The 60948-nt window shown below is 38.8% G+C and overlaps 1 protein-coding gene across 2 annotated transcripts; it reads right to left on the reverse strand.

Annotated features, from left to right (window-relative positions):
* Positions 1 to 12462: 12462 nt before the first annotated feature.
* ATP6V1H (ATPase H+ transporting V1 subunit H) lies at positions 12463 to 59379 on the reverse strand. Of its 2 annotated transcripts, none has more exons than XM_009085272.4 (14): positions 59227 to 59379; positions 57745 to 57871; positions 49356 to 49458; positions 47866 to 47955; positions 42810 to 42923; positions 39659 to 39763; positions 38565 to 38618; positions 36288 to 36385; positions 34656 to 34848; positions 31380 to 31558; positions 30470 to 30595; positions 28118 to 28219; positions 23160 to 23273; positions 12463 to 13452 (listed from the first exon to the last, which is right to left on the reverse strand). In XM_009085272.4, the coding sequence occupies exons 2-14, from the start codon at positions 57846 to 57848 to the stop codon at positions 13392 to 13394; spliced, it is 1443 nt and encodes a 480-aa protein (XP_009083520.1). In that variant the 5' UTR covers positions 57849 to 57871; positions 59227 to 59379; the 3' UTR covers positions 12463 to 13391. The 2 variants fall into 2 exon arrangements, with proteins under 2 accessions (XP_009083520.1, XP_050827066.1); XM_050971109.1 differs by lacking the exon at positions 59227 to 59379 and adding an exon at positions 58119 to 58239.
* Between the last annotated feature and the right edge of the window lie 1569 nt (positions 59380 to 60948).

A 60948-nucleotide genomic window follows, 5' to 3' on the forward strand; every position in this document is an offset into this window, starting at 1 on the left:
TGTTAGGACTCAAACTACAGTGAAGTACCACAAAATAAAGGAGAAACTGCTGCTTTGCAGTCTAAAAGGTAAAACCCCTTGCAAATTTGCAAGAAAGCGCAGAAAGGATTTCTGCTTATGAGTTATTGCTACCTCATGGCCACAAATGCAGAGCTGATGCCTTTTCCACAGAGAGGGGAAAGTGTGCAGTAACCAAATATTATCTGAATGGGTCTTTTTACCTCCTAAAATTGAGATCTGTCCCCCACCAAATTAATTCAACAAACTGACATTTGTCACTGTCCATGACTGCTGGTAATTCATCCTCTGCTCCTAAAGAAAGAGGCTGAGTAGTAAACTACTGTCTTAAATGTGATCACAATTTTTTTATGGCTAAACAGCCCACTGCACATGCTCAAGTTCTAATTATAAATAATAGTGCTCAGCTTCTAAAGACCCAGGCTCTGCAGCCAATACAGCAGGTGAGGGATGAGGGCCCTGTCCCAGGCAAACACAAGAGATGCTGCCAGGGAGCCCAAGGCCAAGCAAAAAGGGCAACAGCCCCATCGGGGCAGGGAGAAACTGCTGCAATATAACTAATTTGCAAAAGGAGATTTCATTTCACACCTGAACTCACAACAGATATAAAAACAGGTTATTGTGTCTGGGATTGGCATTTTAGATACCACTTAGGTCAAGAAAAGTTTCCTGATCCTGTTCATTTACTGTTACTTCCCAAGCATCAAATCCTTCTTCTTATCCCATGGCCTTTACTTTTTCTCTTAATACCAAAGCTGTTTTCCTCCAGTCAAGTTGTATATAAAGTGATAGATTTTGACTTATGTAATTACAGCAGCTCATTTAGATCAAACCGATTGCATCAGTTAATCACATAACTGCTGGCAACAATAACAAAACCCAGTCCTAAACAGAAAACTGAGTCAAATAAATTAAAGAACAAATCACCCTGATGGAATCACAACCAGCTCATAAGGCATTTTATGAGAAAACTTCATCTAAATAAATCCAATAAATTCTGCAGTTATCCACTTAATACTGCTTTTATCCAAGTGGATGATATTTTACATTGAATTTTAGAGAGAAACAATAAACTGCTACATTAAAAATCAAGACAATATTATATCAGCTCCTCTGTGTCCATGAAAGCCATTTCCAGTCCAGGTGTTAAGTGGATTAACTTGCATTGCCATATAAGAAGAAATCAAGTTTATCTGGCTGGATTTAATTTCCATTCTATTTAGGGAGACTTCCCATTAAGTCAGAAAAGAAGTTAAGCTATTTATGAGCTCAAGTCTAAATGAAAGAATCTCCAAGCCTCAAAACAGTGGTTTGTCTACTCATTCAGGCTGCAAATGCCTCATCTGCCTCATCTGAACTACCAGTTTTAAAGCAGGTAACTCTCTCCAGCTGGGTGTTTGTGACCATCAACATGGAGTTCTTTGGGAAGTGCCTCCATTTGTTTTGCTGGAGCAGATCCATTCTGTGTAGCTGATTCCCTGACTCAGATTTGATCTGTTTTCTGTGCCTAAAGCAAGTGCTCAGACTATTTTGTCCCATTGTCTGCCCCTGTGGTAATCACGGATCCTTGATCAGAGAGAGACATAGCTGTCTCCCAGGATTTTCCTGGGAATCTGTGAGAAGCTGTGAGAAGGCTCAGAGAAAAGAATGAGAAACAATTCTTATCTCCACTTGCTGCACCTGTTGTTGTGCACATGTGGAATGTGTTATGGAGATTTGTTTACCAAAGGGTGGGTTCTTAATTGGACTCTGGTGATGGTGTTTGGATTGATTGACCAATTAGGTCAAAGCTGTCGTGACTGTCTGGCAAGGGTGATGGGTTTTTCTCAATAATATAACACAGAATAGCACAATAAAGCAATTGATCAGCCTTTTACAATCATGGAGTTAATGCTCATTATTCCCCAGCTGGGACCACTGCTACAACATGCCCCAATATTTAATTTCTAATGTTAATTTCCAGTGTCATGCATCAAGAGACAGCCTGTTTCCAGCACCAGCTCCACCATCCACTTGGAGCTGGATACAATCAAGCATCCAAAGATGCTGGTTTCAAACTGGGGACCCTCCAGCCCCCAGTTCATTCTCTTGGAGAGCTTTATGTTTGCAACATTAATTCAACAGCTGATAATTATCTCTTTTTGAGGTAAATGTGCAGGATGGATGGCAACATGGTCAGGGCAGTTACCAATACCATTATTAGACAGTTTCTTTAAGGTGAACAAACCACTAACAGCTCATCACCTAAACAAAATTTTTAAGACTAAAAAAATAAGAAAAAATAACCCTTAACAATAACCCTGTTTAACTTCAGAAACAGGCAAATCAGCCCAGGAAGACTGCAAATCATCTATTGGAGTTTGTTATGTAGCTACATGCATGCAAAACCAGTCCTGCATTTCAGGAAAACATGTTAGAAGACTTCTAAGTCTTGCAAACAAAAACTTCTCCTCAGCTCCACAACTAGAGAAAGCAGGAAAGCTCCATCCTCTCTGCTAACAAAATCAGGAAAACACACATACACACATATTTATATATATATATATATATATATTTATATATATGTATATATAAATTACCCTTACATACAATGATTTTCCAAAGCTTTATAAGTTTTTGTAGAGTCATGCTAGTTATATTCCTCAGGAATGCAGATGGGCTCATTCAGAGCAGCCAATATTTAGGTTATGCTGGTGATATTTTGGGTTATCAGCTAGTGAAGGATGAAGAGAATGAATGACACAAATGGGGGAGGACAGGTAGACCCAAAATGGTGCGAAATGGGTTAGCACAGGAAAAGCAGAAACTCTTTCCTCAAGAACCATCTGATTAATAAGGTAGCACAGAGTTATCTCTGACTGAACACCTACTCAATGCTACATATCTTCCTCTCAGATCTTCATCTTGCTAGGCATGAAACAAATTATGAGGTCACTGATGAAATGAACACCTGTGTGATGTGAACAGAACGTCCTTGCACTTAGATCAAAAAGAAACTGCTCAAAGAGGGAAAACAGCTTTGGGGAAATGGAGTTTGAGACAACAGGAGTGACTTCCTTATTATCTTCAAAAGGACACTGCCACGGGAATGGACTATAGCAATAGTATATAATACCCAAATGATTCAGGATGGTTAAGAGGGAAGTGAAGATTGACAGATTTGACCCCTGAGATCCTCAGATGTAAGAGAAAAAAAGCAAATTCAGGTAATGGTACTCAAGTGTATTGTCACATCACAGGATGGTTCTCTTTGTGTGAAACAAAGACAAGCCAGCAGCCTCAGTCACAAGATAATGATGAAGTACCGCACTAACAAAAGCTGCTTTGCTCTCCTACAGAAGCAAACAAAAAATTGTTGTGTGAGTAAACAACTTAATTAAGGCATTTTAAATGTAGATCTAATACTGCAACCTTTCCCAGACAGCCATGAGTCTGACCTGGCAAAGACAATTAAAACACAGCATACCCATGTGGTAACTGGGGCTCCACACCACCTTATGTGTTCTGCCTGTGCCCCCACGCTTAAGGTTTCACTTTTTGGGAGGAGGCATCAGCTCCATTTTAGATAACAGACACACAGTCATGTCTCATAAACCAGTTCTTTCTAACGTGGATGTGAGGTTCAGGACTTTCTGACACTTCAATTAAGAAAATTTTTGCATTCTGGCTCGAGGAGGAAGGCAGAGTTTGCAATATTATCAGGCCCCATTAGAAACAGAGGTAACATTGTTACTAAGGGATTTCTCTCTAATTTAGTAGAGGAGGTGTCTGGGGGAGAGCTGCTGTTGCCAACGTTTCAGCAGCTCTAGGAAAATACCAGCACAAGAATGAGTAAATAAAAATACTCAGGATGAGGGCACAAACTGAAATGCAGGAAGTTTCACTGGAGTATGAGGAAAAGCTTCCTTGTTTGGAGTGGGACAGAACTGCCCAGAGAAGTCATGGAGACTCCTCTGGTGATATTCAAAACCCACTTGGATGTGTTCTGTGTAACCTGCTTTTAGAAGAAAAGCTTCTGCTGGAGAAGAACCTGCTTTAGCAGGGGACTTGGACTTAATGGTCTTCAGGGGTCCCTTCCAACCCCTGCCATCCTGTGATTCTGTGATCCTTACCACAGCTTCAGTAGATCCTTAAAGCCACCAGAGGAATGGGTTTCTGGTCCAGTGTCCCAACAGGAAAAACAGGAGAAAGAATTAACACTTAAACCAAAGGCAGTTGATATTGCATTCTCTGAGAGTGGGGACCCAGAACTAACAAGCCAGGCCTTTGCTGATCTTTCATGAACCTCTCTAACAATCACAAGACAATGCTCTGCTTCTACATATTCCAGGACCTACAGGGACAGTGGTTGAGCCCCTAGGCAATACTGACAGGGAGCCTTTCCTTCAGAGCCCTCCCATGTCCCAGTGCAAACCTCCTCCATTCCCTGCTGCACCTTCACCTCCTACACGTGCCTGAGTCCTCCAGTTCAGGAGAGAGAGGCCTCTGCAAGGATCTGTCCAGGGAAACCAGATCACTGAATTAGCCTTTAAAAGGGATGAAATCAGGAATCACTTTCACAGTAGAGCAGTAAACCTAGAGCAGCTAAACACAGCAGATTCCTCACTGGTGCCTGGGGAGCAGTCTGGGGAGAGCGGGGTCACCAAGCAATGCCTTGCACTGCTCTTGGTGTCTGCCAAAAGACTTTTTCTCATGAAAACCTTCTTGTTTAGCACAAACCAGTGTCCTCCTGATGCCATGCCTCAGCAGGGAGGCTACACAGCAAGTTGGCTGTGGATCCTGCTCATTTCCCCTGGCATAAACCCAGATGTTTTCACAACAAATTGCATCAGAACACAGATTGCTTTGGTTTAACCTCTTTGGCTTATTACACATCCTGGGCTAAAACAGTGATGATTAAACAGTATTCCCAAGCACTGCTTTAATTAAGCAGCATCACTAAGTTATTTATGCTACACAGGAGCTCCTGATAATGTTGCAACCTTTAGTTTTAATTCCTTTAATTCAAAGTTGTGCTGAGAAAAAGCGCTTTCCTCTACTTTGGTCACCACTTCAGTGACTTACCAGATACTCATTTTCAAAAATGCTAGGAAAAGGGCATGCATTTCAACCAAAATAATGTTTATTAGAAGCAACTTCCCAAACATTTAGAGAAGCTTTATGCAGACCCCATTTCATGGCAATTATTGTATTCAAAAGACAATAGCCAAAAGGTACTTTAAATGGACAGAGGGGTTACTACCTGATCTGGCAGCAGAGATTCTTAAAGCTCAGAAAAGTCACAAAACCATTTAGGTTTTTTGCCTTTGTTCATCACTGAGGAGGCTCTTTAAAAGCAAAACAGAAATTATTTCACACTTGAGGTATATAAGGCATCACTTTAATTTGCCCAAGACCAATACCAGGAACAAAACCAGGATGTTGGGGCTTGGGAAAAGTGAACTTACCAAAACAAGAATCCAGGTAGAACCAAGAGGAAGCTGCCCATTTCCTCCTAGTTCCCCCTCACAGAGCCCAGACCTCCCCATCACCTGGACCTGGGTGACTACAAGGATTCTCCAGGCTGTCTCCCTGCTCCAACTCCCCAGCCAGGCTACAGGGACATAGCACAATCCTTCAGCTGCACAGACTCTTTGCTGCCAAGTATTTTTAGGTGCACAACCCACCCAGCTCCTCCCATTTGGTGAATGATGACCTCTGAGGCATGGCACACACATCAGCCTAAAGGCAGAAAGCCACAAGACTATTACTGGCCCTTTGAGTAAATCTCAGGAGCATCATTTGATCAGGTCTGACTCTATTTCCCTCACTTCACAGGCACTTCAGTAGGTAATAGTTTACCTGCCACTTCACAAAATGACAAGTTTTGTCTGCAATTTCTAACAGTGTCCCATAATTGAAAAAGAATATAATCAAGACTGAAAAATAGTAGCTTTAAAGGAAGCACTAGCAATTCTCCCCCCTGGAAAAGCTGCATGGAGCTTTTTAGCCATAATAGCACCAGGAGAAAATGCCAACTCTCCTGGCTTGCTTGGTGTTTGTGCCTCAGGGGGACCACGTTTTCCTGCAGACATGGTGGAAGAGAGAAAAAAGAAGCTGCAGGTCTGCTCAGGGAAGGGAACAGATTGGCAGCAATGAAATACATTCAGCACAAGCCATGAGACTCCTTCTGCTGTTTTGCCAGGCTCCCAGAGAGCCAGCAGGTCAGGTGGGAATGCAGAGCAGTTCTCCCCTGCCCTTGGAGCTGGCACTTGTCTGCAGACACAGCACTGCACCAGCCCCCTTCAGGGGACAGGGAAACAGCCACGTGTGCTCTGAGCTGAAGCCTCAGCACATTGTCCTCCAGGGGTTGGGTTTGTTGGATTGTTTCCCTGAAGCAAGCCAGGTGGTAGCTGTCTGTCTACAGAGAGGGGGGAGAAAAGTCAGCAGCATCAATGGTTGTACACCCCTTGCAAGGCCATAGCAGCTTTTGACAGCTCAAGGGCAGCTTGAGATCCTCCACTTGCTGAGCTCTTTTGACATCCCTTTACCTGACAAACACCCTCAGCTGGGGACAAGGGAAAAGCAAACAGCTAGAGATGTTGCATCACAGATATTCAAATTAAAAATGGCTTGAGACACCAGTGGGAGAGTTAGATGGCACGAAGCACAAAGACTGAGATTTTACTTCCTTTAGTGTAAGTCATTAGCGTAATCTACACAAGCTGCAATGGAGTTCCTTTCAGTGTTTCTCAAAATGTGGTTCACACTTCCCTGCTAATAATTTATGGTAATTAGGAAACTAATTAGAAAAAAAAAGTTATCTTTTTATTATTTTTGTTACTATTCATTTATTTCAGAATTTTATTTTATATTGGTAATACATCACCTAATTCTGTCAGGCTACTGAGTTCAGGGCACACAGATTCAATTTCAAGTATCATGCTGCTGATATTGCAGAGCCTGACTCTTGTGAGGTATGACCAGAGTGAAAGCAAAATACATCTATTGCAAGCACTGCATGAAAATGGCCTTTATGAACTGGCTTTTAAAATGTTTTTCTAAAACTGTGATTTGCCATATCTTCCTACAAAAAAAGTTTAAACAGTAGTCTCACTGCCAGCAAGAGATGTGTTTGCATCCCCATTGTTCCAGAAACAAACATCTCTGTCTCCTCAAAATACAAACTTAGGATCCAAAATTTTCATAAAACATGCCAGAGATTATGTAGCAGAAAGGAAGGCCAGAGTAGACCAGAGGTCATCCCAGTAGCAGAGATGAAAGTCCTCACTTGTATACAGTTGTTTTGCATGTAATGAACCAGCTAACAGGAAATTCAGACTGTGCACTGAGAGCAGGGACACAGGATGGAGAATAGAAGATGAAAAAATATGCCAGTGGTTTGATGGAATGATGGACAACACCACTTGTCCGCCATTCTGACTTAGAACATCACAAGAGTTCACGGAAGTTAGGATTAGGAAACAAAGACCATAAAAGGAAGATTCCAGAAATCAACAAAATTCCTTTTATCTCCAGAAGGGGCACAGAGGCATGAAGGGACAGACAGACTAAGAGAAGTTACAGTGCCTACTCCCTGCAGGGCAATCAGAGCCATGAAGTTCAGCCCATGCTAAAGGCTATTTAGGTAAGAAATTTGGAACTTGCATAGACACAAAATCTAGGAAGTTTAATGTATTCTCTTTAAGGAAAGATTTCATCCCATTTCAGATTTCTTAGAAGAAAAAAAAAATCAGAGCTGTGCATGAGAAGTCAGAGGTGATAAAATTCAGGACATTCAGTATTCTAAGTGGGGAAAAAGAAAGAAAAAAAACCAGGCTTGCCAGGTTAAGAGCAAAATAATAAAAATCTTGACTCTTCTTTTAGAAATAGTATTTGATAGAGTTTGAACTAGAATATAGAAGAAAAACAGGTAAAGTAAAACAAGATAGAAGAGGCATAAATAGTCTTTTATTACTACAAGAAAGTAACTATTTTTTTCTACATCTCTCTTATTCTAGGTCTCATCCATCATCTGCTTGACATAGCAACAAAATATATTTAAATTGTGTAATTCTACCAATTCCAAGAGAAATTAGAATATAATACAGAAAGAACTAGATGACACCTAAGAACTGAAATTTTGAGATATGACATTCAGACACACAACAGAAGGTACAATTTATGCACTTCTTGTAAAAGGACTTCACCAAAGACACCCCAGATGGATTTTAGTACTTCATCAGTGCTCTCTTGCCCAGACACTTGGATAGGAGAGGACCAGCTCCTTTCAAGTGCACCAGCTGGGGAAGCCAGATAAAGAGATTCTTTATAAATGCATTGTAATCTTTGCAAATCTCCAGACATGGAGATAGCCCGTGATCTTCTAGCAGAAAAAAAGAAAAAAAGAGCTGTTGCCATGATCCCCACACTGACAGACTCATAATCCAAAGCTGCATTTTAGCCACCTACACCTGCCAGAACAGACTTGTTTTGCACCCTTCCTTACCACATGAAAATTGCCTAGAGAATGATGACCTTTAAGTCCACAATTTATCATGTTTTCTTCCTATAAAATAGTCTGATACTGTAGCAGTTCTGTGATTTCCAAATCAATAGGTTTTAACTGTCATTGCTGCAATCAGCTGTCCAGTTTCTTTGCCCATTCTTGGCAGAGATGGATACATGCAGCCTTTTTAAAATACTGAATGAAGGACACTGAAAAAGTTATTTCCACCTTGACAGTTTGTCTCTGCACAGAGTCCAGGTCCAGACACAGCAAACTGAAGAGCCTTGGAAAAATTATGTTAGGAATATGCTCAGAAAGGCACCAAAGATATATATATATATATATATAGATATAGATATAGATATATAGATATATAGATATATATATATTCTTTCTGTCCACTTTTATATGAAGAGGGATTGTTTTTTTCCTTTTTCCAGTTTTGCCTCAAATTAAAATTACTTACCTATAGTACAGGAATTATCTTGGACATAACCAAGAAAGAGAAACAAAACACTGCAAAACAATCAGTCATTATTCCTTTTTTTTTTTTTTAATTTATTAGGCTCCTTACTATACAGTAATTTAGGTTAAAAGCATCAGTAAGGCCAAGGGGCAGGCCATGAAAAATATTCTTAAGCAAAGGATACTGGCAGTTTTTAGCACAGCTTGTGTTCAGCAATGTCTCGTGCATCTCAGAACCAGCTGTGCAATGAAATATGCACACCACAAGGTAAAAAGAGTTCTGAGGTAACTCCCTAAATGCAGCACCTAGCATTTGCAAGACAGTTTATTGCTTTCTGTGGTATTCAAATGATGATCCCTTTGGCCATTTGTAAATCTTAACAGCAGCTCAGACTTTTTTAATCATCACTTTGGAGTCTAAAAGGAAGAAAATACAATTAATAACATACCCAGTCACCACGAGAGCATGAGCTCTCTTCTCAGTTCTGACAACACGTGGCTCTAAGAAACAACTCCCAACTATTCTGCAGAAGCTGCCAAAGGCAAAAGTAAAAGCTTTTGTAGAGACATGAGTCAACCAATTTCCCCCTGAATCCTTGTCACTTACTGCATGCACTTACTGCATAAAATCTGCATGTCATATTCCTGAAAAGGTATAGACCCAGCAGCTCCGAGTGGTAGGAATGAGTGACCATCTTCATTTGTTCACTCAGGTGCACAAAGGTATTTTTGAAGCTCAGATGAGGCACTGAAAAGAGGTGTGGGGTAGCATGGTACACCCAGGACCTGGGCAACCACGTCTCCTGCTCAGCCCTGGTTTGTTTCCAGCAGAGTATCTCATATCTCACGCTGGCCAAGAGCAAAATCTGGCCTCCTCTTCACCTGACTGCAGGCCTTAAGATCTCAACCAGGTTGTGGGAACAATAACATTCAGTAAGAAAATTATTAAAGGCATTTTCCTGCCTTAGTTTTAGGTGTCAGTACTTCATCATGCACCCCTCCTACATAGAATTGTTACAGCTTTAAATTCTTTTCACAGTTGCTGAGTCTTGGAAACTTACTCAAATTTTTTTCCCCTTCAGATTTCAGACCAAGACCAAAGTTCAAAGAAAGTCATTTAACCAGAAAAGTAAAAGAAATCTCAAATGCAAGACTTAAAAGTCAGTTTATCTAAAGATTTCAAAGGCTCTGTTACTTTAATTAAACTCCAGGAAAATGAAAGGAAAATTAAACTCCATTTATTATTGGATGAAACACAAGAATGAAATCAAAAGTTAGGAAAGCAGTGAATTTCTCCCAGAGAAGATTGATTACCCTAATTTGGAGGATGGCGACTGTATCTCCTCGCTTTAGGAGCAAGTTAGTCATCTGGTCCATGGCAGCTCATCTCCAGCCGTCTCTAAATTTTCACATCATCAGAGGGAACAAAGGAAGCTGCTGGCACACATTTCTCTTCCTGACACTGTGCTCTACCCACACCATCATCACACCAACATGCCACCATGGCATCTGCCTGCCTGCACCTGGCCAGATTTTGGGAGACAGAGGCTGACCAAGTAGAGTGAGTAATGCAAACAGGTGAATAATAAAAACAACACTCAGCAGCAAAAGCTAGCAGTAGGCTTGTGAGACAAAAAACCAGATTCAGTAGAAAGTTTTATTAATTAATTAAAATTCAACAAAAAACTTTTGGTTGATTTTCCTGATTTCAAAGGTTAAAAGCTCAACAGCTCTGTCCTCCTTTCTCTCTTAGGACCATGGATGAAGGCCTTTCACTGCCAACAAGTGGGATGGGAGATGAAGAACCCACATCTGGAAATTGCCCTGCAGCTCCCTGCTATGCCGAGATTCTCCAGGACCTGTAGGGCATCATGAGCAGTCTGACTCCTGCAGAAATCTCAGCTCTGGCAACTTCAGTCCAAATTACTGGCTGCACAACAAAGTCTTCCATAACACCCTTCCCTGCAGGTTTCCAGGCTTCTTAAGGCACAATTGTTGGCAGGAACACACTCAGATCCAAGCTTTGAGCCACCTAAATGTTACCATTGGCAGCTGGAAATCTCAGGGCTTGCAGGCTTTCAGGTTTCACAGGCACCAGGACATCAATAACATACAGGGATATAAGTGAAACTTCAGAACCACTGCTTTAATTAGAGAGCTGTTGGACACAAGGTGGTAACTAAATGTCAGAGAATGCCAGGTATCACACAGCTTATAAACACACCACATGATGAAGAATTAAATTATGCACAGGATAATACTAGCAAAGCAGGAGAGGAGAATTTATTTGTATAATACATGAAAATAATACTCAGATGTTTTAGGTCAACCCCTGTAAGCAATTTTGTTTCACATTATGAGTAACTTGGTTCTTTGTAGTTCCTCCAGAACTGAAGAGGTTTTCAGTGGTAGTACTCATCATGTTTACTTCTGCGATTCAATCCCAGATCTCCTTACCCAGCAGTGCTTTAGTGATCCCTTTGGAAAAGGAAACACACTTGGTTTTGAAGGAGGGGAGACATTCCTTTCTCATTAACACCATGTCACAGTTCTTGGACCCAACGTTACAGCTGCAACCATAGGACCAATCTTTTAGAGCAGTCTTAGGCCCTGCTTTCACTGTCAATGAGACATGAAAAGCTGATTTGTAGAGCAAGACACTTGGTGCTAATTCAGCATTCACTCTGCATGCATTTCTAAAGGCCATGCTTCAAACAAAATCTTACATGGTGCAGCAGACTGAACGCTGGCCACGCAGCCAAGACACACAAGATGTACAGTGAGATGTACATCATGCAAGACATGCATCCTGAAACTCTGCTTGATTGGAGAAGCCCATTCATGGGCTGACACCACCATGCAATGTAAATTGAAGTGTGAAATGCAGGGAGGACTCAGAGATTCATCCCAAGAACATTCAACTGACCCAAAGTAAGAATGGCAGTGTAGGTGCACCCTTGTTCTCCCAGCTGCTTCCCACACTACCTGTATCCCCCAGCACTGTGGGAATACGCAGTGCTGAGTTAAGATCTACTCACATAAACTGACTTTAGTTGGAGTGAGGGTTAATTCTTTCCAGTCTTGTGATACTGTCTACAATATCAAGGCCTTTGCCTTCTATATGCAAAAGTAAGCAGCAGTCACTAAGCTACACAATCCAATTTTAATTAAGCAGACCAAGAAAACATCAACCTGTAGTCCTCTAACTCTCTTCTCTCTCCACTGCAACAGTGGTCAAATTTTAATTATATATGATGAAAATCCAGGCTGGATAAGGAAAGTTTTCCCAATTAGTCTTTTCACTTGATGACAAAGTACTCTAAGCTTCCTCAGAGACTTGAACCTCAAATGACTACTGACAAGATTAAGAATTACGTTCACTTTTTTTTTTTTTTTTTTAATTCTAATAATGAATCACAAGAATATTAACTGCTTGATATTGGAAGTGCCTAGAGCCAGGCTTCTATGTATGCAACAAAACTGTTCTCATATGCCAAGCCAAGATCAGCTTAAATTTATTGATTACAGAAGCTACAAAACACAGAAAATATTGATAGCCAAATTATCTGGCTTAATATAAAAGAAATACAATGGATTTTGGAATGAAACCAGAACCATAACATTTACAAGTATTTTCAATAACCAAAAACTCCATGAAATTACAATTTCAGCAGTTAGTAGTGCACATTAAAAAAAAAAAAAAACAAACCACCCTCAACTTGATCTCTGATCCACAGCCTTAACCACTGGTGTTATATAGCTGGACTAATAATCTTGAGGGTATGTTTTCACTGATGGAGGAGTGCTCATTTTCTTTTCCTCTTCTCATTTCCAGATTTTTTAATGTAGTTTCTAACAAGAGAACTACCCCACCCCCCCAAAAAGCCCCACCCATACCTTTGCCATTATATACAATTTTAACCCTATTTTGAGACTTGGTATATATTTTAGTATTGATAATCAGTATTTCTTATGCTATTGCACTTTCTATGAAGCACTAAGTCACAGCTTTATTAATTTGTCCAAGACATAAGGGGACAACTTACTTTTCTTGGAAAGTGACAACACTGATAAGCCACTAAAAAAAAAGAAAAATTTTTCTAGGCTAATTATAATATCCATTATGGAATGGATATCCTTTAATAATAGTCTTTATTATGAGAATAAATACATAAAACAAATGCAATATATTAGCCACATTTCTTCATATACATTCAGAATAGAACAAGCTAATATGCATAATCAGCAGAACTAGTTGAACAAACAGATTTTTAGTAAGCCAACAACACTAGAGGAAAGTTGGAATGTTTATGCACCCGTAGCAGACAAAGAGCATGTGATTTCAGAATTTCTTTTGTATTCATTTAAAGAGAAACACACTGTAGTTGTAAGCACAAACTGCATGAACTGATGGAAGTGTTTAGCTCCGTGCGGTGGCCGTCTGAGGTTGTTCTGACTGCAACTGCTTCCCAAGGTATTCCCTGAAATACAACAAAAAATTAGATTGAGAAATGTTCTGGAGAGTGGGGAGTGCAACAGTGGTGGGAATTACAAAGTGTATAAAGAAGAAAAAGCTTTAAATTCAGAATTAATCCCTCAAATAACATCGACTAGAGCAACAATGAGCGCACCCAAGCATCCATTAAGTGCCCTATGAAAATAAAGTACAAATCAGACATAACAAAGCTGTCTAGAAAAAAAAGAGCCCAATGGGAAACATTTATAAGCCCTGACAACTGACACAGAACACCTATGAAGCAGATAAATTTTCTTGTTAAGTACATATTTTAGAAGCTGTGGCAAAACATTTAAAAGTAACCCTTTCAACAACCCAGCTGCAGGAGCACAAGTAACACAAAGGACATACTGGCAATATAAGAGGCAAGCAAATAGACACTGACTCAGTAGCTACATATTCAAGTTGAGAAAAATAAAAGATAATCAATCCAGGCCCACTGTATACCAACATCTTCTTTAAAGTGTCTTCCCCACCTGCACTTTGAAGTGCATTAAGCCACTTACTTTCTATGGCTCCTCTCAACACTGGAACATCTCCCAGATTACTGGCACTTGCCCTGAGCAACAGTGTCTAAATCCCATGGAAAAATACTGCAGAGTTCTTCTGTATGTTACAGTCCTTCACTCTCTCTTGTGAAAGCAGATCAACACTTGACAAAAAGGAACCATAAAAAAGCTGAAAGCGGTCTTTAATAATAGTACCTGGGTTGCTGCTTGTCACAGAAAGTACAATAATTGTACCACTGTATCAAGTGAAAGAGAGGCTTCAGGACTTGTGAAATGTAGGCGTTCTTTTTCTACTGCTGATCATACACTTAGAACTGTGCTTTCTCACTACACAGATACTTCAACCTACACAGGTTAAGCACTAGAAGCATCTCAGAGGGATGATATTCAAAAAGAAGTCTCAAAAAAACCCCACATAAATCAAGAATATATGCTTTTGCTTTATTAAAAAATTAATGTAAAAGATCAGGTTTTTTGCATATTTCAAAAACTAGTTTTCAGCTTAGTGTCCTGTTGAACAGTTACCCCTTTGCAATTCCTATTGCACAATGAAGTTCAGCACCTCAACTGCATCACCCAACACCACTTTTCTAAGTTTTAACACTAAGCATGTAGAAAATCAAAAGTTCCTATAAAATGGTAACATCAAACACCTCTAGCAAAGAAAATAACATGTAAATTTGCATGCTGAACCATATGTTATGGTTTAGCACCTTCATTTACAGCTCTACCAGGTGTTACTGTAAAATCACAGTATTTTAATGCTTGGGCTCCACTTAATAGATACAACTCCTGCTTGTAACAGACAGGTTATCACCCTCAAAGCGGAGGTTCCTGCTGGCAAAGAAGGAAATGAGCTGCTCTCTTGTGGTTTTGCAGAACTCAAAACTGTACCAGCAAAACAGAATTTGAGAGTCATCCAAAAACATAGACAGCAACTATGGAAGAGCTTCTACACTCACCAAACCTTTTTCTGCTCCCTCTATGTTTCTGGTTGTCTTTTTATTTTTTTTTCATTTGTTTCATGCCTATATGTATGCACTGATTCTAGTATTTCTTCTCTGACATCCAGCCTTGAAACCAACTGACACTTGCTGCATACACGGCTCTGCTCATCACATTACAAGCCCACAACATTATTTATTCTTAAAGCACAGATGAACCATATTGAATGTGAAATTCCCACTTTCCTACTTCAAAATAGGAAAATCAATCAAGCTAATAACCCATAACACTACAACTATTATAAAGCTTGCACTGCTTCAAATGCATGGCCAAGGCTTTCTAAAAACCCCACTAGAGTGCAGTGCAGTCAGCAAAAATCTCCAAGGCAGCAGAGCAGTAGCACATTTTGTATGTACTTAGTGCCTTCACAGACATATTCAACTTCTACAGTAAGTAGAACAGTATCTTCCCTACAAAACCTTTTGTAGGTGTAAGGTTTAAGTCCAGGGTCAAGGAAAAGCTCACATCCCATTTCCCCACACAGAATGAGTACCTGCAGTTACATCTCTACATTGTCATGTTGCAAACCCAAGTGAAAATCCCATAGTGTTCCTACCCCATCACCTCTTTAGCCACCACCAAGGGCCACTGAAATGCAAAACCCTTGCATTACAAGTTGTTAGAATTTTCACTTAATTTTCTCTTTGGTTATCACTTCCATTTGAGAGCCACTGGTTAACCCAGGACAAGTTATTGCATGGTCTAGATTAGATGAACATGGAATCATAGAATGGTTTGGGTTGGAAAGGACCTTAAAGATCATCTGATTCCAAACCCCATCGTCCAAACCCCATGGGCAGGGACAGCTTCCACTACACCAGGCTGCTGAGAGCCCCCTCCAACCTGGCCTTGAATATTCCACAGGATGGGGCATCCAGAGATTCTCTGGGAAACCTCTTTCAGTGTCTCACCACCCTCACAGGAAACAATTCTTTTTGATATCTAATCTAGCTCAGCCCTGTTTTATTTCACAGCCATCATCCCTTGCCCTTGTGAGAAGACCCGCTCCAGCCTTCCTGCAGGCCTCCTTTAGGTACTGTACAGGTGCTCTAACATCTCCCCAGAGACTTCATTTGTCCAGGCTTAACAATCCCAACTCAGAGCTTTTCCTCGCAGCACAGGAACATTTAACTCTTGCATCCTGGTTATCAAGGATTTTTTTATCAAAAAATCTTTGATAGTCTTGAATATCTGCAATCTCTAGCTTGGCTTAGCAGACTGAGGTTCCCAAGAGACAGAATGCCTTTCTTTGACAAAAACCAAAATAAATATATTGATTTTATTTTTCTCTATCTAAACATAAACCTACAGTCCCATACTTTTGAAAATGAAATTGAAAAGCAAGTTCTAAAGAAATCCTTCAAAAAGTCTGCCATTTGACTCAATACACTCAAAATACATTGCCAACATACACTGTTTACAGACAAATCATAAACATATGACAAACAGTTAAACAAACAAGATCACAGGACAGGCAGCAGATAGAATAGTTTGAACAACTGATCAGTTTTGCCAGCCTTATGTTGCATTTCTACCAGAGGTCTAGTAACCTGGAGAGAAGTTATTAGACTAGAAAGAGACGGACCAGTTTTACTAATTTATTGTGGCTTTACAAGTAGGTATTTGAATTACACAACTGATGTACTTCCAATTCTAAGCAGGCTAAACTAACCTATGAAAACACTGTCTTGTGCTGCACTCCAGTGTTACACTTCCAGCCATCCCTGGAACCTCTGAGCAGTACACATGAAGTGGCAACACCACAACAACCATCTGTCTAGTCTCCATCTAATCCAATGTGAGACAGAGCTGGAACACCCGCCCTTTAACCCATTCCAGCTGTGTACGCCTGTTTCTCACAAGGCACCCAGGGTATTCTGGTGAGACAGCACTTTTTGTTCATTTAACTCCCAAGTGAATTGCAGTGAATTGCTTTCTACAAATAAACTCCCTTGAACATGGTTACTGCAGTGTCACATTAACTCTGGTCGTGGCTGGAAGAATGGCAAGTGGAGCTCCACAGGGGTCACCACAGGTGCATTTTCCTACCCACAGAGCCAGAGTCACAGAAGTCAGGAAATAAAATAAAGAAGCCATATCAAACCTGGAGTGATGTTAATATTTGGTTTCTGATATTAACATGTCTTACTGCTGTATCCAAAGTTATAATGCTGCATATTTTTATGTATCTTTTCTATATATAGTGTAGAAAAACATACATATATACACATTACATACTCCTCAATATAATCTTTACAGAAGCAAACAGGAAGAGAACAGTTATAAGGGTAGTAAAGTAACAAACAGAGACATCTTCCTAGAGAGCTGTGCTGGGAAGACTGCCAAAGCTGGAATGCTACCACTGGAGAACTGCTGTTCTCTTTTATCATTTGTTTACTGAACACAATTTTTTTCATTGACTCAGTGGATTTATTCAATATGAAATATTCCAATTTAAAAATGGTATTAAAGAATATAAAATATGTGTCTATTACACCAAAGTCTGCCATGAGTGGTTTTGAAGGTAAGTCATCACAAACCAACAACAAAAACAAAGAAACAAACCTACACAGCAGAATCAAAGACACTTTGACCAAACAGCTTGGGGCTCCAACACATCAAACTGAAGATTTTTATAAATTATCTTTTTCAGTGAAAGCATGGTGATTTTCACCATGTATCTCCTCGACCTATAAATGTGGCTGTGGATCTCAAGAAATAAAAGATACTGCAAAAATCTCTGCAATTCTCAATACTTAGTTTAACAGATTCCACTTTACACAAACAAATAGAACAAAAGCCAACTGCTAAGATAAACCAAATCCAGGACATTGATTCTGTTTAATTATTCACAGTAAAGAGATGTACAACATTCTGATGAGCACATAAAAATTAAACAGTCTGAATGGTTGTACAGAAGGATTATGAACATTATATGAGAGGTGCTTTGTGTTTCCAAATGGAGCCCTTTCTTCAGCTGAATGCAGTAATATTAATAGACAATCTACAGATTATCATGATTACTGAAAGCATTATTCATAGCATGGTTTAAAGCCCTCCTTACAACGTGAAATGCAGCATTAAGGTGAGTCTTCAAACTGAGACACAACAAGAACCTCCTTTCCTCTCAGCAGTTTCCCTGGTTTTGTCCAATCTTAGAAAGAATTATTCTAGACTTCCAGTTCACAACTTCACATACAAGCTATGAAGAAACAGCAGATCAATGAGCTCTTATAACAAAGCTATTACTTATGCATTTGATTTTAAAAGAAAATAAACTGTGAAATCCAATTCACTATGTGTCTTTCTATTAGGGAGACAAAGCACCAGCCATTTTTCCCTTATCAGATATGCTATGAACTAACACACAGCGCCATTCTGTGAATTTAAAAAACCCACTTGACTAAAACTTGCAATGTGGTTTGAAAACAGTTTTATATTTAAACAGAAGATTTAGTTACAAAGAATTTTTTGCTTACAACACTTAAGAGCTTTTTATGTAAGAATGACCAACATCAACAGTGTTTCACTGAATTTTCCTACCAGGAAATCAATTTTTAAAGAACACTAATTAGAAGTAAATTATCAAAAAGCTACTTCTTTGGTGACATGTTTTTGGCATAGTTCATGAAAGTGAGCAATTTCTTTGAAAAAAGAAATTGCAAACTGAGCAGAATGTCTGATATCTTCCACGCTAACAAGAGCTCTAGAAATATAAAAAAGTGTTTCTGAAAAGAGCAGAGATCTCATGACAAAAAACATGAGCACAGTGTGAATCCCAGAGAGCATATGCCAAATAAAAAAACACAGCCTCTACACCTACATGAAATGAAGTTTTACAGGAATACACATTTATGTGCAAATAAAAGACTGAACACTCCATTAGATATCAAGTGTGCCTGTAATTAATTGGATTTTTGCCTAACTTGTCTCATTCTAACTAGGAACTGTTCTCTTTAACAAGATTAATTTTTATCAGAGACACTATTTTCTTAAACTTTTCATTTAGTTAACTTCTGTTAAGAACCCGGAGAAATAAATATAGTGGAAGTCATTATCCTGTAGGTATTGTTCCCTAGATTTAAGCCAACTACTCTATTAAGCATTCCACACCTGTGTTGGGATGGGGGTAAAAATAAGGGATGAGGGTGGGTGCAAACTTCATGGCTGCCAGTTAAAAACCACTACAACCTGAACAATTCACTCCCAAATGCAGGCATTGCACAGAAGCTATCTGTAGAGTAACAGTTTCTAAATACAGCATATTAAAAATCCTAGGCAGTTTCAGATTTTTTACTGTCCTCCTGCAGAATTCCTCATTTTAAAAGATGGAGAGAAAGTAATTTTGTCTGGGCTGTGCATTTAGAAAACCATGTATGAACCTGTTGCGTATTCAAAGCTTGTCCAATTTGTTGCTTCATTCAGTACAGTATGCTCTTTATGAATTCCACTTCCATACCATACTTGATCGTGCTCAAGTGACACATCCTAACTCCCACTGTTTAGCACCTGCCAGCACACTCATACTCTTCATGTCAGTATCAAGGAGGAGGTCAGGAGCCCCAGGCCCAAGCAGGTGAATGTCTGAGAGGAGCCTGTGCTGGAGCAGGGTCCTGACAAGGATCTGCAGATTCATGGAGAGAGAAGCCCATACTGGAGCAGCTTTCCTGGCAGGACTTGTGACCCTGTGGAGAGACACACACTGAAGCAGTCTGTTCTTGAAGGACTGCACCCCACAGAAGAGTGATCCACGCTGCAGTAGTTTGGGGAGAGCTGATGTCCATGGGATGGACTCATGTTGGAGAAGTTCATGGAGAACTAACTCCCATGGCAGGGACCCTATTATGGAGCTGGGAAAGCATTCCACTCCCTAACCAGTGGGAGAAAACAATGTGTGACAAACTGGCCATTACCCCCATTCCCTCTACCTGCAGCCCTAGGAGAGGAGGGGGAGCTCTGAGGGGTAGAGAGAAGGTGCTTTTAAGGTCATATTTACTTATCACTATCTTGCTCTGGTATTGTTAGTAATAAATTCAATTAATTATCTCTAATTTGAGCCTGTTTTACCTGTAACAGTATTTGGTGAGTGATATCTCCCGGTCCTCATCTCAGCTCAGGAATCCTTTGTTCTATTTTCTCTCCCCTGTCCAGCCATGGAGGACAGCAATAACAGCAGCTTTGGTGGGTGCATGTACCCAGGGTCAACCCACCACACAGGCTCTTACTACCAGCATGGGGTGCCATGACTAACACATTTCAAGTCAGATTGAAGCTCAGGATTAATTCCCATGTACAGGCAGTAAGTGATGATAAGGATAATTTTGCTCCTCGCTTCAACAAGTGCATGATCATTTAACATGCAAATGTAACTGGAATATTTCACTTGAACTTATCTCATCTGAAAAGCTGACAGCAGTTACTGCTTTTGCCAATGTAGCTTCACCATTTAGGAGAATGCCTGACAGTCTGATTTCCCCCCATTAATCCCTGACTTAAAAACCCCTAAGGGAAAGCCAGTTGAGCAGCCTGTAATGAACTACTCAAATTACTTAGGAGTTAATTGTCTCTAAGTTAAGCTAACAGTCAAATGATACAGCTGAGTTTTAGGCAGAATGCTACTTCAGCTGCCCCATGGCATTCCCTCAATTCAAGCATCACAAGTTTTCCTTTGCTAGCTCCAGGCACAGCACTTGCACCAAGCCTTATTGTGGCAGAGCAAAGCTTTATTTTCTAATCTCTCTCTCTTAACCTTCAGGAAAAGCCTGACTACCTCTGTCACACGTGTCACAGACAGTAATGCCAAATTGTTCTCTGCCAGTTAAACTCAAGGAAAAAAACACAATTGCTTTGAGTGAAATAAATGTAATTCCAGAATAAGTGGAAGCAAGAGGAAAAATGTTTCTTGTTTTCCCAGGTCTGAAGAGCAAGGGAAACAAAACCTTGAAGCTGCTGAATAACATATCTTATGACAATGCAAAGCTTAGTAAGTAGGCACTTAAATCACAGTGTGTGGCAGTCAGGGGACAGCTTGTGTGGTGAGATGAGACAGCAATGAAACAGAAGAGCTCCCAACACTCATCAAAAGCCAGATCTACACAAAGACAGATCTAGCTTCCCCCATACAAACAACATGTCATTTCCTTCACTTAAGCTCTAAGTCCATGCCAGGGGGAACACTACTTTGGCAAATAAGAGCCAAGGACAGTATGTCCCAGAGGCTTGTTCCACTATGCATTAAACAAGAAAACATTCCCTACAGAGATGACAATGTGAATCTGGAAGTGGCACTAAGTTACACAGATTCTTTTTACTGACACCTCTGAAGATCTGAAACTAGGTACTTTTGCCATCTCCCCCTCAGTCTCAAGTCTAAAGGGTCACAAACTGTGAAAAGTAGGCACAGAAATGTTCATACCATTAAAAAACCAAAACAAATCTAGAAGACCAGATGTTATGTTTTTACAAGAAGTAGTCTCTCACTGAAAGTGAGAAAAAGCCAGGCTTGGCATTCAGGAAAACTTTCCGACCAATGAGGTTTGTGCTGGAGAAAGACCAAAGGTCTTCCTACCAGATTTTCAAGACATCAGAACACACATGAAATAAAGCCCATCCGTACTGCAGAAGGCAGTATCAGTAACTAAACTTTCCATGCTGTAATTTCTATTTAAAAGCAGCTGGTTTGTAATACTCAGAATGTTTCAAATGTATCAGAACAGCATAGTGAGAAAAGAAATGTGTTAAACTGAGAAGCAGGGTAGAGCATAATATACAATAATGACCAAAAATTAGATTGAACATGACTATATGTTTAGACTCCATCTCCACACTCAAAAATTTCATGTGATTTATCAAAGTACTCATTACAGGTGGAGAGTATTAGCTGGAATTTTCACAGTAGGGTATTTAAACACCTGTTTCTCTTTTATAGAAGGTTTCCACAGCATCTAAGAGTAGGATATAATGAATATAACATGCATGAGAGTAAAAACCTTAAAACCTATATTCTTCAGAAGGAAAAAGAGAAAATTAGCTTTGTTTCACTTATGATACACTGCAGAGAGAGACAATGGGAGCTTTTTGTCAACTGAGCCAGCCTGTCACAGCAAGGAGGGGACTTAACTTGTCCAAAGGTACTTAGTAGTCCATGTTCCCCTACCACTTTCACACTGCTAGAATCATCCCTACTCAGCCTTTCAAGAAGTTCATATTCTGTCATAGGTGAGAAAATTGACAGATGTTATAGATATGTCCAAGCACTAAGCTTTTCAGAAATAAAAGGTTGTTTAAATCCAAAACTAAATTAGTTTTTGGTATCTCAACACTTATGTTCCAATATACTCAAATGTATTCCTGTATTTTATCTAGCTTTAAGGCAATGCCAGACTGAAAATATGAGCTCTGGTGCACTCATAATTAATAACCAGATTAAAAACTCCTAATTAATATTTTTAACTCTCCATGCTTTATGCTTAGCATACCTAATTAGTTTGGCAACTTCTATGAAGTTGTTTCATGAACACTGTTTTTCAGAGCTTCAGCCCTTCAATGCTTCCCTATAAAGGTCCTGTGTGCTGTTGGAAAGGCAGCCTCACACACCAGCAAGCTCTGCGGCAGAACATGCCAAGACTTCAGGGTTATTAGAGAACTACTCAATCAGCCCATAAACTTCTGCTACTCTACACACAGCCCAAATAAATTCATAGAATCATTACAGAATCCTTGGAAAGGAACCACAAGAACCATCGAGTCCAGCTCCAGGCCCTGCACAGGGCCAGCCCAAGAGTGTCTGAGAGCATTGTCAAAACACTCTGAACTCTGGTGCTGTGACCACTTTCCTTGGGAGCCTGTTCCAGTGCCCAATCACCCTCTGGATGAAAAACCTTTTCCTAATACCCAAACTAAGCTAAAATACATTGTTCAAGTGAATTACTTGTGTGACATTCACCCATGTAAGGAAGGTACTCAAATCAACTACCTCCAAAATACACAGAAAAACTAAGTTCTTACCATAAGCATCATATTAATCTGCTGTTTAAAAACTGTTGTCTTAACACATAAAAATGTTATTTCTCCCCTGAAAGAAATCTACTTTCTTGAATCCTCACTCCACAACAAAGATTTCTCATGGTTATTAGTATGTTAAATAATCTTCACATACCAGTTGTGAACCATCAGCTTCTGCACAGCCAGCAGTGCATTATAACGAACTTGCTGGTCTTCGTGATGCATGTGGTTCATGACCAGCTGCTTACCACCAAGCTGTTCAATCACTCTGAAAAACAGGAGAGGAGCAAGTTTTTTGACATTACTTTCAATTCTGGGTAGCTATCCTATCCAACCACTTCTCATCTAAGGCATTAAGAAATTAAGTTTAAATTATATAACATTAATTTCATTAAAATTATTTATTTGCCAAGATACACATCCCACTTGATGTGTTACAAATACATATTATCTTCTGTAATAACTACTGATTTTTTAAAAAAAAGATATTTTAGGAATTCACAACAGAGACTGTTTATACTGGACTTCTGTTTGCTATTTTGAAATAAATAATCAAGAAAAGAACCCTTTTCAGAAAGGGTTATTTACTTTACACAGCTCTGGAAAAGGGTTTGCAGGGTACAGCATTATCAATTATTAGGCAGGAGAGGTAGTGCCATTCACCCCATAAATGGATGCCAACCAGATCACTCATTTTTTGCAATAATAAAATCTCAATCTCTTCTGCACTGTCTAATACAGAAGAATGTTTGTAATCACACCAAGATCTATTAAATCACCCACCTCATACACATAGTGCTTTTTGAGATTCAAACTGTACTAGAGCCACAGCTACTCCTGCACAAGATGCAGAACTGGCTGTTAAGGTACCATTCCCAGAAAAATAATATGCTTCAGCTGCATCTTTCACTGCAAACTTCCCCACCACAGTCAGCCTTAGCTTTTTAACAGTTATACCAAATCCCCTATGAAATACTGATGAAACCTTGTATTGCATGCCATGAATCTATTATTTCTTAATAAAACTGGTGGAAGATAACACACTTAAAACTTTAAAAAGTATCACCATCCAGACGACTTCACATGCAGCATTTCAGTCTGTCATAACAGTAAGTTGGGAGAGAATTTGCAAGGAATATATAAGCTGATTTACTCACTGACTTTCATATGGTTTTTTACATCAGTTTTCTCACTCAGTAGTTAAACATGCTATCCTGTGAAGACACTATCATTTGCTTTAGAGGGTTAACCTGATGTTGTCCTGCCATTTAAAGCTTGCATTAGCTATCTGCATGTAGTACTGCTCTTTTCATGGCAAGATTAATGCACTGCTGCTGCACAACACAATGCATTTTTGCAAACTACAGAACAGGTATGAAGACATAGCATGGAGATGAAAAAGAGAATTTTCAATTTCATTTTATAACTCAGTCAAAACTATCCTTAAGACCACAGGGAATATTATTTCCCAATAATATTCAAACATTTGTTCCATAAAGCAGAAATGGATTCAGAAAAGTGGAATTGTTTCAAGCTGGAAAATCCTTGCCAAGAATTCAAGAAGTTATCAGTAATGTAACAGATTCAAAAAAACTTTTATGCCTGCCTTATGCAGCCTCATCTTTTTAATGAATTAAATATAAAATCACTGCACACAAAGGCAAGAGTATGAAACACAAATAATAATTTTTTCTTTATTGAAGGACTGACTTAAGCCACTGGATTTTCAGGAAGTCAAAGGATGTGAAAAAGGCATTAAACTCAAAAGTTTTCTTATGATAGAAGAAAGCAAGAACCAAAATGAAAGGTTAAAAGCCTATAATCACAAATGGTAATAGGCTCTTTCAGATGACAATACATGACTGAAATTATGGCTGAGAACATGAGGAGATGAAAAACAGCATTATCATTCTTGCATAATGCTGCCTACAGGTACAGATCACTTCCCAGCCATGGGTTTAACCCAAAGGTCTAAACAGTAAAGAAGGTTCACAGCAAATTATGTTCCTTCAAGTTCCAAACGTGTCCAAAACACTATATTTAGTTTCCCCTCTCCTCAATTGCTGCTTATTTTACAGAAGTAATAGAGCCCAGTGGAACAGTTATACATGCACATCCTCTGCAGTGACTGCTCCCCATAACATCACTGCACTAAGCCAAAATTTCATTTCAAAAAAGTCTCTGGTCGCTGAAGATTCAGCTTTTAACATGACCCATTTAGAGGGAGAAAGAAGACATAGCAAATAAAGACAAATGAATATAATTTAGACTGTTATAGCAGAAAACAAATATAAAATCCACACTACTTATCTTAAAGCCAGGGTGAAAAAGGGAATGCAAGTTTTTTTCTGACTCCTGAGCTAAAGAAGAGAATGGCTCTAGGTGTCCATCTCTTATACATGTAAAACACAAAGCCCACATTAACAGCATTCAAGAAATTCTAAGTGTTGATCATGCATAACAATAACCTGTGGGCCACATGGAAGCTGTGCTGGCAGTCTGCATTTATTTTTAGTGACAGGAAGCAACAGTGCTAAACTTTATTTCTGCTGTTACACTCTCAGAAAATGCATCTTTGTGAGCCTCATGAGAAGCCCATAGTGATACTGGCTCAACAATTTCATCCACAAAGTGTAATTTTAAAAGCAACTTAAAATTATTTAACCATTGGAGAAGAGCCATGAAAAAACACAGCATCTTATTAACAAACATTTCTTCTGTCAGACAAAGGGAAAGATTAGCCAGAACTGTAGCTCTAGGTCTCCAATGTGCCCAGCAGGTGAAGTCAAGTAGTTTCAGTATCCAATTCACCTCTGCAATCTTCAAAGGCTAAGGGATGATCCAGTTAGGAATTCACAATAAACACTTTACAGAAACATAAGTATTTAGGACACCTGAATTTTTTCTCTTCTAAACCAAGGAACTGTATCCCTTCTTGAAGTGAGTCATGCAATGAGAGTGTGAAATACCAATCACACGTGGGAGCAGTATACAACTATGTACCAAAAAAACATAAGAAATGGATTATTATGCTGGAATGGACACATAATCCATAGGTATTTTAAGCTTTTAGTTAGTTCCAAAATTGCTGAAGTCATATTTGGTAAGAATATACTGGATCATAAATTAAATTCTTTAAAAGAAAGATTGAGACATTTCAGTTTGTTCAAAGGAATAGAAAGCTAAATAAGCCAAGTCTGTAAACAGAAAGCAGCTAAACTATTAGAATTTGAGATAAGAATGTGGGTTAGAACAGTATCTAGGACACTTTTTATTTGCTGATGACCACTTCTTTTGAAGGCTGGCACATTGCTGAATAGGCTTAACAGCCTGGGAGCTAAGTGGAGCTGCAGTCCTAACAGCTATACATTTTCCCAAGCACAGACAGAAGGATACAGGTCCTGTTCATCCACTCTGGTTTCATAGCTTTGGTCCAGCAATCACATGGCCATACTGGCCCACACATTCAGGTAAATGCATGCTAACTGTTTAAAGATTATGGCAAACATGTAATAAAATAATTTCATACAAAGAGCAGGTCAAAGCAGGAACAACCAGCATTAGCCAGTCCTCCAGGTTTGCCACTTGCAGCACTATTAGTTTCCACCTTACTGAAGCATATCCTCCCTCTCCTTCAAGTACCATTTCAGTTCTTACAGGACAACAAGGGCTGGAGTCAATATATCTTCCTAGCACACATATGGCCTGAAGTTTCAGTCTGTTGTCCATGATTCTACTACTATCAAGACAGCAGTCTGCACAAGAAGAGTTCATGAAATTCTCAACAAGGCTAGAAGGCTGTTCTCATCTTATCTATTGAGCTGGTTTTAGCTGAGGTAGTTAATTTTCCTCTTTGTACTAAAACCAGTGTTGATTTCATTATTGCTGAGCAGCATTCGCACTGCACCAGGGCCTTCTCTGCTCCTCACCCACCAGCAGGAGGGCTGGGGCTGCACAAGGACTTGGGACAGGACACAGCCATGGCACCTGACTCCAGCTGACCAAAGGGATATTCCATACCATATGGCAACATGCTCAGCACTTAAAACTGGGAGGAGGAGGAGGAAGAGGTGAACTATTCAAAGTGATGGTGTTTGTCTTCCCAAGCACCCATTACTCATGATGAAGACCTGCTTTCCCTGAGATGGCTGAACACCTGCCTGTTTGTGGGAAGCAGAGAATTAATTCCCTATTTTGCTTTACCTATTAAATTGTCTTTATCTCAACCCACTATTTTTTTCACTTTTACTTTTGTTTCTCTTCCCCCATTCTGCTGTAGAGAGAGCGAGTGGCTATATGGACCCTGAGTTGCCAGCTGGGGTTAAACCATGACATACATTAAATCCTGTGCAAAAACCAGGAACAGACTGCTTCTTTGCTAAAAATTAAGTCACATGTGCCTCTGTGTAAGTGATGAGCCAGTTTCCTGAAAAAACCAAAGGCTTCTTTCTGCTTCAGTGGTCTCTACCTTAGAGGTGCAATTACTCATCTTTGTTCACAGGTTTTTAAAGCAGGAAAATATAGCAATGTCCATGTGTATTTCAACAGCAATTTGAGCTTATAATGAACATGAAAGCTTTCACAAAAATGAGTATTTTTCTAGCTAAAACATGCTTAAATGGAAGAGTGAAAACTGAATCTGTGCATCACTGAAATTACACCAGCAATTGTTTGTGGAAAAAAATTTCTCTGTAGTCTTAAGTCACAAAACAATCTTTAGCATTGCTGGAGTAGTCCATGTCCACTCCAAGTCCAGTAATTACAGTCCAATTAGTCATAGAGAGGAAAAATTATATGTTGATTAAACTCTTGATAGTTCCTCCAACTTCTTCTGGTGCCTGGCTTCTGCTTTAGTCTAAACATTGTATTCAATACTTTAATCATTGGTTCCCTTCACAGTTAAGAGACATTGAAATCTATTAAGTCAAAGCTCCAGTTTGCAGTTTCGAATCCGATCTAGTTTGTGTTTCCTTATCTTCCCAATAAATAAAACTTAAGCATAACCTGCAATCCCTTTGTAGCATATTTTAATATAAATAAGCAGAAAGTGCCACAGGCACAGTACACACTCCAGCTACCTTCTAGGATAACAACATACTGGCATTTTCCTACCGTTTCCCACGGGGATAGTGTCGTACATACTCTCCCACATCATGAGCAGCTACAGCCAGCACCTGTGGATCATCAGAAACCTCCAGAAGTTTTGTCAGGATCCTAGGAAAGAATTTGAAACAATGAAGTCCCAGGCTTTGAGTTTTTTGGTTTTTGGTTGGTTTTTTTTTTTTTTTGGTTTTTGTTTGTTTGGTTGGTTGTTTTGGGGTTTTTTTGTTTGTTTTTTTCTGTTTGTTTGTTTTTTTTCTTTTCTTATTTGTGGATGGTTTTTTAATCAGTGATAACTTGAAATAACAAAGCCCATAAGTATAAAAATGCTTTTCAAGTCACCCAAACAGTAAAGCTGGAACTTTTTCCAAACAATGCAGTTGTTAACAAAATTGGGAACCTGGTCTAATTAACAGAATTATTTAAAGTATTCACTAGAGTCAGTTTAGTGAGCTACAAACACAAATACCTATATCCAAGGATTACAAAATGTCTCCTTTTTTTATACTTTGGCTTCAAAACCAACAGTCTGAGTTCTAGACAAACTTCATTAAAAAAGCAGTTCTTTCCTAACTCAAAGACTGAGATGAAAGCTATGCTCCTTGCAAATTACTCCAGTGCCACCTTATTTTCCTAGCATGCATAGAAACACAGAGCTGTTAGAAGCATAAAACAGCTTCTAAACTCTTAACACTGTCTGAATTTTTTAATTAAGTAGTTAAACCACCATTAGTGGAAAACAGCTACAACATTACAACACTGTTCTCTAGCCAGTAATGAGAAGGGAGGAAAATAACACAGATTATGAAGGTTAGGCACGGCTGAAAAGGTTAAACATAGAGATCACTGGAAAATTAGAGTACTCTATGCTTAGTGAGATGACAAATGTGTTCTAGTCAGACAAAGTTAGAAACAAGCTGAAATTGGTAGGTTAAAAATTCAACTGGAATTAAAAAAAGGAACATTCTGGTAAAATTCAATTACTATAGCCACTGCCTCCCTAGAGGCCAGAAAGTGACAGGAAAACCACTTCTCAATGAAAAGAACTCCTACTTTTGACAAGAAGAGGAAGCAGAAACTTGAACTGTAACACTAAGCAGAAGACACCAAAGAGCCATCTAACGATGTTTAACGAAATACAAGCCCAGCATCAAAGAGAGCAATAATAGCAGAAGGTATGAGAACAATTATTTTTAACAGTAGTGTGAAAGTATTAGCTTTAAAAAACTAATAAGCAGGCAAATAAGGAAAAATAAAATTATAATGCTCAAAGAAAATAAGGATTGTCTGTCAAATGCCTTACAAAGCAAAAAATGAAGTTCTGAGGTGCAAGAATCTCCCCATTATGTTGTGGTGGAGGGTTGGTGGGATTTTTGAGGATTGGTTTGTTTGGTTTGGTGTTGAGTTTTTGGGGGATTTTTTTGAGACTTGGGGGTGTGTCAAGAACTACTGAAGATCACTGTCTTTGTAGCAGCAGAAGCGCAAGAAATTAGGTCCCAGAATCAGGAGAAATAAATACAGCAAAACATTGTAATCACCACAGGAAATACTAAGCCTCAACATCAACTTCATGCCACAGTTGTCAGCATCTAAGATTTTTAAGTCTATAATCCTACATATTCAACAATATGCACTCAGGGAAGAATTTATCAGAATTTTTCTAAGGTGTCAGGCCAGCCGAAATGCACATAAATCTCAGGATCACCTTGCTCTTGCCATGTCTTCTAACATCTCACATGCTCCATTTGACCTCCTGATTTCTGTTAGATCTGGCACTTACTAGCAAGCCCTGAACTGAAAGAACACCATGTGTTATCAGTTAATGACAAGAGCCAGGCATCATTTCAGGACATAGTTTCATATGCCAGACAGCCAGTCCTTGACTGCAAATAAATATGAGCTCAGGTTCACTTCATCTAACAATCTATGTACTCCAAATACAGTCCCAACACAAAATACACACATTGCAAAATTTTTCATGGAAGAGTACCACAACTTTCAACTCCCAAATATGCAAGACAGGAGTTCATTACTCAGATCAACATCACCACACAACACAATCTAAGATTAAGATACAGTAAAAACATTTTTTTAATCAAATCAAACCTGCATGCAAGTTAGAGGAAATATCTTTAGTTTATCATAAATACATTTTCACCAGTAAAAGCAAATAAACAATTCTGGTTTTGAACACAGCAAACTACACATTCTAAAATAAGCAGGATGTTTTGCTTATCTAAAATAAGCAGGATGTTTTGCTTTCATTCCTGACTTTGTGTTAAAATGTAAAACTTTATTGGATTCTGGTTCATTTAAACACAGAAAACATTAAAGGATCACATTATTCAAGACTTGAAAACTTACTTGAGTAGTTCATAATTCTTCTCATTTAGTCTTACAGCATTCTCCCGCCAAAACTTCTCAGATTTATGCACAGGACTCCACTCCAGTCTTCCTGACTTGAGCTCAGAGCTGTATTCATCAAAGGAGCTGCAACACAAGACCTAAATGAGATATTGGCCAAGCTTCTACAACCACTTTGAACCATATGCCCAAGCGTGTCCCCAACAAAGCTGGAGCTCAAATTGCTGTGACACATTTGGAAGTCAGTGCTCTGCAGAGTATGAGAATTGTTCCCTGTTTCACCATTTGGTAACTAAGAAAATGCATGAGAGGCAAGAAGAAAAATTTGCTTTTAAACACAACCCACTATCTGCCCCAAAACTATTCCCAGAAAATAAATTTAAAAAAAAATTAAAAACCCAACCACACAAATGTAACATTTTGGAATTTAATTCTCTGTTTTTCTGGGTTTTTATGTTTTAACTTCCCCCATGAAGGATTTCGGTCTACCTTCCCTCCACTTAAATCTTTGACACTACCTACAGTATGCACTTCAGTTTAGGCACAAGACCAAGAACAAGGTAAACACTAGCAAAAACTTGAGTTAATCTGGACAGTTGAAATTATTCTAATCAGGTAGACTTCAGTTTTGACTGGAAATCCTTTAAGATCACTTTCGAGTCCTTTAACAATCTCTCAGTTACAAAGATCGCATATATAAATGAAAACTTGTTTTCTATTTATTTTCTTTTCAGCCTCTAAATACTGACATACAATTGGAAACTAACAACCAGCACATCTCTGTAATGCTCTCTCTCACTAAATAGCATTTACAGATCATAATTCTGTAGATATTTTAGCCTTACAAAAGAAAAAGTTCTACCAACATTCACCTAACTGCATTTTTTAAAGTGCACACTGCATAGCATACCTAAGGTCCTGCACGCTCTCACCAAGCTTGTCCAGTAGAAATTTGATATCTTCACTGATGTCTTCATCATCATATTTCTGCTGATCCAAATTCTCTAGCTGCTTTAAAACCTTACATTGAATCATGGCAAGAGCATATTCTTGGCGAGTTTCTCTCTCAGTAGATTTCTCTAACAAATTCTAGGGAAGTAAAGATGTATTTATTTTGTTTAAGAACAGACTACTTTGAAGCAAAGCATTATTTTAAAGAAATATTCTTAACTTTTTAAATTACTAAGTCACAAAATTGACCACTTCCTGAAATAATCTCTTTCTTTAATAACAGAAAGTACTAATTCACCTGTTTTTAATATTTTCCACATGAAACTGAGGTGACTACAAATACTATTCAAAGAAAAAAGGCAGGCTTATATCTCAAAGACCAGAACTTCCACCATAAACAGCCACTTTTATCTTGGATTATCATTTTAGTTTTCTGTGCAGCAGTAGCATGAGGCAGAGAGCCTTTAAAAAAAGTAACCTGAAGTCTTATTTCCAATTCAAAGTTACCATCTGGATTAGATCAGCTCTTTTCAAGTTTGGGAATATTCCAACTAGACATTTTTACTTAAACAGAAGCTTGTTGGTAGGATTGGAAGTATAAGCACAGAATGCAGTAGTCAAGTTCCAATATCATCTAGTCATTACATTTCTACTCCATTTTATCAGCTTTCAATTATATTTTTCAATCAGAGCTGGCCACCTGCACTTTTTGATAAAGCTGAAAACATGAATTTCATACAAAAGACAAAGTCCTTAATAAACAGAACAGGTATTCATATAAATAGGACTTAATGTCTGCCAGAAATAAGCAGTGAAACTATACAGAAGAAATTTGACTGCATGACTCTTGTCACTGAACTATTACACTTGAGGTTCTTTTATATCAGGCATCCTATTAGTTACTGAAGCAGAACACTGCAAATCAATTTTAAAACTTGAAAACTAAATATAAGTCCTCTTACTGCTTTTAATGGCCATATACAATTAGCTTTAATGTGCAGAAAAAAGGCACCCCAGTTTTTACTTCAGTAAGAGAACTAAAAGGTAATTCACAGAAAGAAATGCTAATTTACTTAAGAGTTAAAACTGCTAATTAGAGCAAATGAAAAAATAATGAACCTTAAATTAGACAATTCAAGGGGTTCCAGGAGCAGGTGGATAAAGGTTCCAAAGAACTCCTAGTTAAGCTAATTGCTAGCAGATGTGGAAGTTATTCCCAATATTATTACCTATCTCATACCATAGTGGGATGCTCAAGCTTTTCACAGTGAATTTGAAAGGGTATGTTAAAAAAGTAAAAACATAAATATATGACTATATAGAATGGATCAGTAAACTACGCAGTAATAAAAACCAAAATCTTGAGGTATAAGAATAGTTCTAGGCAGGAAACAGATGTAGAAGAGGATAAAAGTATGAAAAATGAGGGGATAAAATAATAGGTAGAGAAAACAGTAGATTCAAAGAGAGAGGAGTGTCCAATACTTGTTGCTTTATAGAAAAAATTATTACATTTGTAGTTATATACTTCAGGCAATAAACTTGACATAAAAGTGAAATATGTCAAATTAGGAGAAGTAGTAGACAGGACATCCAAGTTGCCAAGACTCACGAAGCACTTTCCATAATGCATAGACAGACAGCTAGAATCCATAATGCTAGAATCATCAAGCCTAGTCTTTTATTCAATTTCCTCCCCCCCTCCCAGAAACTGTGGCATCTCATACAGGAAAAGGACTACTTTTCCTCTGCTACCTAATTTTACTTCAGAACTCACAGCTCTGATATCTAATTTCTAATCTATTATGTTCTGGCCGCCAGTTAACAACTCATCTTCACGCCAACACGAGTCCTTAACGTTGGAGAAAGGAAACAGCTAAGTTACACTCCCCCAAGCTTGTATCAGAAACAACAACTTATTCTTTCTTAGCCTTAATTAAAAGAAAAATTAGCTTCATTTTTGTCTCCTCTTGCAAAACACAGTAGATCTAAGAACTAGCAATTATTTCTCCTATTTTTTAATGACCTCAGAATAGGAAGAAACTGGATATTAATTGCTGAGCTTCTCAGGTTCTTTTTCTCTTTTAATTTTTTTTCCAATTTGTCTTGCTATATGTCCCTGCTTAATCCTAACATCAAGATCTTTAAGAATACTACAACATCTAGAGAATAAGAATAGTAAAAATATAGTAAGAACATATAGTAAGAATAGCTCTTACTGAAGTTTTCATACCACTGTACTCCTTCAAGAAGACAAACAGCAGATTCTTATGATCTGGCTTATCCAGAAATATTTCAGTGGCAGATGTTTCCAGATAGAGAGGCAGTGTAAGCACTTTGATACAGCTTATCATTGCTAATCAGCAAATCAGTAAGCCACAATTTCCCTCTCCCCATTCTAATGTGCTTGCAACACCTACTATTAGAACATCCAGGAAAACAAACAGCTTCCAAAACCTGCATTTCATACTCAGGAATACCAAGTGCTGCTTGAAAACAGCATTACAAGTTGTTACAGCTTTCCTGTATTACTCACAAGATACTTGGCAAGCATGCACATAAAACTAGTAGCATCCATGAACCTAAAATGGTACTCTCACAGTAAAAACATCAAGCCTAGGTACTCAATTTTTTTCTAATTATCTCATATAGGACCAGGAATTTTCAGGTAACACAGACACAGTAAGTCAACTAATCACTCTTACATGGGTATTCTCATCTGCTTTTACAGAGCCACCAAGAAAAAATTTTTGGACTAGTAAATAAAAGTAAGTTCTCAGTTGGACTAACATATGCATTCAAAATAATACTCTGTTAATTAAAGCTTCATAAGGTAAAATTTATCAGCTATTAGTAACTGCAGGGTTTTGCAGTAGTACCAGTAAGAAATAAAAAAAGAGAAATCACTAGTGCCTGTGTTAACATTTCTTTTTTTAATCAAGCTTATTTTAAGAAGGCATTGAATAGCAAATATTTATTACTAGTAATAGACTTTATACTACCTCTAGCAAAAACTTAAGTTTACAAAAAGAAAAAAAAAAGACAAAAACCCAGCAAAAAAACCCCAAAAATTTTAACAAAAAACCACACCAAAAAAAAACCCCAAAAAACAGAGAGTTAAGCTTTCAATCAGCTTATTGATATGGTCCAGCAGAAATAACTGTTCATCAGTGACATTTGAAACCCAGGAATTTGTGAGGGAAGCACAGCACAACTGCATTTAACAGGTACTCACCCGAAATGCTGCGAGGATGATCCTGGTTACTTTCTCTTTGACAGATTCCTGAAGAATATCTGACAGCACAGGGACAATATTGTACCGACGAAGATATTCACACATTTGAGGGCTAAATGCCAGCAGCCACACACAGAAAATCATCTGATACTGCAGCTGAAAACCGCATTTGTTGCTCAAGACACCCATGATGCTAAAAAATTGACATAGTACACATTTAATTTTTAAATAGTGACTACATAGGTTGCATTGCTCCAATCTGAAATGCTAAAAGAAACGGTAACACAAATTTATTGGAAAGAGCTGCTGAGAATGAGCATACAACATACACTTCATAGTAACCTCCATCACTATTTATCATTGTATAAGCAGCTTGTTCAAAAAGCCATATTTTAAAGAGATGGTTTTTTTCCTCATTAGCCTTAAAGCCATAAAGCAACTTTTTACATTTGAACTGATGTGGTACTGTATCCATCTTCTGGTTCACCAAGACAGTTTTTCTACTGGTATGTTTAAAGCATTATTTGTCATTCTGAAAGAAACAGAAAAATTACAGCTACTCCTTCAGACTTAAGAAGAAATAAATGGAACAAAATCTACACAAATTGAACCTCATTCCTTAATTGTTCTTGTCCACAGGAGTGTCTGAAATGAACTGAAGTACTCATTATTTAACAGCAAGTTCTCAGAAAATGGCTCATAGATACAAATATACAAAGTACTGCTAGAAAAATAATAGCACCACAGATCTTCAAGAAGACATCATGCAGAAGGTTTGCTCAGATGAAGTTTTGAAATTTTATTAAGCAATTTACAGATCAATTTTGAAATAGATAACTCAATTTAAAATTTAAAAAAGAATCTACATTCAAAATCACTTATCAAGTTTAAGACCATTTCAAACATGGTGAAACACAGGATTATTGTAATGCTTTAATACTTGATTAAAAAGCTTCCTTGGTATCAAGCAGTGTCACCTTGACACACAGGAACATGACCTGAAATTTTACTTCACTAGGAATTTTGACTTTTCTCCATTTCAGTGTAAAGGGATATTTTTCATTAAAGTGAAAATTATGTACCAACCATCCCCAGTAGATGCATAGATGACAGAAAAATTATTTATAGGCAAGCATTTTTTAAATAAGATTAGTGCTAAAATCCTAGCCTAATGCAAAGCTATTTATTGGGAGAATTGGGTAAAAGAGTGACCTACTTGAAGCCGTATGTGGAAAAAAATTAGTCTTAGCCCTAGAAAATGTTTCTCCTTTCACTAATATTTTCAAGCAGAACAATTCCAAACTCAAAGACTAGGATGATTAGCAGAAACTCATTTTGTTAGTCCTTGCTCTACTAAAAAATATACAGAACATGTTCAGGTGAAGACAAATGGTTATATTTCTGTTCAGACACACACTTAAGCAGTTCTTCTTGAACAAGGAAGTTGCATCAGTGCCTCAAGAGTGCAAATTTCATTTTTCTATTTGACTCTGTTCATGTTTGAAAACAAATCTCTTTTGTAGGCAAACAGAACAGCTGTCTATAACAAGAGAGTTGTATTCCAATAAAAGGTCACTGGGGGATGTAATACTAAGTGCATGTATATCCATATCAATTGAAATAGGTGCTCACCAATTTACTCCATCTGCTTCTACCCATGCAAAGCGATATTCATTGACCCTGAGCATCAGCTGCAGACATCCAGCAACACACTGTACATACTGGGAACTCTGGGTGAAAAGAAGAACACTTCTTACCAGAAGAGTCAGGTAGTAAGAGCTGAAGTACAGTTTCCTTAATTAGGCTTTACTGGCATAAAAGGAGAGAGTTCTGAATATTAAAGAAGTGTTATGCAAGCAATACTACTTTACATTATCAGAATATTTGAACATGCCCTCCTTCAGTATCTATGAATGAAAGCTGTCTTCTGTTTGAATAAAGTTGCCAGAGCATGTTTTTCTCTCTTCTTACTCAATTGACAGCATTACCTTCACTAATACTAAACATATATTAATAAGATATGCTGCTGATAAAATGTTGATGCTTTTTTCCTCCCTATAAGCCTTTTCCTTGAAAGTCTCACAGTAGGTCACTCACATAATACAAGATCAAACCTTTCCAACATTTAAAGAGGCAAAGAAGTTAGGCAATCCCATATGAAAAGAAAGGAGGCAATAAACAGAATTGAAAATAAAGAGTTATTCATTCTGTGTCTCTCTTGAGAGATTTAAGTCCTTTATGTAAAAATTAAGTCTGTGCATCTGGGCTCAAATTATCTAGAACATCAATTTCCCTGTGAAAGCATTCATTTTCACACCCCGTGCAAATAAAACAGCTATAAACACACAGACAGCTCTCCCACTCCAAATAATGCATTAATTTATCTGGATCACCAACCCAGTGAACTTGAAGTTTTCTTTTAAAAGAGTGTCATAAAAGCATTGTCTTCCAACACCATTATAATTGAAACTTCTTAATAGATTCCAGTTCTCATTTCCTGTATAAAACGCTACAACTGCATCTCTAATTTACTCTGAAATTAGCCAGGACCTGCTTGAAAATCCTGCATAAGCTAGATCTGAAATCCGAACACTAACGAAGCTAAGACAATACTTACCCACTTTAATTATCCAAAACATATTTGCACTCTGCTGCTCTGGGTCCCTGCCATGGCACAGTACATCCATGCAGCGCCACAGTGCAATGAATACTGATTTCTGAGCACGTCAGAGGAGCTCATGGCTTCACAGTAAGTGCTGCTGTGTGCTGTAGAACTATATACTCTTTTATGGCTGTATGACAGAGGGCTGTCAGTCTAACGAGCCCTAACACTATGTGTCATCGGAGGAAGGAAACTTCATTTCCTCTCAAACCACGACACTATGAAACACAGATCTGCACATGAAATACTGAAATACTTCAACTTATATGCTCACGCCATTGTTTTATGCCCTACCCATAGTCATGAACAAGTCTCACTTCTTTTCTAGTTTAAACCCCAGATGGGATAATTTAAGAGATTTCTCCTCTACAGGAAGCTAACACTTTAAAGCCATGACTACACTTTGAAGAACAACAAATCCCAAGTTAAATCTTCTGAGAAACTGTGACCACTTTCAGGCTGCAAAACGAACAAAAGTCCAAACTGAATTGTACTCCACATTCAAGAACTATGATAAACTGCCTCATCATGCCACAACACCACAGAAAATCCAGTCAGGATGATCATTTGCATTTGTTATACTGCCACAGTTAATTTCCAAGCTCAGCAGCTCTTCAGCTACATGAAATTCAGTATTTAAAAAAATGTGGATGCCAAAAGGACAATCTGTTTTCCTCTGAATTCAAGCTATTCAGACATGAAAAGCTTACAGCTTTGAAAGCACTCCTGCAATTTCATGATACAGTGGTTTATGGGCAATATCAGCTTTAATATCTGATGTGCCCTTTTCTGAGCTCTGCATAGCACAACACCCAAAAGGGTCTCAGTTTCAGGTTTCTTCTACAAGTCCAACCACTCAATGGTAAACAAACAGTACTGAATCACAGAATCATTTGAGCTAGAAAAGACCTCTAAGATTACTAAGCCAGGAACTTAAAACTGTTTGAATATTAAATTAATTTTATATATTTTTTTCAAGTTTTAACAAAGAGAATCCTAGATACATCAACAGCTTTAACAAGACAAACTAACTTGTAAAATATACACTTCCACTGCCAATACTCTATGTGAAATGAAGTGTTTAAAAATACTTTTGTTTCTTGGCGCCATCACCTGGCACTCTGTTGTACAGTTCTGATTCCAAGTACTTCTTATCACTGGCACCAGAAGAGATCTGCACCTTAATCCGAGGAATGAACATCACCTGCCCAAAATAGCAGATTGACAGATTTCAAAGATATACTCACATCACTTGTGGAGACTGCTCCTGAATCCACAGAACCCCCTGTACCACGCAGTTTCTAAGAAAAAAAAAAAAAAATTAAAATCAGAGTTGTTCTTCACCCTTAAGGAACAGCTGTTACCAAGTTTCTTTCAGTTCTCCAATCTTTCTAGTCACAAAAAAAATTAGACTCTATTAGATATTTTCCTGCTTAATATATTACCGCCATATATAGTAGTTATTTCCCACACACACTTCATGTCTAGAAGAACAAGCTTGGAACTGATCTGGTACATGAACATTTTTAATTATTTAAGTGTGGATTTATTCAAGACATTTATTTATCTTAGAATTTGAAAATTGTACTCTTGCATCTTTCTGAATGAAATTTCAACTTTAAGATTCTCCTTCCAGAGGAAAAAATAAAATTCCTTATTAATAAGCTCAGTTTAGGAACCCATGAAAATATACAATCAACAAATCTACTGAATGTTTCTTGGCTCTCCAGAATCCACTTCTACTACAGCACTAAGAGGAATGAGTGACAAATCACCGTGTTTTGAAAGAAAAATGTCAAGAAATTAATGCAAAGGAGAATGATTCATCTTTGAAGGACAAGCCAGAAGTTAGTGGTTCAAACGGAGCCAATACTATAAAAACACTGTACAAGTAACTCGGAATTTATTCAGTTTCAAGACACAGGACTAAGAGTAAAGGCTTTGTACTACAGTAAACTGGAAAAAGGTTCTGATATTCAGTTTCTGTTGCCATGTTACTTTTCTTCCCAGCAAAAAACTCTGATAACCAAAATAGTAGAGGCAAGACAACAAACTGTTGTCTCATATTTTCTCAGTGTCCAGAAGAAAAAAGACAGTGCTAGCCAACAGAAAGGCAAAAATATTTATTATTAATTTACATTTCAAGGACTGGAGTAAAGCACTTAAAATACTAAGTTAAAAAGTAAGTGCTTGAATAAAGAACATTTAGCTTTAAAAATGACAAAGTAAAAATATCATTAAAAAAAAAAACATATACCTCTTGTTTGCATATTTATACATTCATATTCTTTAGAAAAGTTTCCAAAGTTACTATAAAGTTGAAACAAAAGCAGCTTTTTACCTGTGAACTAAGCTGAGTTTTAATCCAGTTGAAATAGTAATTCAAGTCACTACCTTCCATAAGCTCCCTCCCCCAAGCAGCCAGTTTGGCAATAATTCTTGCTGCCTGAAAAAGAATGCAATAAATCAATTTTTCAAACACAGCAATTTCAGAATTCAGTGAGAAGTTCTGTAAACTCTGGAAACCAGTTTTAGATAAAAGTTAGCCCCTTACAGAAATCTACCTGTTTTCTATGTAGGGGACTCTTCGTGCCTGTTATCAGTTACCTGTAGCTGCTGAAGTTCACAAGGCACTAATAAAGAACTCAGAAGGAGATGGAGGGAAGCTGTCAATGAGCTACTGCTGTAGGACACTACTAGAGTCAGAAATCAATCAAAAGCAAGACACTTGGTGGCCTAACACATGCAGGCTTGATTTAAGCAACTATGGCATATGCCAATACAAATGGTAACATGGTATTGAAGGTTTTTTGTACTTAAACTGAAGGAAGTCATCTTCAAGAAGGCAGAAGTTTGAAGCCCAGAAAAGTAAAATGGAAGGTACAATCTAAGAATGAAGTTCAAGAGTTAAACTGTGGTCAAGTTAGAAATTTCCATGATGCCTATGGCTTTAAGAATACTTTAACAAGAGTATATTTTTACATCAGACTTTCCAAATTATATTTGAAGTAAATCTACACTGCAGCCTGCAGTTAATTTGCAAAAGCATTTGAGCCAGCCTACATATAAAGAGACAGTGTAACCAAGAAATTACTGAAGCAGGGGTTCATTTGCATGCACACAGTTCCATGATGCAGTGAGGACACTATTCCAGCCACCTTTCCACCTTACTGCATTCACATGTGCAGCACCACCACCACTGATTGTAGAGGGATTACAAGTGTGAGTCTGGAACAACAATCGCTACACTAAAACTAAAGAAGATTAAGAAAATTAAGAAGATCCCCTTCTTAATGCAAGTAAGTCACCCTAAAAAAATCCCTCCAGCTTTAAAACACAAAATATCAGTTCTCTAGTCAACAATTCTCCTGAGTTAAAACTGCTACCCAGCCCCTGAGGGAGAGACCATTTATGCTTAGCAGAATTTGAGCCTACACTAAGGATAAGTATTTTTGTCTGCCTCGGGATATCTAATGATGTGGCATCGTAAAGCTTCCAGTGTGCACAGTAAGGAGAAAAATAAAATAAACCAAACAAAAAACACACAATCCTAAAATTTGGGTTTAAAAACATTCATACTTAAAAAAAAAAAAAAAAAACATGCACCATACTAAAAGGTATAATAAGGCAGTAAACTTAGTGGATCCACTTCACATAAGATTCTCTGTGTCTTGTTAAATTATTTGTATATTTTTGCAGTATCTAAAGAAGACAATATCTGATTAATACAAATCTGAGTAGAGAAATGCTGACCATCAAAATTTCTACACAATATGTTTAAAACCACTGTTCCAAGGAGACTAAATACTTTGCACTGCAAGAGTCTAAAAATTATGCTTTACCTGCCTATTTGGACAGTCAGCATTGTCTGACTGCTCAAACTGCAGTTTTGCAGGATGGATCTTCAGTAGCACTACCACCAAAAAAAAAAAAAAAAATCACAAAACAAACTGCATTGGCCAATAAAAAACCCCAGCAACCTCCTCCCTCAGCTATATCAAGAAAACTGATTCATATCCATGCAGTCAATCAGATTAAATAAATAAATAAATAAATCAAGCCTGACCTTTTCCTTGAGAACAAGCCAGCTCACTGTTCAAGTTGCAGTACCACCCCAAACACAGTTGCACTGGCCACACCCCAGGGCAAACAGCATGGCTTTCTCAGTGTCCTGGGATCCTTGCACTAGTTCTGCCCTCACAGCTTAATGCAGACCAGGTAGTGGCTCTCTAGTTTGAGTCTCTGATTTGACTCTACCAAATCATTCCAGCACAAACACATGCAGTGTAGAAAAATTCATAGTTGTGCAGTTTTCTCTTCCCCAAGCCATATAAGTTTCACTGTGGGAAACTGTGGTGTCCACTAGGAATTTACAGTAATACAAATGTATTTTTGGCCCACAAGAAAAAAAAAAAAAACCAAACTGCTGAGAAGAATATTAAGATTCCAGAAAAGCTATTCCATATACAGGAGCAGCAAACAGTAGTCAAAGCATAGCAGAAACAATACACTGCACATGGCTGTGGGTTTGGTTGGGATGGACTTAATTCTCTTCAAGCAGTCCATATGATGCAGTGGTTTAGACTGGTGTCTGAAACAGTGCTGGTAATGTATCAATGTTTTAGCTGCCACTGAGCAGCACTTGAATAACATCAAGCACTTCTCTGTTTCTCACTCTACACTTCCAGGGAGTCAGCTGATAAACTGAGCATATGACAAAACAAGGCTCATTGAGGTAAAGATATTTCCTTTGCACAAGATGAGAATTTGAATTCTAATATTTGTATTGTAAATCAAAGATGACTCCAAAGAAGGGGAGAGAGAATCATTAGCCTCCATCATCAGAAGGCTAATCAATTACTTTATTATACTATACCATGCACATTTCATCTAAACTGAATCTGCCAAGCACTCACTCTTGCTCACAACTGCACAAAACTGCACTCATCTCTGATTCTCTCATGACTGTGCCATGACAGTCCCCCCCACACACACTTCTTGGCCCTGATAGGCCAAGGGAACAAAACATCTTCACTTTGGGTAAACAATCTTTATATTGCATTCTACTTTAGCACAACACAGGCACAGCAAGCGAGATAAGAATTGTGTTTTCCTTCTTCTCTGCTTGTGTCACAGCTTCTCTCTGTTCAAAAGGCACGTGAATACCACATATTTGTACAGCATTGAACTGCAGTTGTCATAAAAGATTTTCAGGTATGTTTTACTGTACTTACTGTTCTAAAGCCCCTGCTTTTCTGAATTTTTAAAATCTGCCCTAATCTCCCAGAAATAAACCAATGCAAATTAACAATGTAACTTTGTTTTTTAAAATGTAGTTAGGTGAAACTTTTGCTAAGAATAACTCATCTAGACTGCAAGAAGAAAACTTTCCAGTCCAGGCAGAAGTTTAGTTTCAAATTCCAAAAAGAGAAGAAAAAGAAAACCAGCATTTTTCTCTACCATCTTCAGAGATAGGTTCATTTAAAACTTACCATATGCACAGTGAAGAGATCTTGTCGATTCAACATTGGCAGAAAATAGGACCATGCAGTGTTTTTACCACGTTTTGCATAATCAAAGAAGATGCAAACACGCTGATGATTTTCCTGTAAAAATTGAGAGAGAGGAAAAGATGACAGATTTGTAAAAGCATTTGACAGAGAGCAGCTATTTGCTCCCCGGTATGTTGGCACAGATTATCAGAGTGTATCCTGGCTTGTAAGAGCCCACGGAAATTTTTCAGTTAGACTGAAAAATTTCTTGTGGATACAGCTCATTTCAGCATTTTAACATTAAGATTAGAGATCTGGGGTGGAGGAAACAAACCTTGAAGCCTTAGTTGTATCCCAGTACTGCAACACCTGCTTGAGCAGACCACATTTCCATTCCTCTCAATGGGAAATGAGCTCCTCTCTCCTAGATCAGGCTGCAGCTGATCCAGCACTTATCTCAGGCAACCTGCATATCTTTAAGAGGACACTGCCACCGGAAGTCTGTTCTCGAGGGCTCCTACCCTGAGCCATAGAAACCAAAACTACCTGAGCCTGGGCACAGCCTCTTTAAGTATTTCCCCTAATAATCACGATGCAAAGCAGCTATTACAGTTCTATTTGCAGCAGGCCAGAGAACAGGCCATACAATCATGAAGGAAAAAGAAAAGCTCTGCTGTTTCCTAAGAGCCTAGAATATAGACAGACAGTCCCAAAAGAATCTCACATTTGAATTCTTGCTTTTCCTCAAGCATTTCCATATGCTTTCCAGTCAGGCTTCCTGGTGAATTGGAAGCTTTCCTTCTGAACAGATGTTTCCTCACTGAAGTCAAACTACTACCACCAAGTACACAACTCCATGAAGGAAGGCAATTGAGAAACTCACAAAAGGACAGTATCTCAGTCTCCACTGTGCAGACATTTTAATTTTCAAATTCCCCTAGCAAGAAAGGCTTTTCTCCATCAATTCTGCACCCTGTTATTAGCTCTAGGGATGAAGAACCAGCTAGGCAAGCCTCCTTGCTGGAAAATGATCCATTAAGCACAAGACGACCTGAATGTACCCATGATTCGAAGTGGCATCTTACTAAGCCTTAGAGCTGCAACCAACCCTTTCTTGAAAGTAACAGTCCTTACCTGAAAACACAAGTTTTCTTACTTTTACTCTTCCAATTCTCTTCCCCATCCCCCTGCTACAGGAGTGAGTCAGTGGCTGTGGCACTTAGCTGCCAGCTGGGGTTGAACCACAACAGTATTGCACCACACGGGCTGCAAATTGCTGCCCTGATCCCTGACTGAGGAAGCTCAGATGTCACCAGTTATCTGCCAGTTATAACCCTGACAGTGATCCATTTTCTACGTGGCATGCATAAAAAAGCACCCAGAAATGTTCTCAAAATTTGTTGAACAAACTATGAAATGAACAAAAATAAGATCACAGTGACACAGAGCCTTTGGTGGAGAGTTTTTGCTCTGTGAGGGCCTGCTTGATGAGAAATGGCAGTTCAATCAAATAAATCACTGTTAGCATCTGAATGTGCTAAACAGTCTAGCTAAGAAAGATCAAAACTTACCAGATCAATGAGTTCAGTTTACAACATAACTAAGGAAGAGACAGACAAGTCTGGAAGCAGAAACGTTGAAATAATTTCAATATGCTGTCAGTCAGAAGACTTGTCTGGTTCGCTGTTAGGTGCAGGATCAAGACAGAAGGGAAGCAGTGGAAAACTCCCCGCAGCCCTGAAATATGTAGTGTTGCACTTTCCTAGGAAGCTACACTGATGAAAAGAAAATTCTGAAGCTCTTGCATCAACAGTTGAATAATTTAGCAGCTGTCATTTCTGAAGAAGCATAACAAAGTTCAGGTGATGCTGCTACCTGCACCAACTAGTGTGTAGGTTCTTAAAGATTTCATAAGTAATAGACTGTGCAGTGTGACAAAGTCACTAATCCAAAGAAATTGCTTGAAAATTTATCAGATGAAGAGAGTAAGAAATGTTTCCTCAAGGATGGCAATATGCTAACACTTTCCACCTTCAGAAGTAAGCAGAATGGTGATAATCTTATCCAGTAAACACAACCCTAATTTCATGTTTGCCAGTGTTCAAAATGAATCTTTCTTACAAAGGTCATCAAATCAGTAAGTAGAACTGCTGGAACAAACCTAGACATCCAAGTAAGCTTTTGGTGAGCTCAAAACACAGTTGACATAGTTTTTACCACTTCACAAGCAAAGCACAGAAAGATAATAGAAGCACCACAGTCAGTCATTATCAGACAAAAGATGAATATTGCTACCTGCAATAGTTTTAAAAGTTCCAGCTGTCAAAAGCAGCTTCAAATATTATTTGTTCATCTCATGAAACTGCAGCAAAAATACTTTCTTGAGGCAAATTTTACTCAAAGTCAATGGCACCATGACAGGCCATGTCCTTGAACAATTTCTTGCTTAAAATGTTTGAATGTACTGAATTAAGTCAAGTCAGGCAAAGACTGGAAACTTCATATCCACCACAAGAAAAATGGGGCAAGACTATTTACATGAGCATGTACTGACAGGACAAGGGGCAATGCTTCAAACTGGGAGTAGGTTTAGGTATTAGGGAAAGATTGTGAGGCACTGGAACAGGCTGCACAGAGAAGCTGGGGAAGCTCCATCCCTGGAGGTCTCCAAGAACAGGTTGGATGGGGTTGTGAGCAACCAGGTCTAGCTGAAGGTGTCTGTACCCACAGCAAGGAGGCTGGAAGCAGATATCTTCAAGGTACCCTTCTAACCCAAACCATTCTATGATTCTGTGATACTGTAGGTTCTTGTGTCCAGGCAGTCTGCAGAGACCCTGCCCTAAACTCACAGTCACACCATTATTGGCCAATCTACTGCTTTCTGACAAGAATCTTACACCTTGAAAATGTGCCATGAGGCACCACTGGCTGTATGTTCCAACCCCTGAACAAAACAGAAGTCCTGTTTCAGCCTTGCAGAGTGGAGATGGCACAGGTTAGGAAACTCTGAGGTAATGCCATGTGGATGCCTCCACACAAGCCTTCTATGCCAGCAGCCCTGAATCCCTGAATAATGCAATCACACACACCATTGCAAAAGTCAGTACGGCCTTTCAGCTACTGAAACACAATTTCTAAAGTGAAAAAGGCATTCAATACCAAACAAAAGCAAATATGTAGTGTGCACCAATATCTCTATTCTGCTGTATCACTATAAAGCCTGAATAATTTAAAGCCATTACATTTAACATTAAGAATTCCATACATGTCACTTCTACATTAAGAATTCCATACATGTCACTTCTAGGACAAGGTAAGGCCCAAAATACAGCCATGTCATAAAGTCAAGAAAACACATACATCTAACCACTTATGACAGAAACAACAGAGCGAAAGAGAGGTTACTCAAAACTACTTTTGTGAGTACCTAGAACTATTTCATCTGTTCAAAAGTGGGCCAGTTAAAGCATTACCTGTGGGGTATTAATTCCACAGCAGAAGAGACATCATCAGCTATCATCTACTGTAGCTTCAGGATATGTGCTAATGCCAAAGCACATTAGCAAAATAAGACCTATGAACACTCAAAAGTTCTGAAAAAGGGGCAAGTGAAATGATGACTTCTCTGGCCACAGATGCACAGAAAGCAAGACCCATTCCTCACAAAAGTAGCCATAATAAGCAGAGTTCTCACACTGAGCCAAAGTTTGTCATCCAATGTGTAAACCAAAACAAGGTATTCCCAACCCAGCATCCTAATCAAAGAATGACATTGAGGATCATTTTGTCTTCTCTGCTTCTCGACATTTGTGTCACACTTGAAAAAACATAAAACTCAATGAGAAAAAGTGACCAAGCCACAGGTAAGTAAATTGCTGCCACCACCACTAGCTACTATCCTATTAGCACAGATGTCAGGGTACTCACTTAGGGCTCTATTGCGCAGAGAAGCACATGAAAGAACACCATGGTCCCTGTGTTATACAAACTGTGGAGAGGTTCACACTTTTCAACTTGCCTGTTGAAATGCTGAATACCCACAGCAGGAACTAGAACTCCATGGTTCACCTCCTGGGGCAATACTCTAAACTAATAGCACTAAACACATTTCACTGAAACCTGGGATCAAATATATCATAAAACAGGAGAGGAGAAACTATCAAATGCAGATAGTTTATGTGAATACTAAGAAAAAACCTCACATAATTCAAGCCATCTTGTTACATCACTCCAAACGCCTTCTCTTAGCCAACTTCAGAGCAAAGAAACGTAAAAGCAGGATTACCTGACTGAGTAAAGTCTCTTCTTGAGATTTTATCAGACTTTATCCCAATCAGCTCAGCAGTCTGAGACCAAGTTTAATAGCCTACTCTTATAAGGCACTGTTGTCCACAGCTACAAAGAGCTGTTACACTGAATTAGAATTTCATCATTTATAATTAAACCATGCAGAATTTCAGAACATGCTGTCCCAAACAACATAACTTATGTTGGAAACCTGAAGCTGCAGAAAATACACCTTCTTGCTGAGGGTGGCCAAATTAATACCTTCAAAGGAAAAATTTCAACAACTTCAAGTGAGAAGTCATATCCTCCCTATACCGCAGAAAGGGCTGAGGTCACAAATCACAGAATTTCAGAATTGTTTAGGTTGGGAAAGATCTTTAGGAACATCAAATTCAACCATTAATCTAACACTGACAAGTCTACCACAACATAAGCTGATATATCAAATGAAAAAAGTATTTAGAAAAAATTCTGAAAATTAAGATCACATAAAATGAAACCACTATGCAACACTAGCATTAAAAACTAAGTTTTGAGCTGAGAACCAACAGACAAGCACAAAAGTTTATTTCCAGAATTTGAACTTATTACAAGCTAAATTACCCTTATAACTTGAGGTCTAACATTTAATCTCTGAAGACAGGATCTGAAAATTTAGCAGAATATTCTTAACACAGTATGACAAACACCTGAAAATACATGAATTACACTAAGGAAACATTCAAGCATGCATTTAAAGACTTAAAAATAATACAGATTATTGACCTACTTGCAGCATATCATCAACCATAGTCAGAATGTACTGAACAGTCTGTTCCTTGGAGATATGAGTCATCAAGTTTATAAATGTTTTAGCACACTAGAAAAATAAGAGACATTAAAATTAATATTAGCAATTGTCTTTGTTCCTTTTGATAATATAAAACAGGATCTTATTAATTCACAGTTAAGTCTTACATAAGCATTGAGCATCCCAATATCTTATTCAATCGCAGTAAGAGATGAATACATTTGACATTATCTCACAAAGAAAATTCTCTGTCACATTGGTTGCTACCCCTTACAAATTGTTTTATGGCTTTCAAATTAAATAAGTACTTGCTAGTGAAAGTCATCAATATACTTCGTGGCAAGTCAGATTAGAAAAGCCTCCCTCCCACCCTTCTTTTAATGGTAATGAGAGCAAGTAAACTGACAGAACAGCAACTAAGAGTCCAAAAAAGGTTCAGCAATATGAATGGGGGGAGGAAGACAGGTAACTCCTCTATTCACTTACTATATACCTTGTAGAAAAATCTTTGTTCATCTTTGAAGAATGTTACAATTTCAGCAACAGGCTGAAATAGTTACATTACTTTTTACACTTCCTCCTCCCCCTTCACCAAATTCAGCTAAAACAGAAAGAAAATTGAATGTTGAACTGCTACATTGTAATTATGTAGTGACATATAAAGTACACCACGTATGTTTTTATTATTATGCAAACTATGATCCATTAGTTAACAGTAACACACCACAATTTGGAGAGAAGAGAAATACAAAACAAAAACAAACAGCCTAAAACTAAAGTAGAAAAAATGGCCATAAATGTTTGTGTTTTGAAAGCATCTACTCTTCACTTTCCTCTCTGCCTCTACCAATCCTCTTGATGTCTGACATTCTGTGCTAGAACCTCAGGCTGAGATTCTACTGATTCAAATATTATTAAAGTGTCTTTGGGCATCCTGCCTGGTCTCCATAAGGGCAAAGGGCCAATTCAGTCCTGAATCAGCTCTGCGCAATGTAAAGGTCTCATATCTTACCATGCCTAAAATGACATGAGACACCCATGTCTAACTGAATCCATCTCAGCAGCCAATGGACTTCATGCTGTAACTAAATTATAATTGCTAAGCTAACTAATCAGCAATCTTACTGGTAGCAGCTGTCATCAATAAACTATAAAGAAAAAATCTCAAAAAAAAAGAAGTGACTCAAGTACAAGTGTTCATGATTAAGTAAACTGGGATGAGGGAAGACTTGAGATAGTTTGTCCCACAACAGAGTCAAAGGTAGATGATATTTAACAATTATTTGGTTTTAAAAACAATGAAATAACATCCAACCCATATCTAAGGAAAAATAAAAGAATCACGATAGCAAGCTTTATACTTATTCCAGAACGTCTTAACTGTATGTATACAGTTAATAACAATAAAACAAGAGTAGATGTGAATATTTCCTTCCTCCCCAAAAGAGACTTCATTAAGAGAAAGTTACTTGATTGCCTTCTGTTTGCAACAACTCCTGTTTTTCTTCTGGATTTCTTTTCTGTTCAAATCGCTGAATAAACTCACAGTCTTCACCTGAAATCATCTGACCTCTGAAAAACAAAACATTAAACTGTAAGTAACATGAACAGTAAGTTGGAAATAACTGTACTGGGTTCACATGGCAAGGTTGTGTTAGGAGGGGACTGCTTGGGTGGCTCCTAAGAGAAGACACTTCTCCTATGAGAAGTGTCAGAGCCAGTTCCAGCCAGTTCCAGGACAGACCCACCACTGACCAAACCAGAGCCACTCAATAAAGACAGTAGCACCTCTATGATAACATATTTAAGGAGTAAAAACTGCTGTGCAAGAGCAGCCATGAGACAGAACTCAGAACATTTAAAAAAACAACTCTGCTGACTGCCAGAGTAGTGCACAAAGAGAGAAAGGAGGTGATCCACGTGCCAGAGCACAGATTCCCCTGCAGCCTGTGGTGAAGACCATGGTGAGGCAGCTGTGCCCCTGCAGCCCATGGAGGTCCTAGGTGGAGCAGAGATCCACCTGCAGTCCATGGAGGACACCCATGCCAGAGCAGGCAGATGTGTCTCACAGGAAACTGCAGTCCATGCAGGTTTTCTTGCAGGACCTGTGACCCCAAGGGCCTGGAGCAATACATCCCTGGAAGAATGGAATCTGCAGAAGGATCCATGCTGGATGAGTTTGTGAATGACCATAACCCATGAGTAGGACACCTCAGGATGGAGGAGGGGAAGAGTATAAGAGGGAAGGAGCAGAGTGAGTATTATAAATGGCCACAGCCTACATACCCCACTCCCCTACACCACTCAAAGCAAGGAGGCAGAGAAGCTGAAGCCAAGTTGAGCCTGAGAAGAAGGCAGGGGGTAGGAGGTGGTTCTTGGATTTTTTCCTATTTTTCATTTACCTACTCCATTTAATCAGCAATAAATGAATTTAATTTCACCAAGCAGAGCCTGTTTTGCCCACAATAGTAAGTGTACAGCAATCTCCCTGTCCTCACACCTCAACCCCAGTGCTTTTTGTCATTTTTTTCCCCCTGTTCTTTTGATGGAGCATGTGTGTCCTGTCCTGATGGACACCTAGTGACCTAGTGTCAATGTCAACCCACCACACAAACCTTGTTTCCTTCATCTTGAGCTATCACAGAATCATGAAATGGTTTGGTTTGGAAGCAACCTTGAAGAGCCCAGTCCAACCTGGCCTTGAACACTTCCAAGGATAAAGCAGCCACAACTCTCTGGGCAACCTGTTCCACTGCCTCACCAACCTTACAGTTAAGAATTTCTTCTTTACATTTAATCTAAACCTTCCCTGTTTCAGTTTAAAACCATTGCCCATTGTTCTGTCACTATATGCCTGTACAAAATACTGGAAGGTCTCCCCAAAGCCTTCTCTTCTCCAGGCCAAACCACTCCAACTCTCTCAGCCTGTTTTTGCAGGAGATGCGCTCCAGCCTCTGACCATCTTGGTGGTCCTGCTCCAACAGGTCCATGTCTTTGTTGTGCTGAGGACCCTAGAGCTGGATGCAGCATTTCAGGCAGGGTCTTGACAGGGCAGAGTAGAGGAGATACAGTATCAACCATATCACTTTACCAATGCTATAGCCCACAAAAAATGTAGTGGGCTCCTTCCTGCAAAGGGTCTCATGTAAAAAAAATTTAAAACTTATGGTGGAATAATCTCTCAAAGTCTTCCCTGTGCATCACCTCTGAACAGCATTCTCTAAATAATTTTTAAACTTCCAGGGGCTGAATGCAATGTCAGTGATAAGAACTGAATTACACACAGTTAGCATGTTATGCCAAAATGATAATACATAACATGAGTAACAGTCTAATCCAACCAAGAAATAAGTGCTGAAAAATTGTCACTTTAGTTTTGCTATAAGCACTGAAGAAAACTGTAAGGAGAACAGAGATCATGGTTACTAACTTATTTTTAGCTTTCACTATTCACACCTTAAGTTTAAAAACTGATATGCATGCAAGTTCATCCAAACACATAGCAAGCGGGCTTGATACAGTGAACTGTTGTGAACACCTATAAGATAATAAATGTCTACTTAATCTTCTCTTTGACTTAATATTCAAGTTGTTACTGCCATCATCAGTGTTATTTCAGAAAGCTGTAGACTCAGCTCAATAGTCAGACAGACTTGAAGAACACTACTGGGGTTTTTATAATACAAAACTTCACATCACAAGAAATTAAAAAACTTGTCAAAATAGCAGTCAGGTACACTTCAGGCAAAAAAAGTAATTTTAAATCAAGTAGTCCTATAAATATCCAAGATTTCAATAGGTGACTACCTTTACTAGGTAATACCAAGAGGGCTTCAGGAAAGAAAAAAATAATGCACAGTCACAGGGGATGAAAGCATTAGACACTCCTGCTTCAGCTATTTCCAAGATTCATCTCCTCTTAATATTTCCACTGAATTAAATGCCTCTTCCATTTGCAAAGCTATGTAGCATGAACTCTTCATCCATCCTTTCCATATTCAAGGTCAGTTTTCAGATGTTCCATGACTAGAGTTGCAGGAAGTGTTCACTTTTTTATTACCCAACTGGCTCACCTGGGTTCCTGAAATAGAAAAGTAAGACCTACAATGTGTTCTTTTCTTTCCTCTTACTTAAATTATTATGTCTTGAATATGGCCTCACAGAGCCATCTTTTATCAATTTACTATTTGAGCAAAGAACATAAGTAGTCCAGTGCCATGTGTGCTACTCCTATATTCCAGCTGCTTTGTTACAGATATCCTCATATGCACTGAGGAATGACAATCAAGATTTACTAGAAGGAAGATTCCTAAAGCCAGTGGTAGGGCAGTCCTTGCCCAACTTCTGCAAAACCTTAAATAATTATAGATGAATCATATGTGATTGGCCAATGATGACCATGCTGCTACCATGCCTTTTAGACTGACCTATGTTCTTTCTTTCCTTTCAAGGGTGGATTTAAATAGTTATGGAAAGAGGTGGACAATCAGCCACAAATACTGAATTGAAAGGCTCATAACTAGAAGCTTCTTTTGTTTCAAATAATGCTGACCAAGCCAGGAAGTCACGGATCATACTGATACAAAAGTAACCAGATAAGTTGCTTGTTTACAAGAATATTGCCTTTTACAAAACACTTCAAAGTTGACCTAAGACAAACCCTTAATTTTCAGCTTTAATGTTGAAGAAAGCCTCAGCCCATGAAGAGAGATACTTCTTTACAGTCAAGCTATTAGAAGAGGTCTGCTAACTGCAAAAAAAGCTTTCAAGCTTTTGCTTTTATCCTACATTAGGCCACAGGAAAAAAAAAGAAAAAAAGATGTGGGGATTGATATTTCTGTGAGGAAAAAGAAGACATTAAAGTTTATTCTTTATTGCTTTGTTAGCACCATTCAAAAATACATCTTCCAAGCTGTACAAAACATTACAAGGGATCTGACAGCTTTTTAAACAAGCTGTTAATATTTTATCAACAAACTCATACATCTGATTAATAGTTTTAGTAATTTCAAATGCATCTCTTCCCATTCATCTTATTTTAAAACTGAAATGACTGATTATACAGTAAACCTTAAAAAGTGTTTGGGGGGAGGGGGGTGTTTAAGAAAAACCAACCAAAAATCATGAGAAAGTGCAGAACAGCCTCAGACAGCTGATACTGAGTCCCATGATGCTATTACACATTTTCCTCAACCCCCTCTTCAAAGCAACAGAAATTTCACAGCGCCTTTTAGCAAACAAGCAACCAAAGCCTCCCTTCACCCCTCTTCCTAGCAGCGATTTAACTTGTTATTTTCCAGGATGTGTCAACAGTCTTTTGCTAAGACAGAAGTCACTTTGAGCTTCAGCTGTGTCCTGATTTCAGCTGGGATAGTTAATATTCTTCCCAGTAGCTGATACAGTTCTGTGTTGCAGATCTAGTATGAATCCTTTATTATTTTTTCTTTTTTTTCTTTTCTTTTTCTGTTCTATTAAAGTCTCTATCTCAACATGTCAATTCCCCCCCTTTTTTTATTTCCTCCTGTGTGAGTATATCAGGTTTAGGACAGGAGCCCTGTAAGCACCTTTCAAAGCTCTGTTCCTGGGATACCAAAAGCTGCCTTTGAGAGCATTTGCTAGAGGAGACAAGACTGAAACTCAAGGATTCAGAAAGCATGAATTTGCAAGACCACCATTTTTAAATCCACCTGATGGCTCAATATGACTCAGAATCTTGTGATTCTTTGTTTCATTTGTGCATTTCCTCCATCAACTCTTCTTCCTTTTTTTTTTTTTTTCTTTGGATGATTTAGCAAAAGACACTCTGAAGGTTAGGGTATTTTTGTTTGGTTTTACTTTGTTTTGGGGTTTTTATATTAAAAAAATTACTATATATGCAGCAAATATGAAGCTCATATGAAGCCATCATATCAAGGCATAATTTCTTTTATCCAAGTATCTACAGTTCTTTGCATGTACCTAGAGACACTAAATTTATCCAATTGCTCAACAGTTTTAGCACAACAAAATTAAAAAAGTAAGACAGAATGTACTCTACAAGACTCAACCAGATTTGGGGGGGGGGGGGGGGGGGGGGGGACCCAGAAAACAAAGCAGAAGAAAATCCCCCACATTCTACAAATTAGGAAACTTCTATATTTCCTCTAAGACAAGACTGACTTTTAAAGTCTGAGATATCTAACTTGCTTTAGAAGGTTCTTCCACCCCCAGGAAAATAGAACAGATATTTTAGCATCAGAATTCACAAACATGCATGTGAAGTATTTGAAAACACACAGGAAACCATGTAAAAATTAGCCATCAAGTATCTCATCTGCTTAAATATAAAGTACTGTCAAATGCAGTGTATCTAGAAAACCTACAGTGCAGTAAGGTGCAAGCTAAAGTCTGAAACAAGTGCAATTTTCCACAGAACTCATTTACCACCCTAAGAAAGCAAACCCAAACCTGCTTCAAGCAAGCCAACACACCCTCCCCCTGGGATTCTGACACTCTGAAGCAAATGCTGAAAGCAACCACACAGAGCAAAACAGCAAATGCCCACACCTCTGAACTGCAACCAGCCTCAAGATCCAAAGGCAGCAAAGTCCATACAGAACGAATGGCTTCCACAGACAGACCTACACATCACCTTCCACTGTTACAAGCTTTGTTACTTTCTTCTCCCACAGACCCCAGCTGGAATCCAACATAAAGAAAGGATACATTTTAGCACCAGAAAATAAATTATCTTTTTCCACAGCCTAATTTTGTAAGGAGCAGTGGACACACAAGCAAGCTGGCAATACAGACAATTATCATAGCTAACAGTATACAGAAAAAACATCAAAAGTCAGCAGTTGTGTGTTAGTGTAGTTTGATATTCAGTTTACAGTTACAACCTTCAGAGATGAATAAACACTGTGTCAGTTAATCTTTAGCTTGAACTGACTCTACAAGAAAAGTCAAGCTACTAAAGTCTGACCAGCTACAAATAAGCCATTTTACTTTTGCACTGAAGAACAGAGAGAGGAAAAAAAGAACTTCAGAATGCCCTTCAGTGTGACCCTGAGCCCAATGCTGTTGCAAGTGATGCAATCTTCAAAGCACCTTTATACACATACAACAGCCACAGGCAGAGGAAAAAAAACACCTCATCAGAATTTCTTGTGAAATTCTTTGACTTCAACTATCTAAGTACTATCTACACTTATGTAGTTTCTTCAACTACATGTAAAAACTACATTTATGTAGTTTCTTCAACTTCAAGTTATGTAGTTTCTTCAACTACATAACTACTGCCTCTAGTTTAAGAAGCATAAATCATGTTTAAGAAGCAAAAATCATGTCATACCTGAGCTGATATGTTAATTTAGGGAAAACAAAAATATTTCCTTTAATTTAAAAACATCTGATGAGTTGAAGTAATTCCTTCATTTATATTTATATGCAAATTTACCACAGTAAGTACACAATCAGAACAAGGAGCTCAAAAGAGAACTGTCAGTTCTCAAGCACCCTATTTTCCTTCTTCACAAACCAGACCAAAACAAACCACTCTGACCTGCCTCTAACAGGTGCATCAAAGAAAGTACTTTCCACTCATTTAATAATGTGCTTCATTCCAGAAATGAATCAATATAACTGCACTGACTGACTTTCCAAGAAATCCCTTAAAGCTCAGCCTCAAAGATACCATCACATCCAAACCTGTCCATCGTAAAAAAGTACAGGTCCAAATCAAGGTATGAGTTTATTTCCCTTGGAAGCACCAAAAGTTCTGTTTATGTTTTTCAATAACTCATTATAAGGAAATTTCTTAGCCAAAGAAGTTATCTTTAAGAAGCTCCACAATCCCTCTGGCACCATTTAAGTCAATCCTTGAAGCCAACTTAGCCAGATAGCCAGGCTTTGTGTCTCAGTAAATACAAGACTCAAAAAATTACATTTATTTCAGAGCAATAATAAAGAGGACACACTGTTATTGGCACACAAAGGACACCAAGCATCAAAAAGTCTCACTCTTCCTCTCATAGGATCACAAACAATAGCCAGATGCACTACAAGAGCCACCAAAACTTAGCTAATTCCAAGAGAGGAAATAACTAGTTTATTCTTCCTTCATAGATTCCAGAACAAAATCAAATAAAATTCTACAGATAAAATCCAAAAAAGAACCCTGCCCTGGGGTCTAAAGTTATATTAAAATTTGCTGCCAGATTTACAAACTAAACTCCCCATTTCACACACTGCACCAGAGAAAGAGAATTCCAAAAATGAATGAAAATTATTAGCAGCAGACCACATAGTCAAACAAATAATACTACACAATTCAACTCCTTGTCAAATAGAACCATCTCCAATACAAAAGTAACAGATTTTTCTCACCAGCCCAACAAAAACTCGAGAGAAGCAGTGAAAGAATCTCATATTCATTTCCATGAACAGTGAACAACTGTACTCCCACTTTCACCCCAAGTAACTGCAAACCAGCTGTTCACTGCCACTAGGACAGCACAGGAACAGCTCTCCAGGTATCCTTGGGACACACTTCCTATCAGACAGATAAAAGGGCACACAGTAACAGCAAAAGCCCCTTAGATTGTTTGAAAAGTGCTTGGGAGCCACCACTGTCAGGTTACCACACCAGCCTTTCTCTTTTGCCTGCAAAGCCACTGAGTACCACACTCAATCAGGAACTGAAGAAGAATAGCCATCTTAAGAATAGCCTAGCAAAAAAAAAAAAAAAAAACAACGTTTTCTCAGAAGATCACTAAGAAAAGAATAATACAATTCAATGAATGGAATAAGCAAGTCTGAAATACACAGGACACGGCAAAGCACGTAGTCATTAGTAAGATTTCACTGGGTTAGCATTTCTCAGCTTACATGGGCACAGTTTTGCAAGATTATTTATTATATGACATATTTATGTGTACAACAGCAATCTGAAAAAAAAAATCCCTATTTTTTAAAGTGGTATAATGTTGATAATCAGAAAGCATCATCAGTATTGTTTGTAGCTCTAGAACCATGAAAATTTCTTCCACTTTAGTTACAAACCAATTAATTTTAAAGTAACTTGCTATTATAAACAGTAATTTACACTTTGTCAGTATTTCTCATATCCACCTGTCACAAGGAACAGGCTGCAAGAATGTTTCATTTCACTTCAGAGTACAGAGGACTAGTGAAAGTCTGTTTCTTCTCCCCATTTCCTACCTCACCCATAAGTTTTGTCCTCAGCTTGTCTCTACGTCCTCTCAGGACAATACCCCTCTTGCTTCTCCTAGTGCCATCACATCCATGCAAAAGGAAACTCTGAGTTTGTCTGGAACAGCAGCACAGCTCTCCCAGACTGAAGTATTTGTTTCAGCCTACTCCCCAATTTACTTGCTTAAGCTGTCCTACAGAATTAATGTTCCTTTAGTTAAGGTACAGCTTATTTTCCTGGATTACCACTCTAATTTTGCTAGTACAATTTGCATTCCCACAAAAAGCACTTCAGCAATAGACACACCATACTTACACTTAAGACAATTATTACTGTAAACTCTTCTTAATTCAGCAGTCATCCAATAAGGCTGAAATTGAGACGGGTGTTTGAATTATCAGGAAAAAAAACCAGTTTTACCACAAATTTGTGCAAACCTATACTATTTGATACTACAGCATTCAGCTGATACAAGTAGAGTTCCCCTTCTGGTAATAAGTCATAAGAAAATTTTCCACAGCCACTTCCATTTCATGTAGACTTTTTCCAATTCCTTCCATGCAGACATAACATTATTCACTGCAACATAATGCTCCACTGTAGCCTAAAATCTCAAAAAGTTTAACACTTAAAAGGGGAAAAGAATGTGGAAATGTTTTACTTACTGGAGATATGACTGCCAGTTTACTTTGTTTGCCCGAACTTCAGCAGCTTTGGCAGCAATGATGTTTGTTGGGACAGCAGCATCTACAGCACCTCGGATATCCATCTTGACTGATAATTAAAATGTACCTAGAAATGCAAATCAAATTTGAGACCTCTTATTAAACAGCAGAGTATTTGTCCAATATTTTAAAGAAATGAAAAGAAAAATATGTTTCCAGGTGTCCCATTCCTTAACACTGTACTAGTTTGTTTCTGAAAAAAATCCAAGTTTTATAAAGTATTTAAAATGTGGCTTATTGGAAACAAACAAAAATAAGCTATACCTACACACTCAACTGTAGCCAATAATAAGCCAAAAATAAAAGACACAAACCATTACTAAAAAACTCCCAGACTTGTGAATCCTTGAACAATGCAATTAAGTTACTTGAATTAAGGTGGCTCTTCTGCATCATCCAAGTAGCCCTACAGATAAGAGAATCTGTCTTCTCTCCTAATCTTCTTTCTGTGTTTAAAACTCAGTGCACATCCTCCCCACCCCCATGCATTGGGACTGATTTACTTCAGATATTTGTCTAAGAGCATTTAGACATTAGAAACATGCAAACTACAACTTCAGGGAAGAAAAAAAAAACACAAGTATATAAATTAAAACTATGCTACACAGACTTAACAAAAAAATCAAGATCATTAGTGTACAGAAAGCAAACTGAAAAATAAATACGAACAGAAGCTCTTTATCAGAATACAACTCATTACCACAGATAGTGACCTTCACCACTTCTTCCCCCTGCCTTGATGATTTAAATCTCCACCTGACTGTGATGCCAAAACAAGAACTGTGTTGGCAAAGACTCCAGATCCAGCTAGAGCTGGAATTCCTTACAGCCTGAACTGTACCCAGCCTCTCCACACAGCCTGTTTCTGGACTGTGCTGGCTCCCTTCAGAGACCAAGCAAGAGCAAACTGGCACATTGCCTATCCCTCGCAAGCACACCCTGCCTTTATGACTGAATGAAAACACAGTTCTAACAAAAGAAACCAAAAAAATTAGGAACTATCCTGGGCAAACAGAGAAGGACAAATGCCCTCCCTTTGAAATCACTTCTCCGAGCAGACACGCACACAGGCGGCATCACTCTGTCCTTCAAGGACCACGGAAGGTTTCCAGGCTCTCTGACCCACCCAGAGCCACTCAAACACTGCCCGAGGGCAGAGTGGGTACCAGCGGTCCCAGGAGCTGCAGTTAAGCCGCAGAAGCAGAGAGGCGCCTGGAACAGAGCAGGCACGGTCCTGCTGCTCCCTGCACAGCTCACCGGCACGGCCGGCTCCCGAGGGGCCCGGCAGAGCCCAGAGCCTGGCGGCAGCCGCGGAGCCCTCCGCACCCCCCGGGCCCGCCAGAGCCCCCGCCACAGGCCATGAGGCGGCACGGCCCGACCCCAGCACCCACCGCTCCAGGGCCCATGGCAGCTTCCACTCACCGCAGGGGCGTGCCAGCGGAGGGGACCGTGCAGGGCCGGAGGGAAGGAAGCAGGGAGGGAATGAAGGGAGGAAGAAGAGGAGCAGAGGCCGCGGGCGGCCTTGGGCAGCCCGGGCAGAGCGCGCACCCGCCGGCCCCGGTGCCGCCGCCGTCATGTGACGCCGCTCACGTGAGCGCGACGGCGGCCTGCGAGGGCCAGGCCACCCCGCCCGCCGCTGCGCGCAGTCAGTGCTGCGACTGTATACACGTATTTAGAGCACATAAATATACACATGTAGGTTTGTATATACCTACACATGCCATGGAGCCATAGGATGGGCTGGGTTGGTGTGGGAACCCAGGAAGTTCCCTTAGCTGCCCTGGAGGGCTCGAGACCCTGCCCAGGGGGCTCAGAGCCCAAGACTCCTGTGCCTTTGATTTAGCCCTCGGAAAACAACAATTACCAACCTTGCATGAAGGATTACAAGCCACGACAGTTTAAGTAGAATGATAGTGAATTTATCACGGGGTGAAAAATAGATTTTGGGGTTTTTAGAATGGGGGTTCGGGGGGGGCAAGATGGAGGAATCGGGGCGTGTCCAGCCTTTCTCCTTCTTCTTCTTCTTCTTGGCCTCCATCTTCTGCTGCGATGTTGGCACTTTTAGATTGGTTTAGAGTAGAAGCTCACTGTCTAACATGGGTGAGAGATATTGGAAAGTAATTGTAAACATTGTATATGTAGTTTTTAGTATAAAGGCATAACACCACCCTAGGGGCAGGCAGAGTGCCTCGGACTGTCTGCTGAGTGGATCTCAGCTGGACAGGAGAACATATTTTATAGGTAAAGAACAATAAACAACCTTGAGACCGAGAAATGAAGAGCTCTGACTCCTTCTTCAAACGCCGGGCTGGGAAAAGAGACTTTTTAACATTTCTCGAGGTCCCTCTGACCAGCTAGAGATGCTGAGACAGGTTGGAAGGGAGCTTGGAGATCATCTGATTCCAACGCCCCTGCCATGGATGCAGCCAGGACAGGGTTGGCTTTCTGGGCTGTGAGGGCACATTGCTGGGTCATGTTAAACTTCGTGATAACCAACACCCGCAAGTCCTTCTCCTCAGAGCTGCTCTCAATCCTTTCTCTGCCCAGCCTGTTCTTGTGCTTGGCATTGCCCTCACCCACATGCAATCCCTGTGTATACATCTATGGTGTTATACAGGGGATCTAATCCCTGACTGGGAAGACAGGATGAAGCAAGTGCCCACAGGTGCCACCTGTTCTGTTTGCAGAAATGGCTCAGCTTTTTCAGAGTGTGAAAAATGCCAATCACTGGTTTTTAGAATTTTAAAGATTCATAGTAATAAAATGGTTATAAAAATAGTAATATAATTAGAGTATTAAAAATTTGAACAATTGGGATTCGGACAATACAAGATAATAAAAACAAAGAGTTACAGACATCTGGGTACCTTTTTCTGGGCAAAATAAGCCCGAAAAAGGACACACGTTAACAGAGGATTAACCCTTAAAAACAATAGCCCACTGCATATTCATACATCCATACATTATGCATAAATTCTATTCAAACAGAGGATTCAGTGTCAACAACTTCCTCTTAATCTTGATGGCATCTTCAGGGATGGGTGAGGCAGGGAGGAGTTAGCTTCTTCTGATAAGGGAGTAATAAATTCTTTTTCTCTAAAAGATTTAAGTGTCTCGTGGCTGCTATCTCGGTGCGAGTACCTC

The sequence above is a fragment of the Serinus canaria genome, chromosome 2, assembly GCF_022539315.1.
Source record: "Serinus canaria isolate serCan28SL12 chromosome 2, serCan2020, whole genome shotgun sequence".
Classification (NCBI taxonomy): domain Eukaryota; kingdom Metazoa; phylum Chordata; class Aves; order Passeriformes; family Fringillidae; genus Serinus; species Serinus canaria.

Coding starts and splice junctions, on each gene's coding strand:
- ATP6V1H (XM_009085272.4), bottom strand. CDS start 57,848: ATGGATATCCGAGGTGCTGTAGATGCTGCTGTCCCAACAAACATCATT. Junction 47,956..49,355: donor TGCAAACAGAAGGCAATCAA/GTAACTTTCTCT, acceptor TTATTTTTCTAG/TGTGCTAAAACATTTATAAA. Junction 38,619..39,658: donor AAACTCAGCTTAGTTCACAG/GTAAAAAGCTGC, acceptor TTTTTTTCTTAG/AAACTGCGTGGTACAGGGGG.